Source organism: Nansenia antarctica (assembly GCF_963989245.1).
Source record: "Nansenia antarctica genome assembly, chromosome: 16".
NCBI lineage: Eukaryota > Metazoa > Chordata > Actinopteri > Argentiniformes > Microstomatidae > Nansenia > Nansenia antarctica.
This window is the reverse complement of record NC_137686.1, coordinates 26,480,482-26,552,279: the sequence shown is the minus strand read 5'-3', so window position 1 is coordinate 26,552,279 and position 71,798 is coordinate 26,480,482. Positions and strand designations below refer to the sequence as shown.

Genomic DNA, 71,798 nt, shown 5'->3' with positions numbered 1-71,798 from the left:
GAGTGTGATATTGCTTTTATACAACAGTTCTACAGCGCAATTTATTAGTTAACAGTAATAAGCGACAACAGATTATGATTTGTTTGTTTATTTAATCATTTATTTTGGCTCCGTCAACAAAAAGTAGTTCCGCAACTGGACTGTTGCCTAGTAACCTGAACACAAACATCTGCAGGCTAGCTACTTTGTATTCGGTTGTTAAGTCGTGACGTGTTTCCGACAGACTTAACAACCGAATTAACGGTTATTTCGGAGTGATACATAGAGTTAAAAGTCCCAGTGCTGTTACACTGTATATCAGCACTCATGGAATGCCTCTTGTCCAATCAAATTGCTTGGTCGGAACTAACTGTTGTATAATTAAAAGTAGCCTTGTAGCCTAAAACTACAGTACCTGCGTATTAGCAGCCAGGTTGACAATAGTCAGGTGTCTCAGTTTAGTCTTCTGGGTCTCACTCAAAGGAGGTAGACTGTCCTTGGATGCTGAAACAACACAATATTAAACCTGTAGGGACAAACCAGCAAAAAACAAAACAAATACAGAACTCTCACAGAAGCTGAAAATATCAAAGAAAAATAACCTACCTTTATAATCACGGTAGGAGCCATAGGCGAACAGGTTTAACAGTTGGAAGTAGCCATCGTCGGGACCTTTGGAAAGCTGAAAATGAGGACATCGAAGGGCAAGTTGGCTTGAAAACAGCGACATCTAGCGTCCCAACGTTGACTATCACATCTGATTTGACAGACACGGTCGTAGTCTAGTAGTAGGCAGAGCTACCTCTTTATGGAGGACCCAAGTCTGTCAAAATTAACAATAAATATATAGATAAATAAATGAATGTATGAACAAATAAATGAATGAATACACACAGTATAAGGAAATACATTTCTATATTTATTTATTCTTTTACGCATTCATTCTTTGTTTTCCACTTTCATTCTTTGTTTTCCACATTCTTTTCCACACATTCATTGTGTGTATTCATTCATTTATTTGTTCATACATACATTCATTTATTTATCTATATATTTATTGTTAATTTTGACAGACTTGGTCCTCCATACCTCTTGAATGCAGGGAAGTTGGAGGACTTCTCCGAACACGTACACCCCCGGGGCTTCAAGCAGCTGGGTGATGAGGGCGATGAGAGCCGGTCCCTTAGCGCCCCTGCTGGCCAGTAACATGAACTGCTCAAGCTGGTTGCTGTGTTTCTGCTCCCCAGCCATCTATGGAGACATTATACAACAGTTAGTTCCGACCAAGTAATTTGATTGGACAAGAGGCATTCCATGAGTTGATATACAGTATAACAGCACTGGGACTTTTAACTATATGTATCACTCCGCCGCACAGGTGTTCTACTAAATGATGTTAATTAGACTACATGTTTGTGTTCAGGTTACTAGGCAACAGTCCATTTGAAGTTCAGTTGGGGAACTATTTTTTGTTTATTTTTTACGATTGAATAAACAAACAAATCATAATCTGTTGTCGCTTATTACTGTTAACTAATAAATGGCGCTGTAGAACTGTTGTATAAAAGCAATATCACACTCGAGGTCGTGTGTTATCAGGGTATATACAGGAATCTTTCAACACCTTTCTAAGACTTTTTAAAGACCTTCTTGTCAATATTTTTCCAGACCTCACCGCCACTTCGAGCTGTAACCGTTTGAGAGGTGTGACACCTTTAACTTAACAGTTTTAGTTTCCAATAGACTAGACCACTATTATACAACACAATTTCCGTTTTCATCTTTTATTTATTTATATAACACTAATCAATTCACGAACTTTTACTAAACGTTTTGAGGACTCAAACTCTTTGGACAGAGTCTAATTCTGAAAAATATCTACAAATTTCAAGACCTCATAAAATCGTGATAAGACTTTTTAATACTTATTAAGGGTCTTGATTTTCCCCAAATTGATTTATCAACTTTTAATACTTTTCAAGACACCGCGGATACCCTGTCGTTCACTACAAGCAAATCGTGGTGCAGTATGGCCAGCTATCTCTGGGGTTCTAGCTAGCTAGCAGTTTATAATACTACCAGCCACGACGTTTACTGGAACAAGAAAGCAGTAGGAAAGTTTAGCCTTCATCTTCGGTCAGTAAAGGCTTATTAGCTCCCATGTGCTAACTAGAAAGGCTTAGCTCCCATGTGCTAACAACTAGACAGCGAGCTACTCACATTGCTTTCCTCTGTTGTCGTTCAAATTCAAAATGTTTTTTTTTGTAAGCCGCTTCTCTCGTCAAACTAGGTAAGGGGCGTGTCGTTCGAGCTGTCAAGAGCCAGGGGGGTATTCCATCAACGTCGCTCAAGGAAAATCCAGGCTTATTTTTTGATAAATCTCGTGAGAGCCTGGATTTTACTTTAGCGACTTAGAAGGAATACCCCCCAGGTGAGTAACATGTTGTGGCCAAAGGCTACAACAAAGATAGACCCCTCATAGAGATTACACTAATGTATACATTTATTTAAGTATTATGAAATCTCTGATACCTTTAACTTCAATTATTGTCAATGGCTACAACAGAAATGGTCTGTATTGATTCCTTTGGCTAATTTGGCCAAGATTATAGAAGGTTTAGCTCCTCCTGAGTTTAGTTTTTTTAAATATTGTAAATATAATCTATTTTCTACAAGCCCTTAAAGATAGGAATTATGTTTAAATAATGATATGAGAAGGTCCCATATAGTAGTCGTAAGTAGTCTATAGTTGTTTAATTAAGTCAGAATACATGGATCCATTCTCAGACAAATTAAAACAAAATTCAATGCACATTTCTTAGACTTAATTTGGATATCAAGCTAAAATAAACAATAGTTGGCCTTATAACACATTACATTGACCCCACAACAACATCCTTCAGTTATTTGTATATGATAAAAATATATATACATGTATTTATTTAAATTCAACATTTACATGTTATGTTCAAAGACAAAGGCAGCAGTTTCATTGAGTAATCATTGTACGTCGTAATGATATGAACATTTAAAAACAAATAAACAATACTAGACTTCAAATCAATACTTGGAAGAACAAAAAGTAAATTATTCCAAGGAGTTACTTTTCTTGTAAAAGAGAAATGGTCATTTTATCATCATAATCACCTATCACTTCAATAAAGACAATCTAATAAAACAATGAACAATAAAGTTGACGTGTCATTTCATACAGTAAACAGTCCAACATGAAACAGTCCAACATGAATATTGAGAAGTTGAACATTGTTTGTTTACCAAGACATTATCAACAAACAGTGGACTAAAACAACCTCACATTTGAGGTTATGATGAGGGAAGACAGAAGGTGTGTCTTGTGTCTTTGAGACATTATATTCCTCAAGAAATAATGATGATCATCATCACTGATGACCACTGAACAGTACTACATACTGCAGATGGTAAATAGTAAAAGGTGTGAGGGTGGAACCAGGTTCATCAGACGTAATCCTCCAAATGACATACATGGCAGGATTTATGAACTCGAATCTTCTCTTTGAAACATAGTTTTCAGAGCAGGTCTTGAATTCCAGCCTTGCTTCTCGGCAAACTTGTAAACACATCCGAAGAGATCAGGAAAGGTCACCGTTAGGTCCACACCGGCCGCATCCTCAGAGCTGCGGAAAGAGAGAGGGAATACTTCCTCAGCCACCCTCAATGGTATGAGAGAGCATACTAGCATTGGGACAAAGTCCCACTCAGGATATGGGTTTCAAGTTCTTAATAAAAGCGTCAACACTGCCATACTTACTAGTGCTCATGGAGGTTGCGGATGAAGCGCAGTAACCCCAGTGTGTTCTCAGGGTAGGGCTTCTTTTTACCATCCAGCTTCTGGACCAACTGTGGTGGCAGCTGTGAACACACAACATGTTACTATTGTTGTGCTAGCATATCAGCCCAATAGAGCTCTCAGGGCTTCTGACGCTGGCTTTCTCTGTGTACCACATGTACAAAAGAGATTGGGTGAGGCTGCATTCTCATGTTATGCACCCAAATTGTGGAATGCACTGCCAGTTTACATTAGAGATGCAACCTCAGCAAATATGTTCAAGGCAAGACTAAAAAAAAACATATTTTTAATATTGCCTTTAAATGACTAAATAATAAAATTATGATTATATAATGATTGGAGCACTTTCAGCTGCAACGTTTGCAGGAAAACGCAGTACAAATACAAGTTATTATTATTATATTACTATTATTGAACACAGAAATAAACAAGGGTGGCAGCAAAGTGGGTAAAATGACGTCCGTCTCACCTTGGCCTTCCACTGACAGAACGACGTCCCCTCGGCACTTTGGTCCAGACCACCAAGGAGCTCGGGATCCGGGTTACGACAATTTTCGGCTTCTTTCTCATTCCCCATTTTCCTCAAGTACTCCACTCTCCTGAGAAACAACAGTGGGCTTTTGAATGTATGACACTAGTTGGGGACAAATGACCCCATAACATCAGACATCAAATCTGTTGTAGATGCGTCATACTTATGAACATATTATGCCATGTTCAATGCCTCAAAGTTAAATGGAGTGACGTTAAAACAACTTTCAAGTGAATTGAAACATCAAGTTTGGTCAGTCTGAATTAATGGAAATGTATGGATTCATGACGAGCCTTAAGTCATGATAAGGTCGAAAGAACGAAGGAGGCACTCACTTCTCCTTTTCCCAGAAGTAAGAGTGAGCCAAGGTCTCTTCCACTGTAGGTCTCTTCTCTGGGTCTTCACTGATCATCCACTCGATCAGGTCCTTTGCGACCTCATCTTCAACATGTTCCAGGTTATACTTCCCATCTGAAATATTACTCTCACATCTAAAACCTTTGCCAAAGGGATGTTGTCCACCAGAAAGGATGTAATACACTAACATCCCAGCCACCTGCAGATTGCACCAAATATTGAAACAATCTGGTAACCAAAATATCATGAACAATAAACATATGAACAACTTTTTCGTATGAACTTAAAATCGGAAACAAACCTGAATATCTGTGCTCCTCTTATACCCGACACCAGGGACTTCATCGATAGTCTCCTTGGCCTTCCAGCAACTCGTTCCTGCATTTCCTGTGTGTAGAGTTGTTTGTCCCATGGCCAGTTGCCTACTTATACCAAAGTCGGCTAATCTTGCCTTGCCTTTAGAATCTATGAAGGAAATCATGCACAGATTACACCAGTATGACATACAGTACTGTATCAGTCATGCTCAAAGAATGACATTGTATGAGATCAGCATGTTCACATAGTTTAGGAATTTGTGAGTGGTAACATTTCTCCAACCCCATCCCTCAGATTTATGTGACAGACTGATGTTTTTGTTGGTTTTCAAATTATGGATTGGGGCTTTCATATTTTTGCAATAAATAGTTGACACTTTCCCATTGGTTCCCATTGCAAGCACAATGTATGTTTATGGTTTAGTCTTACCTATCAAAACATTCTGGGGTTTGATATCACGGTGCAGAATTTTCGTTGTTGGCTGATGAAGGACACTTAGACTACAGAGCACCTGCTTCACAATTGTTTTCCAGTCATGAGTTTTGTCTTTTGGTATGTCGTCTTTCATGTATTCCTCCAAGGTGTATTCACACAGCTGAAGAGCAAGGTAGCCACATTTCTTATCCTCTGCAAAGTCCACATATCTCACAATGAAGGGGTGATCAAGCTCTGGGAGACGTAGAAATTCTTCCTCGTTCTTGAGTTCTTGATAGAATGACCTGAGCATTCTCTTAACCGCAACTTCAGTGCCATCATCCCTCAGACCTAGGAGGACCTCAGTTCCATCCCTTCCTTTTGCAATACGGAATTCGTCATCAAAAGTTAGATTTCCTGCCCTTTCAACTTCATGCTTGTTGGCAAGCTTTTCCAATTGTGGTCTCCATCTTTTGCTGACTTTGAGCCATTTGCGTGGTAATGGTGATGTCTCAGTGGTAGTAATGAATGGCTTAACACCATCTAAAGCAGATTCTTCAACAGGAGAAGATAGAGTATCAGAGAATACACATGCATTGCTTTCTTGTTTGTCAGTCTCTTTTGACATCTCTGCATTCCTCTTCTTTTTTTTCTTTTTCTTCTTCTTGTTTCCTGAGATAGGACTATCTTCAGAATCTTGTCTTGTTGATTTGGGGACTGCACTCTCTTGATTTTCTAAGAATCCATTCAGTTTCCTCAGGTTTTCTTTCAGGTTATCATCCCCCCTCACATCTACATAAATAAGCAGTTCATCAGACACAGGAAGAAGTTCTAGTGATCTCAGGATCCCTGGGGCGCATGTCATGAGATTTGTAAGTACCCCATAGGCAAACATCTTCACTTGAGAGGAACATTCTTTTAGCTGTGTGCAAGGGACAATGTTACGACACAATTCATCAATGAGGGAGTCACTCCAATCATCTTTGCCTTTTGTCTTCTGCGTGATCTCATAGAGTGCACTCACAACTAATGTCAATAAAGGATCTTTCGACCAAGAAAGCAGTTCCACTAGTTTTGGAATCATAGCAAGGGATACCTCATAGGGTATCTCTCCGATTCTCATAGTAAAAAAAACTTTTGTCAATGCTGGCAATGCATCTAATTGGAGCATTCCTGGAGGACCTTTGGAAAAACGCTTGCTTGCACTCTCAATGAAGGTATGTAGATTCTTGGAGTCCCTCAGCCACATTATGCATGTCTGTCCCCATTCCTCTGCACGTGGACCCTCCACGTTGAGGGATACTTCAATCATAGTCTTGTTACTATGAGGCTCCTCCTCTAGCAGGAGCGATTCAAAGCGTTTGAAAACATCAGCTGCTTTTTCTGTCATTGATGCATTATGAAAACTGAGAAAAGGCTCAATTTTGGAAATTAAATCACTGTTCTTAGCCAAGTGATGGATATGTTTGGTAAGTGTTTTATTAAGAACATCAGACCCAGGCAGTGCTGAATGACATGGTTCTACTGTTGAACCAGCATAGATAAGCTCTCTCATGATATCCGTTCTGTCATTTGCGGCTGCCAATTGAAGTGCAGTTCCTAAAATCTTGCGGTATGAAGTATGAATTGAATCAGAATTGGGGTCCGCTTTTGCTTCCAGTAAGGTCTTCACTATACTGAGAGGTATATTTTCGTTCGAACAGGCATATTGCAGTGCTGTCAAACCATTGCTTGATAGTCCGTTCGGATCAGCACCTTTTTCTATAAGGATTTTACAAATGTCCTCATTTGCACATAGAACAGCAGCAATTAGAGGGGTTACATGATCCAAAGGGGACACATGAGAACACTTGTACTGGCCATTCATGTCATGGCGTTTAATCAATATCCTCAGTTTCTTTATATCCCTATTAAAAATGCATTTTATAATGAGATGTGATTCCTGGTCAGATGATAGAGCTTTAGACTGTTCTTCCATCATTCATATGGGATGTCTGTGGAAATCTGTGGAAAGAAACAAAGTTTTGTACCTGAAAACATTTTAGTTTTTATGTCCTTGCCTCTGTTATTTCATCACTCCGTCTTGACCCTTGGGGGTCATAAATGGAAACAGCAGGGGGGTATTCCATCAATGTCGCTAAAGGAAAATCCAGGCTTATATTCATAAGTCTCACAAGATGGATGGAACGTTGATGGAATACCTCCCAGTTCCAAGTTTTTTGAAGTTTTTTGAAACGGACCAATCCCTCTAATTATCCCTCTTCCTAATTTCATTTTACAAGCTTGTAATGTGCGCCATTTGTAGCTGAACAAGTGGTTCATGCCAAGCTGTGTACTACCTACTGTAGACTTTGCACTTTGGTAGCCTACAGTAAGCCTACTTTAGAGTGCACATGACATAGGAAATGGTCCCTTTGATGCAAGATAGAGATTGCATTTGAATAAACTGCAGTGCGTTGCCTAATAAATGTGTAGCCTACAACACAACCCTGGTTCAGTTAGAGTTTTGGATGTGATAACTTGGCATAACGCAGTTCGTTCAACCAAGGGCATGTTCACCACATTTCTTACAGTGGAGAATGGAGATGTATGAGTGTATCAGACTACAGAGAATAACAGATCACGGCTGTCGGAGTCCTAATGAACCCCTACGTTTTGTGTGCAAAACATTACCATTATATGTTCAGCTACATTTGCCTATTCAGATACATATCTAATAATACCATTATATATTCAGCTACATATCTAATAATAGAACATACAGCACTCTACTCCCTGGGCAAAACATGTAGCCCTACTGTAAGTTATGGTAACACACATAGTGGCCCCTCAAGTTCATAGTGAACAGCAGATACAGTAAGTACCAATGACAATAGGACTGTAAAAGTAAAGCTACCACTTTTTAAAAATAACTTTAAAAAAAAAAAGACAAACCTTCACACGTGGCTTGTAGCAGGTCTCTGCTCCCCTCGGCTGGTGACAGGTAGACAGCATTAAACGTATTGCCTCCAGAATTGTCTTTTGTCACTTCCTGCTAGGAGGAGTGTATCAGATTTCAGAGAATAACAGATCACGGATGCCAGAGTCCTAATGAACCCCTACGTTTTGCGTGCAAAACAATACCATTATATATTCAGCTACATATCTAACAATACCATTATATATTCAGCTACATATCTAATAATATCATTATATATTCAGCTACATATCTAATAATATCATTATATATTCAGACACATATCTAACAATACCATTATATATTCAGCTACATATCTAATATAATCATTATATATTCAACTACATATCTAATAATACCATTATATATTCAGCTACATATCTAATAAAAGTCACTACAAATGCAAATATCACAGACTAAAATAACAAAGCATGTTGCCCAATATTGGTACAGACGTGGACATATTTAACAGCATTAATGTCGTCTATGAATACAGCACACTACTGGTTTCCTGGGCAAAACATGTAGCCCTACTGTAAGTTGTGGTAACACACATAGTGGCCCCTCAAGTTCACAGTGAACAGCAGATACAGTAAGAACCAATGACAATAGGTCCGTAAAATAAAGCTACCACTTTTTAAAAAAGGAATTAGAAAACAAACCTTCACACTTGGCTTGTAGCAGGTCTCTGCTTCCCTTGGCTGATGACAGTTAGACAGCATTAAACAGTTCCTGGTAGCCGACTCTGAAGATACTTCCTGGCTCTACACTGAGAGGATGTGAACTAACTTCTGAACTAGCTAAGGCATCAGGGTCCTAATGCACCTCAGATGTGTAGACTACTGGGCATCTAGGACTGCAATATAATGCAATGGGCATGTGACACAATACATACAGTAAACACACACTCTCACACACACACACACACACACACACACACACTCACACACACACACAGACACACACACACACACACACACACACACACACACACACACACACACACACAATCAATGGGTCACACTCACATACTATGTACCTATCTGCAGTGAAGACAAACAGTGTCTCCAAGGCAGTTAGAGAGGGAGAGGGGTCCCGACCAGGGAAAATGCCTGATCGAACTTCCCTGGTCAGTCTCGTTCACACATACACTTTAAGTGGAATCTACTAGAAAGCAAACTTGAAAACCAGTTCCAGGTTTTCAACCACTGCCAAGTTGTCTGTGTGCCACAATAACAACAATGAACATCTTGTTATAATAAAATAGTAAAATAGTATGGCTTGACAAACCAGTTCTCGTGCAGCTTAGGGACTGCCAACTTGCCAATGAACATCTTGTGAAATATTAAAACATGCAACTTTAATCACTCCTCAGTGGGATCCATGTTCCAATCCCTCTCACAATAACTGATACTAAAGCAATGCTATTCGGTTGTTAAGTCGTGACGTGTTTTCCGGGTCCAACGTTGGCTGAGGCTCTCTCTTCGAAATGCCGCAGTAATAATAACAATTCATTATATTTGTATAGCGCTTTTCCGAGGTATGACAACCCTCGGGTACATAAGGTTCAGAGATAGGAAATGTCAGAATAGGTATAGCATAGCATAGAGTACAGCACAGTGTTTATTTGTATAGTATAGTATAGTGGACAGTGTACATAGCCTTTATTTATGTAAACCAGCTCTTTTCCCTTCTTGTTTTTAGTTTTCTTTCCTAGCACCAGGGGAGCCCCCCCTGCCAAATTCCGTTGTTTGGTACCTGTACTATATCAATGACAATAAAGACCATTCATTCATACTCTGGTGCGGGGAATTTTTGGTTTGGACCCGGAAATTGCTAAACGTCACATGTGACGTCAGACTTAACAACCGAATAGGATCTTTGTGTGTTTTTAAGATGCTAGTTCTAAAATGAGCGCTCACAGGCCAAAAATGAAACTCAAGAAATATGTCAGGAAACGACCTGATTGGACAGAGAGGGCTGAGTAAGACACTTATTCTGTTGTTGTCAGTTTTCAGAAGAGCGTGCCACATCAAGAGGGTGTGTCGTTCAAGCTGTCAAGAGACAGGTAGGTAACTTGCCGGGCCATGTGTAAACCTTTGGGGCCAAATGCTAAAACAAAGAGAGAACCTGCATATAGCAATAGCATATAATAGCATACATTCATTTATAAAGTATTATGAAATCTCTGATACCCTTCAGCCATTGACAGTGGCTACAACAGAGATGTTCTATATTGGTTCCTTTGGCTACGATTATAGAAGGTTTAGATCCTCCTGAGTTTTTAAAATATTGTAAATATCATCTATTTGCTATAAGCGATTACAGAAAGAAATAATTTCTAAATGAATGATATGTAGTAGTAGTAGTACAGGTACCTGGGAGTACAAATTAATAACAAACTGGACTGGACTGACAACACCGAGGCTCTTCTCAGGAAAGGGCAGAGCAGACTGTTTTTCCTGAGAAGGCTGAGGTCTTTCGGTGTCTGCAACAAGCTGCTGCGAATGTTTTATCAGTCGGTGGTTGCCAGCGTTCTGTTCTTCGCCGTGGCCTGCTGGGGTGGAAACATCTGTGCCAGGGATGCTGCGAAGCTAAACAAACTGGTGAAGAAGGCCAGCTCTGTGGTGGGGACCGGGCTGGACAGCCTAGAGGTGGTGGCAGAACAGAGGATGGGGAAAAAACTGGCGGCCATGCTGGCCAATCCCTCCCACCCGATGTACTGCGAGCTGGCGGGGATGAGGAGCAAGTTCAGCCACAGATTTGTTCTCCCCCGTCAAAGTACAAAAAGATTTGGACAGTCCTTTGTTCCAGCTGCACTCCGACTCTACAACCAGGCCCTGCAGGGTGGGGGAGACCTGGAGCTGGAACTTTGGAACTTGGAACTTTTTACTTATTGAGCCTGCACTATTTTATGTATTTTATTGAATGTTTTCTGTCTGCCCTAACTAAGCTGTTTGACAACAAAATTTCCCCATTGGGGACAATAAAGGTTTTTCAATCAATCAATCAATCAAGTAGTATATATATATATATAGTCGTTTTTAATTAAGTCGGAATATCAGGATCCATTCTCAGATCAGTGAAAAAGAAAAATTCTATGCATATTTGTATATTTGTTTTTTTCCATAGAATAAACAATAGTAGGCCTTATAAAACATTACATTGCACCAACATCTCTTATATGATATGAACATTAAAAAACAAATAAACTTGTCTTGACAAATATAAAATAAAAAATAAACTTGACAAATACCAACCCTTCAAATCAATACTTAGGGGAAAAAAAGTAAATTATTCCAGGGAGATATTTTTCTTGTAAAAGAGAAAGTCATGTTATCATCATAATCACCTATCACTTCTATAAAGAAAATGTGATAAAACAATTAACAATAAAGTTGACGTGTCATTTCATACAGTAAACAGTCCAACATGAAACAGTCCAACATGAATATTGAGAAGTTGAACATTGTTTGTTTACCAAGACATTATCAACAAACAGTGGACTAAAACAACCTCACATTTTAGGTTATGATGGAGTAAGACAGTTGTGAGCTCATATACATTTTCTTCTTACAAAGACACAAGGCATTGGGGCAAAAAAGCATTTCAAACTAAATTAATAAAGAAATAAAAAGTATACACTTAAAGCCATACAAAGGGCTAAGTAATACAAATGCAGTCCTTTTTGACACAGTCCATTACCAGCATCTGAAATTGCCCCAATATATATATAATGTCTCAATAGTCTTGCGCAAGTCATAGTCTCTCATTACAAAATGATCTAGAATACAAAACGATTTGAGAGCAGATCAAATGTCATCTGATGTCATCATTCAAATGACTAAGTGGCCGGATTTATGAGCTTAGATCTCTTCTAAAAAATGTTTCACAGCAGGTCTTGAATTCCAGCCCCGCTCCTTGGCAAACGTGTAAACCCATCCAAAGAGATCAGGAAATGTAGACGTCAGGTCAACGCGGTCCACATGCTCAGCGCTGCAGAAACAGAGAGGGAATACGTACTCAGCCTCCCTCAATTGAATGAGAGTACATACCAGTACAGTATGCTGGACAAGAGGGCAAAAGCTTCAACATTTCCGTACTTACTTGTGGCCATGGAAGTTGCGTATAAAACGCAGTAAGCCCAACGTGTTGTCAGGGTAGGGCTTCTTCTGGTCATCCAGCTCCTGCAGCAAATCCTGCGGCAGCTGTGAACACCAAACATACGGCAGGCGCACATTTTACTTTGACTGAATATGTTGCACACACGGATAAATAAAGGAGACAGTAAAATCAGTAAAAATGAAGTCTGGCTTACCTTGGATCTCCACTCGTAGAACGACCTCCCCTTAGCACTTTGGTCCACCGCATGAAGGAGCTCTGGATCAGGGGTACGACATTTTCGCGTTTCCTCCTCGTTCCCAATTATTTTCAAGTACTCCACTCTCCTAAAAAACATCAATGGACTTGAATGTGTGAAACTAAATGGGGGCAATGACCCCTTAACACTTAATCAGCCGTGAGGGGTCATTTGACCCCTGTAAGTGAATATTTTAAAAATATATTTGCACTCAATCAAATCTCAGGACCCTCCTTTCATGACTTTTCCTAGATATGTGCGTTCTACCACCCAGCATCTTTACATTTTCAAAATCACTTCAGGATAAGCTAGTTATAAAGCTATTTTGCAGTTTTTCTGTGTAGGAAGCAGGCTAATTTACAAGCGGCCAACTAGTGGTCGTTGTGTGTAAATAGCAGATTCCCATTGTAAAGAGGCTCTTTTAGTAGGTTGTCTTAGTGTTAACTAACTAGTTGTCTAGTGTTAACATCCAGCACTTTCAACATCAGAGGGGTTTAATCAGCAAGAGCCTTCAATCATGATACAAAATGATTGAAATGTGTGTGTGCGTGAGTATGGTAAATCATGATTGGAGTACAGTAGGCATGGTAGGAGTGCTTCTCACCTCTTCTCTGACCAGAAGTAAGAGTGAGCCAAGGTCTCTTCCACTGTAGGTCTCTTCTCTGGGTCTGCACTGATCATCCACTCGATCAGGTCCTTTGCGACCTCATCTTCAACATGTTCCAATTTGTAGTCCCCTTTCAGAATATTAACCTCACACCAAGGGCTTTTGCCAAAGGGATGTTGTCCACCAGAAAGGATGTAATACACTAACATCCCAGCCACCTGCAAATCACACCAGATGATTAAACAATCTGGGAACCAAAATATTAGCTTTTTCATATGAACAACTTAAAATGGGAAACAAACCTGAATATCTGTGCTCCTCTTATACCCGACACCAGGGACTTCATCTATAGTCTCCTTGGCCTTCCAGCAACTCGTTCCTGCATTTCCTGTGTGTAGAGTTGTTTGTCCCATGGCCAGTTGCCTACTTATACCAAAGTCGGCTAATCTTGCCTTGCCTTTAGAATCTATGAAGGAAATCATGCACAGATTACACCAGTATGACATACAGTACTGTATCAGTCATGCTCAAGGAATGACATTGTATGAGATCAGCATGTTCACATAGTTTAGGAATTTGTGAGTGGTAACATTTCTCCAACCCCATCCCTCAGATTTATGTGACAGACTGATGTTTTTGTTGGTTTTCAAATTATGGATTGGGGCTTTCATATTTTTGCAATAAATAGTTGACACTTTCCCATTGCAAGCACAATGTATGTGTATGGTTTAGTCTTACCTATCAAAACATTCTGGGGTTTGATATCACGGTGCAGAATTTTCGTTGTTGGCTGATGAAGGACACTTAGACTACAGAGCACCTGCTTCACAATTGTTTTCCAGTCATGAGTTTTGTCTTTTGGTATGTCGTCTTTGATGTATTCCTCCAAGGTGTATTCACACAGCTGAAGAGCAAGGTAGCCACATTTCTTATCCTCTGCAAAGTCCACATATCTCACAATGAAGGGGTGATCAAGCTCTGGGAGACGTAGAAATTCTTCCTCGTTCTTGAGTTCTTGATAGAATGACCTGAGCATTCTCTTAACCGCTACTTCAGTGCCATCATCCCTCAGACCTAGGAGGACCTCAGTTCCATCCCTTCCTTTTGCAATACGGAATTCGTCATCAAAAGTTAGACTTCCTGCCCTTTCAACTTCATGCTTGTTGGCAAGCTTTTCCAATTGTGGTCTCCATCTTTTGCTGACTTTGAGCCATTTGCGTGGTAATGGTGATGTCTCAGTGGTAGTAATGAATGGCTTAACACCATCTAAAGCAGATTCTTCAACAGGAGAAGATAGAGTATCAGAGACTACACATGCATTGCTTTCTTGTTTGTCTGTCTCTTTTGACATCTCTGCATTCCTCTTCTTTTTCTTCTTTTTCTTCTTCTTGCTTCCTGAGCTAGGACTATCTTCTGAATCTTGTCTTGTTGATTTGGGGACTGCACTCTCTTGATTTTCTAAGAATCCATTCAGTTTCCTCAGGTTTTCTCTCAGGGTCTCTTCCCCCGACACATCTACATAAAGAAGCAGTTCATCAGACACAGGAAGAAGTTCTAGTGATCTGAGGATCCCTGGGGCGCATGTCATGAGATTTGCAAGTACCCCATAGGCAAGCATCTTCACTTCAGAGGAACATTCTTTTAGCTGTGTGCAAGGGACAATGTGACGACACAATTCATCAATAATGAGGGAGTCACTCCAACCACCTTTGCCTTCTGTCTTCTGCGTGATCACATAGAGTGCACTCACAACTAATGTCAATGCAGGATCTTTCGACCAAGAAAGCAGTTCCACTAGTTTTGGAATCATACCAATTGATACCTCATAGGGTATCTCTCCCACTCTCATAGTACAAAAAACGGTGTGCAATGCTTGCAATGCATCTATACGGAGCATTCCTGGAGGAACTTTGGAAAAACGCTTGCTTGCACTCTCAATGAAGATATGTAGATTCTTGGAGTCCCTCAGCCACTTTATGCATGTCTGTCCCCATTCCTCTGCACCTGGACCTTCCATGTTGAGGGATATTTCAATCCTAGTCCTGTTACTTTGAGGTTCCTCCTCTAGCAGGAGCGATTCAAAGCGTTTGAAAACATCAGATGCTTTTTCTGTCATTGATGCATTATAAAAACTGAGAAAAGGCTCAATTTTGGAAATTAAATCACTGTTCTTAGCCAAGTGACGGATATGTTTGGTAAGTGTTTTATTATCAACATCATACCCAGACAGTGATGAATGACATGGTTCTACTGTTGCACCAGCATAGATAAGCTCTCTCATGATATCCGTTCTGTCATTTGCGGCTGCCATTCGAAGTGCAGTGTGTACAATTCCGTGACCAGTATGAATTAAATCATAATTGGGGTCCGCTTTTGCATCCAGTAAGGTCTTCACTATACTGAGAGGTATAGCTTTGATCATAGAGGCATATTGCAGTGCTGTGAAACCTTCGCTTGATAGTCCGTTCGGATCAGCACCTTCTTCTATAAGGATTTTACAAAAGTCCTCATTTGTAGATATAACAGCAGCAATTAGAGGGGTTACATGATCCGAAGGGGACACATGAGAACACTTGTACTGTCCATTTATGTCATGGCGTTTAATCAATATCTTCAGTTTCTTTATATCCCTATTAAAAATGCATTTTAAAATGAGATGTGATTCCTGGTCCAACGATAGAGCTTTAGACTGTTCTTCCATCATTCATATCTGTGGAAATCTGAGGAAAGAAACAAAGTTTTGTACCTGAAAACATTTTTGTTTTTATGACCTTGCCTCTGTTATTTCATCACTCCGTCTTATCATCTGTTGACCCTTGGGGTCAAAAATGGGAACAGCAGGGGGGTATTCCATCAATGTCGCTAAAGGAAAATCCAGGCTTATTTTCATAAGTCTCATGAGATGGATGGAACGTTGATGGAATACCTCCCAGTCCTTTAATTACCAAACTTGCTTTTTTAAATGGACCAAATCCCTCTAACAATATCACTGATATTAACTTCAACTTTGGTGGTCAGGCAGTGGGCTGCGTCGCTCAATTACTTTGTTTTTGTGTTTCTTTACCACCGGACCCGCAGTCCACAGATCGACCGGCCCACATAGTAACAGTTATTACATAGTTATCATCAAATCATTACTTAATTACTTTGGCGACTCACTATAACAGATAGTACCCTACCACTTGACCATTTTTGTTAGCCTAATTACAAAATGTACACACTTTTACCTTGCCACTTGCGACGTCGCTAGTAGCTAAATTGTGGTAATTTACCAATGTCAGAAGTTATGGTACAGAAATATAGCCTCCCCTGCAGAATTAGTTATTTCCTTTCATTTTGTCTTTCATTTGTGTGCAAATCCTAAATGAAACTAAATTAAATTACTGCCCTGTCAACAACGTATCCCACTTGCAACGAAGATAATGGCTCGAGTTAAACTGAGTATATTGCAGCGTTTGCTAATTTCATTTTACAAGCTTGTAACGTGCGCCATTTGTAGCCGAACAAGTGTTTCATGCCAAGTTGTGTAACTACTGTAGACTTTGCACTTTACGTTAGAGTGTACATGACATAGGAAATGGTCCCTTTGATTCAAGATAGACATTTAATTTGAATGAACTGCAGTGTGTTGCCTAATAAATGTGTAGCCTACAACATAACAACTGGTTCAGTTAGAGTTTTGGATGTGATAACTTGGCATAACGCAGTTCGTTCAACCAAGGGCATGTTCACCACATTTCTTACAGTGGAGAATGGAGATGTATGAGTGTATCAGACATCAGAGAATGACAGATCACGGCTGTCAGAGTCCTAATGAACCCCTACGTTTGGCGTTTAAAACAATGCCATTATATATTCAGCATATCTAATAATACCATTATATATTCAGCATATCTAATAATACCATTATATATTCAGCATATCTAATAATACCATTATATATTCAGCTACATATCTAATACTAGAACATACAGCACACTACTTACTTCCTGGGCAAAACATGTAGCCCTACTGTAAGTTAGGGTAACACACACCAATAGTGCCTTCAGGACCCATCACTGTACACTGTATAGTCTGGTTGGATGGCCATCTCTTTCTGTCAGAAGGCTCCAACACTGGTACACTCTTGTGTTTAAAATCATCTCTGGCTTCTTACCGAATTATCTGGGCCTGAAGTTCATCCCTATACCGAGTGGCTCGGGTCTCAGGTCTTGTAGATGGCTACAATACAAGGTGCCACTTATCATGAACAATGTTGGAAGGGCAAGCTTGTCTTATTATGGCCCTTGGTCTTGGAATGACCTACAGACTACTTTTAAATTAGAGGCCCTTATTTCCATAAGTATCTTCAAGCGTAGATTAAAGGATGTGGTCACCGCTCGCTGTACCTGCTTTGGTTAGACTTCTCAATGTTTTAATCACCTTGTAAATACCCCTACCATTGTTTGTCTATTGTATTGTTGCCACTGTCTTATGTCCTGTCTTGTTATCTGAACTGTTTTTTAAGCTACTATTTTGACCCTGTCTTGGCCAGGTCTCTCTTGTAAAAGAGGTTTTAATCTCAATGTGACTTCCTGGTAAAATAAAGGTTAAAAATAAAATAAAAAATAAAAATAATAGTGGCCCCTCAAGTTCATAGTGAACAGCAGATACAGTAAGAACCAATGACAATAGGACTTAAAAAAAGACAAACCTTCACACGTGGCTTGTAGCAGGTCTCTGCTCCCCTCGGCTGGTGACAGGTAGACAGCATTAATCGTATTGCCTCCAGAATTGTCTTTTGTCACTTCCTGCTAGGAGGAATGTATCAGATTTCAGAGTTATGATTTCAGAGAATTACAGATCACGGATGTCGGAGTCCTAATGAACCCCTACGTTTTGCGTGCAAAACAATGCCATTATATATTCAGCTACATATCTAATAATACCATTATATATTCAGCTACATATCTAATAAAAGTCACTACAAATGCAAATATCACAAACTAAAATAACAAATCATGTTGCCCAATATTGGTACAGACGTGGACATGTTTAACAGCATTAATGTCGTCTATGAATACAGCACACTACTGGTTTCCTGGGCAAAACATGTAGCCCTACTGTAAGTTGTGGTAACACACATAGTGGCCCCTCAAGTTCACAGTGAACAGCAGATACAGTAAGAACCAATGACAATAGGTCCGTAAAATAAAGCTACCACTTTTTAAAAAAGGAATTAGAAAACAAACCTTCACACTTGGCTTGTAGCAGGTCTCTGCTCCCCTCGGCTGACGACAGGTAGACAGCATTAAACAGTTCCTGGTAGCCGACTCTGAAGATACTTCCTGGCTCTACACTGAGAGGATGTGAACTAACTTCTGAACTAGCTGAGGCATCAGGGTCCTAATGCACCTCAGGTGTGTAGACTACTGGGCATCTAGTAGTCTACACACCTGTAAAAATGTAAATGTAAATGTAAATGTAAATCTAGGACTCCAATATAATGCAATGGGCATGTGACACAATACAAACAGTAAACACACATTCACACACACACACACACACACACACACACACACACACACAATCAATGGGTCACACTCACATACTATGTACCTACCTGCAGTGAAGACAAACAGTGTCTCCAAGGCAGTTTGAATGTGGGCACAGAGAGAGAGAGGGAGAGTGGTCCCGACCAGGGAAAATGCCTGATCGAACTTCCCTGGTCAGTCTCGTTCACACATACACTGTAACAGGTATATTTCATGGAATCTACTAGGAAGCAAACTTGAAAACCAGTTCCAGGTTTTCAACCACTGCCATGTTGTCTGTGTGCCACAGCAACAACAATGAACATCTTGTGGTGGGAATTCAAACTGAATTCCCAAAATAGTATGGCTTGACAAACCAGTTCTAGGTGCAGCTTAGGGAGTGCCAACTTGCCAATGAACATCTTGTGAAATATTAAAACATGCAACTTTAATCACTTATCAGTGGGATGCATGTTCCAATCCCTCTCACAATTTCACTGATACTAAAGCAATGCCATAGGATCTTTGTATGTTTTTTAAGATGCTAGTTCTAAAATGAGCGCTCACAGGCCAAAAAGAAAACTCAAGTAATATGTCAGGAAATGACCTGATTGGACAGAGAGGGCTGAGTAAGACACTTATTCTGTTGTTGGCAGTTTTCAGAAGAGCGTGCCACATCAAGAGGGTGTGTCGTTCAAGCTGTCAAGAGTCAGGTACGTAACTTGCCAGGCCATGTCAGAGAGAAACAAAGGGAGAACCTGCATATAGCAATAGCATATCATGGCATACATTCATTTATAAAGTGTTCTAAAATCTCTGATACCCTTCAGCCATTGAAAAAGAAGAGAACCCACACCACAGAAAACTTGGGCGAGGTGCTGGCTGGATAGACATATTATATATATAAATATTATATATTTATATCCAGCCCTCACTGATGGGTATATTCATGTACACAGAACTTTGAGCCAGTGTGTAGCTGATATGTAACACAGATTGTTTTGATTGTCTTCATGTATTTATGACGTAATTTGTAATCTCACGTAGGTGTGTCCTCACAGGTGTTACCTATTCAATCTAGCCTACCTGTCTATTTAATGGCTGACATGCACCATGTTGTTTGTAAGACGTGACAACGGCTACGGCCGAAACCGTTGTAATTATAATACACTTCTGCATCTGGAACTAGAGTGTGCGACTTCTACTTCATTCTCTGATACCCTTCAACCATTGACAGTGGCTACAACAGAGATGCTCTATATTGGTTCCTTTGGCTACTTTGGATAAGATTATAGAAGGTTTAGATCCTCCTGAGTTTTTAAAATATTGTAAATATCATCTATTTGCTATAAGCGATTACTGATAGAAATTATTTCAAAATGAATGATATGAGAAGGTCCCATATAGTAGTTTTGAATTAAGTCGGAATATCAGGATCCATTCTCAGATCAGTGGAAAAACAAATGTATGCATATTTCTATATTAGATGCTTCCATGAAATAAACAATAGTTGCAATGCATTGCACCAAAAGCTCTTATATGATATGAACATTTAAAAACAAATAAACAATACTTGACTGCAAATCAATACTTAGGAAAAAAAAGTTAATTATTCTTGTATAAGAATAAGAGTTATTTTAAGAGTTATTTTTCTTGTAAAAGAGAAATTGTCATTTTATCATCATAATCACCTATCACGTCTATAAAGAAAATGTGAGAAATTAATGAACAATAAAGTTGACGTGTCATTTCATACAGTAAACAGTCCAACATGAAACAGTCCAACATGAATATTTACAAGTTGAACATTGTTTGTTTACCAAGACATTATCAACAAACAGTGGACTAAAACAACCTCACATTTGAGGTTATGATGAGGGAAGACAGAAGGTGTGTCTTGTGTCTTTGAGACATTATATTCCTCAAGAAATAATGTTGATCATCATCACTGATGACCACTGAACAGTACTACATACTGCAGAAGGTAAACAGTAAAAGGTGTGAGGGTGGAACCAGGTTCATCAGACGTAATCCTCCAAATGACATACATGGCAGGATTTATGAACTAGAATCTTCTTTTTGAAACATAGTTTTCAGAGCAGGTCTTGAATTCCAGCCTTGCTTCTTGGCAACCTTGTAAACACATCCGAAGAGATCAGGAAACGTCATCGCTAGGTCCACACCGGCCGCATCCTCAGAGCTGCGGAAAGAGAGAGGGAATACTTCCTCAGCCACCCTCAATGGTATGAGAGAGCATACTAGCATTGGGACAAAGTCCCTCTCAGGATATGGGTTTCAAGTTCTTAATAAAAGCGTCATCACTGCCATACTTACTAGTGCTCATGGAGGTTGCGGATGAAGCGCAGTAACCCCAGTGTGTTCTCAGCAGTGGTGTGCCGTCAGGGCCAGCAAGGCCTTCTCTGCTGGCCTAAACATCATCAGAATATACATTTTATTTTAATATATATTTTCCACAAATATGTATTAATGATTCCCCATAGTCTATTCTCTTCATTTCATAGCTTTCCTCTTGGTTGCGCTGCTTCCAGTCTCCGATTGAGATTTGGAGGGCTGGCCTTTATGTTAGAGCTTTTATCCAATCAAAATGTGTTGCTAGGGGGCTCAAAAATCTGCCCGCCTTCACATTAAACGGTGCTGCGGATTCGACCTGTAACTTAACATTGGAACGAGAAAACCTGTGGCGTACCTAGTAAACCTACGTAGATGCGAGCAAAAGCAACAACGGCGCCTGCTGTAAGGCTCAATGATGTCAGCACCCAGCACGTCTTTTGATTGGATACGCACTATTGCTACGCACTATTGATACGCACTATTGATATTCACTATTGAGATGCGGAACTATGCCGGTAGATGTGAAACTTTTGAAAGGGCGCAGGGAAACGGAGCCTCACAACGAAAGCTTTCGTTGACTGATCGATAATACTGATCGATTGTGTCCTGTTTTTGGGTAAACAATAACTTTCATTTAGGGGACACAATGAAAGCGCCAAGTCCACAAACAGAGGAAACTACGTTGAGCTTCTTTCTTTTCTGGCTGAAAACAACCCAGATTTACATTACCACCTGTCCACAAACAAAGTGTTTACTGGGACGTCAGGCAAAATACAAAACGACCTGATTTTTGCTATTACTGAAGTGATGGAAGAAGAGATCAAAATGGAGATTAAAAAGGCACCCTTTGTCGCTATTATGGTGGACGAGACGACAGACGTGGGTAATGTAGCGATCTTAAAGATGTTAGTTTAATACTCTTCATTGTAAATGCGGATTTATTGATTAAAAATGCTTCGGAAATATTAATATAACTCTGTTGTACTTGTCTGACTATGTTAAGGTGATGCAACGCCCGGTTATACTGTGTTTCTGTCTAGTTTCTAGAGCCATGGCGTCATAACGATGGTATTAAGAGGTAGAATAATTCAGGTAGGAATGTGTCGGACATCACTGAAGGCCTAGGTGTGAAATGCACCGCCCGCCACTGGTTCTCAGGGTAGGGCTTCTTTTTACCATCCAGCTTCTGGACCAACTGTGGTGGCAGCTGTGAACACACAACATGTTACTATTGTTGTGCTAGCATATCAGCCCAATAGAGCTCTCAGGTCTTCTGACGCTGGCTTTCTCTGTGTACCACATGTACGAAAGAAGAGATTTGGTGTGCACCCAAATTGTGGAATGCACTGCCAGTTTACATTAGGGATACAACCTCAGCAGATATGTTGAAGTCAAGACAAACCCCCCCCCCCATCTTTTTAATATTGCCTTTAAATGACTAAATAATTTAATTATGATTATATAATGATTGGAGCACTTTAAGCTGCAACGTTTGCAGGAAAAGCGCAGTACAAATAAAAGTTATTATTATTATATTACTATTATTGAACACAGAAATAAACAAGGGTGGCAGCAAAGTGAGTAAAATGACGTCCGTCTCACCTTGGCCTTCCACTGACAGAACGACGTCCCCTCGGCACTTTGGTCCAGACCACCAAGGAGCTCGGGATCCGGGTTACGACAATTTTCGGCTTCTTTCTCATTCCCCATTTTCTTCAAGTACTCCACTCTCCTGTGAAACAACAGTGGGCTTTTGAATGTATGAAACTAGTTGAGGGCAAATTGCCCCATAACATCAGACCTCAAAACTGTTGTAGATGCGTCATACTTATGAACATATTATGCCATGTTCAATGCCTCAAAGTTAAGTGGAGTAACAGTCTGAATTAGTCTGAATTAATGGAAATGTATGAATTCGTGACCAGAGCCTTAAGTCATGATAAGGTCGAAAGGACGAAGGAGGCACTCACTTCTCCTTTTCCCAGAAGTAAGAGTGAGCCAAGGTCTCTTCCACTGTAGGTCTCTTCTCTGGGTCTTCACTGATCATCCACTCGATCAGGTCCTTTGCGACCTCATCTTCAACATGTTCCAGGTTATACTTCCCATCTGAAATATTACTCTCACATCTAAAACCTTTGCCAAAGGGATGTTGTCCACCAGAAAGGATGTAATACACTAACATCCCAGCCACCTGCAGATTGCACCAAATATTGAAACAATCTGGTAACCAAAATATCATGAACAATAAACATATGAACAACTTTTTCGTATCGGAAACAAACCTGAATATCTGTGCTCCTCTTATACCCGACACCAGGGACTTCATCGATAGTCTCCTTTGCCTTCCAGCAACTCGTTCCTGCATTTCCTGTGTGTAGAGTTGTTTGTCCCATGGCCAGTTGCCTACTTATACCAAAGTCGGCTAATCTTGCCTTGCCTTTAGAATCTATGAAGGAAATCATGCATAGCTTACACCAGTATGACATACAGGACTGTATCAGTCATGCTCAAAGAATGACATTGTATGAGATCAGCATGTTCACATAGTTTAGGAATTTGTGAGTGGTAATATTTCTCCAACCCCATCCCTCAGATTTATGTGACAGACTGATGTTTTTGTTGGTTTTCAAATTATGGATTGGGGCTTTCATATTTTTGCAATAAATAGTTGACACTTTCCCATTGGTTTCCATTGCAAGCACAATGTATGTTTATGGTTTAGTCTTACCTATCAAAACATTCTGGGGTTTGATATCACGGTGCAGAATTTTCGTTGTTGGCTGATGAAGGACACTTAGACTACAGAGCACCTGCTTCACAATTGTTTTCCAGTCATAAGTTTTGTCTTTTGGTATGTCGTCTTTCATGTATTCCTCCAAGGTGTATTCACACAGCTGAAGAGCAAGGTAGCCACATTTCTTATCCTCTGCAAAGTCCACATATCTCACAATGAAGGGGTGATCAAGCTCTGGGAGACGTAGAAATTCTTCCTCGTTCTTGAGTTCTTGATAGAATGACCTGAGCATTCTCTTAACCGCAACTTCAGTGCCATCATCCCTCAGACCTAGGAGGACCTCAGTTCCATCCCTTCCTTTTGCAATACGGAATTCGTCATCAAAAGTTAGACTTCCTGCCCTTTCAACTTCATGCTTGTTGGCAAGCTTTTCCAATTGTGATCTCCATCTTTTGCTGACTTTGAGCCATTTGCGTGGTAATGGTGATGTCTCAGTGGTAGTAATGAATGGCTTAACACCATCTAAAGCAGATTCTTCAACAGGAGAAGATAGAGTATCAGAGACTACACATGCATTGCTTTCTTGTTTGTCTGTCTCTTTTGACATCTCTGCATTCCTCTTCTTTTTCTTCTTTTTCTTCTTGTTTCCTGAGATAGGACTATCTTCTGAATCTTGTCTTGTTGATTTGGGTACTGCACTCTCATGATTTTCTAAGAATCCATTCAGTTTCCTCAGGTTTTCTTTCAGGGTATCATCCCCCAACAAATCTACATAAAGAAGCAGTTCATCAGACACAGGAAGAGGTTCTAGTGATCTGAGGATCCCTGGGGCGCATGTCATGAGATTTGCAAGTACCCCATAGGCATACATCTTCAGTTCAGAGGAACATTCTTTTAGCTGTGTGCAAAGGACAATGTGACGACACAATTCTTCAATGAGGGAGTCACTCCAATCATCTTTGCCTTTTGTCTTCTTCGTGATCACATAGAGTGCAACCACAATTAATTTCAATTGAGGATCTTTCGACGAAGAAAGCAGTTCCACTAGTTTTGGAATCATAGCAAGTGATACCTCAAAGGGTATCTCTCCCACTCTCATAGTACAAAAAACGGTGTGCAATGCTTGCAATGCATCTATACGGAGCATTCCTGGAGGAACTTTGGAAAAACGCTTGCTTGCACTCTCAATGAAGATATGTAGATTCTTGGAGTCCCTCAGCCACTTTATGCATGTCTGTCCCCATTCCTCTGCACCTGGACCTTCCATGTTGAGGGATATTTCAATCCTAGTCCTGTTACTTTGAGGCTCCTCCTCTAGCAGGAGCGATTCAAAGCGTTTGAAAACATCAGATGCTTTTTCTGTCATTGATGCATTATAAAAACTGAGAAAAGGCTCAATTTTGGAAATTAAATCACTGTTCTTAGCCAAGTGACGGATATGTTTGGTAAGTGTTTTATTATCAACATCATACCCAGACAGTGATGAATGACATGGTTCTACTGTTGCACCAGCATAGATAAGCTCTCTCATGATATCCGTTCTGTCATTTGCGGCTGCCATTCGAAGTGCAGTGTGTACAATTCCGTGACCAGTATGAATTAAATCATAATTGGGGTCCGCTTTTGCATCCAGTAAGGTCTTCACTATACTGAGAGGTATAGCTTTGATCATAGAGGCATATTGCAGTGCTGTGAAACCTTCGCTTGATAGTCCGTTCGGATCAGCACCTTCTTCTATGAGGATTTTACAAAAGTCCTCATTTGTAGATATAACAGCAGCAATTAGAGGGGTTACATGATCCGAAGGGGACACATGAGAACACTTGTACTGTCCATTTATGTCATGGCTTTTAATCAGTCTCCTCAGTTTCTTTATATCCCTATTAAAAATGCATTTTAAAATGAGATGTGATTCCTGGTCCAACGATAGAGCTTTAGACTGTTCTTCCATCATTCATATGGGATGTCTGTGGAAATCTGAGGAAAGAAACAAAGTTTTGTACCTGAAAACATTTTAGTTTTTATGACCTTGCCTCTGTTATTTCATCACTCCGTCTTATCATCTGTTGACCCTTGGAGTCATAAATGGGAACAGCAGGGGGGTGTTGCTAAAGGAAAATCCAGACATTCATAAGTCTCGCGAGATGGATGGAACATTGATGGAATACCTCCCAGTTCTTTAATGACCAAACTTGCTTTTTGTTTTTTTAAATGGACCAAATCCCTCTAACAATATCACTGATATTAACTTCAACTTTGGTGGTCAGGCAGTGGGCTGCGTCGCTCAATTACTTTGTTTTTGTGTTTCTTTACCACCGGACCCGCAGTCCACAGATCGACCGGCCCACATAGTAACAGTTATTACATAGTTATCATCAAATCATTACTTCATTGCTTTGGCGACTCACTATAACAGATAGTACCCGACCACTTGACCATTTTTGTTAGCCTAATTACAAAATGTACACACTTTTACCTTGCCACGTTGCTAGTAGCTAAATTGTGGTAATTTACCCATGTCAGAAGTTATGGTACAGAAATATAGCCTCCCCTGCAGAATTAGTTATTTCCTTTCATTTTGTCTTTCATTTGTGTGCAAATCCTAAATGAAACTAAATTAAATTACTGTCTTGTCAACAACGTATCCCACTTGCAACGAAGATAATGGCTCGAGTTAAACTGAGTATATTGCAGCGTTTGCTAATTTCATTTTACAAGCTTGTAACGTGCGCCATTTGTAGCCGAACAAGTGTTTCATGCCAAGTTGTGTAACTACTGTAGACTTTGCACTTTACGTTAGAGTGTACATGACATAGGAAATGGTCCCTTTGATTCAAGATAGACATTTAATTTGAATGAACTGCAGTGCGTTGCCTAATAAATGTGTAGCCTACAACACAACCCTGGTTCAGTTAGAGTTTTGGATGTGATAACTTGGCATAACGCAGTTCGTTCAACCAAGGGCATGTTCACCACATTTCTTACAGTGGAGAATGGAGATGTATGAGTGTATCAGACATCAGAGAATGACAGATCACGGATGTCAGAGTCCTAATGAACCCCTACGTTTTGCGTTTAAAACAATGCCATTATATATTCAGCATATCTAATAATACCATTATATTTTCAGCATATCTAATAATACCATTATATATTCAGCTACATATCTAATACTAGAACATACAGCACACTACTTAGTTCCTGGGCAAAACATGTAGCCCTACTGTAAGTTAGGGTAACACACACCAATAGTGCCTTCAGGGCCCATCACTGTACACTGTATAGTCTGGTTGGATGGCCATCTCTTTCTGTCAGAAGGCTCCAACACTGGTACACTCTTGTGTTTAAAATCATCTCTGGCTTCTTACCGAATTATCTGGGCCTGAAGTTCATCCCTATACCGAGTGGCTCGGGTCTCAGGTCTCGTAGATGGCTACAATACAAGGTGCCACTTATCATGAACAATGTTGGAAGGGCAAGCTTGTCTTATTATGGCCCTTGGTCTTGGAATGACCTACACAGACTACTTTTAAATTAGAGGCCCTTATTTCCATAAGTATCTTCAAGCGTAGATTAAAGGATGTGGTCACCGCTCGCTGTACCTGCTTTGGTTAGACTTCTCAATGTTTTAATCACCTTGTAAATACCCCTACCATTGTTTGTCTATTGTATTGTTGCCACTGTCTTATGTCCTGTCTTGTTATCTGAACTGTTTTTTAAGCTACTATTTTGACCCTGTCTTGGCCAGGTCTCTCTTGTAAAAGAGGTTTTAATCTCAATGTGACTTCCTGGTAAAATAAAGGTTAAAAATAAAATAAAAAATAAAAATAATAGTGGCCCCTCAAGTTCATAGTGAACAGCAGATACAGTAAGAACCAATGACAATAGGACTTAAAAAAAGACAAACCTTCACACGTGGCTTGTAGCAGGTCTCTGCTCCCCTCGGCTGGTGACAGGTAGACAGCATTAAACGTATTGCCTCCAGAATTGTCTTTTGTCACTTCCTGCTAGGAAGAATGTATCAGATTTCAGAGTTATGATTTCAGAGAATTACAGATCACGGATGTCGGAGTCCTAATGAACCCCTACGTTTTGCGTGCAAAACATTACCATTATTCAGCTACATATCTAATAATACCATTATATATTCAGCTACATATCTAACAATACCATTATATATTCAGCTACATATCTAATAAAAGTCACTACAAATGCAAATATCACAGACTAAAATAACAAAGCATGTTGCCCAATATTGGTACAGACGTGGACATATTTAACAGCATTAATGTCGTCTATAAATACAGCACACTACTGGTTTCCTGGGCAAAACATGTAGCCCTACTGTAAGTTATGGTAACACACATAGTGGCCCCTCAAGTTCACAGTGAACAGCAGATACAGTAAGAACCATAGGTGAAAGTGGGCCGGAACGGTCCGGTGCGGCGTTCAGGCAAGACTTTCTGTGCCGGAACGCCGTTGGGGGAAGAGATGCAGCTGCCTGTCAATCAAAATCCGATTGCTGCAGAGTGCAGAAGCAATCACGATTCACGATCCATAATTTCCAACAAGGAAACACATGGCTGACGTTATGTTTCGTTGCGTCTATTTTAATACCTTTGAAAAGGACATGTTAACCCGCTTTACAGTAGACCCGACGCGACGCGAAGTGGTTGGGTGGGCAGCACTGGGCACTGAGACAGTCCGACCGGGATTACAGTCGCGCCGTATGGAAGCATATAGTGGACTAAATTCAAATGTTAATGCAATTTGAGATTGCATTTGTATGTTCCACTTTTGCATGCATTCTTTCAGACAATATTCAAATTCAAATGCAATTCTAATGATTTGCATTTTCATTTTCATGTACCTGATGTGCACATTCGCTGTCAATATTAAAATGATAATGCAAAGCCATTTGACATTTCATTTTCAAAGTCATGCGCTGCTTTGTAACTGACAAAATTCAAAAGTTCATTCTAATGTGAAAATTACTATGCAATCCCAAAATAGCATATTCATTTGCCACTTTTGCCTGCGTTATTTGAGTCAATATTCAAATTGTAATGCAATAATGTGATACGCAATTGCATTTACATGTTCTAGTAAACACATCCGCTTTGTAGCTGACAAAATTCAAATTGTCATTCTAATGTGAAAATGACTATGCAATCCCAAAATAGCATATTCATTTGCCATTTTTGCCTGCGTTATTTGAGTCAATATTCAAATTGTAATGCAATAATGTGATTAGCAATTGCATGTATATGTTCTAGGAAACACATCCGCTCATTAGAATTGCATTTGAATTTGAATATTGTCTGCAGGGGCGGCGCTAGGGGGTGGCTACTGGGGCTCAAGCCCCGGATGTTTTCTGAAAAGCCCCGAATGTTTTACTTTAAAAAAAAAAAAAAAAACAAAAAAAAAAACTCTCGTGAGTAACGTGCAGTACCGGAGTCCAACAGAGAGGCAGCAGCTGCGCGACATTAGCCTGCATACTGCGTAGCCTACCCTGCCCTGAAGAAGAAGTGATCTCAATCAGTGCCTGACTTGCAAAAGTGTAAGGATGGATATCCGAAAGTTGTTTTCAACAAAACAAGCGCCAAGAACTGTTGCAGCAGCCGTATCAGCAGCTGACAACAATGACATCACCAGCAGTGATGACATAGATGATGTTTCAGGTTTGTGAATCTTATTAGAAAGGTGACTGACTCACTGACACTACTTTTCCGGTTTGCTAATGCTAGCTGGCTATCATAACATAACGTTATGTTATAATGAAAATGAAACATAGCAAGGTACTGTTACGGTACATGGTAAGAAATCAAACAAAGGATAATACTTATGGAATGGAATGGAATGGACTTTATTTGAAAAACAGATGGAATGAAGTGGTTATTCACTTTATACAAATAAAGTGAATAACAGGCTGATAGTCTTTGATATCTGCACTCTGGTTGACTGAGTAACAAGTGAAAAAGAATGATGTAACGTTAATGTTACAGCTAGTAAACATGGAGTAACCACATTAAGTATGCCCTTATGGTAGTATGTATGTATACAGAACATGACTCAAATCTATCCTAAGATGTAACGCTAACTAACTAAGTTTGTTTAATGTCCCAGGGGGGATTTGATTTCACAGTACTATACACAGGCCAACAATACATGTAATATATCGTCATATAACACAGGCCAAGACTCTAAATACAATATAAGTGGTGAGCACAGAGTCTGCCCTGATATACATACTGTAACATAACTAGCCTCAGCCCATCAATTATGTAATTCTATACAAATATAAATGATGGTGACTGGCAGGGGGAGCTACGTGTGCTGACCTCCCTCTGTGCCCAGAACCACCACAATTAGTTTGCTTCATTAAAGGGTGTGAATGTATATGTGTTCTCCAGTGCCTTTTGTCCGCTTTAAGGTGGTGGTAAGTTGAAGGTTGCAGGCAAAATTTTCCGGCGCGCTCTGCGCGCACATTATATTCTCCCTCTGGGCTAAGCCCCGGATCTCCTACGATCCTAAATCCGCCCCTGATTGTCTGAAAGAATGCATGCAAAACATTTGAATTTAGTCCACTATATGCTTCCATAAGCAAGCCGTGTTGCCAGATTGGGCTACTTTTGGTCACACTGGACGGGTGGATTCGGCAGCTTTTAGACTGGTTGGGCTGGAAATTGTCAATTCCATCTGGCAACCCTGGTAGCAAAATATGTGCATACGTATCTGGTAGCCTACTGGTACTTTCAAATCACATCGTATTATTATTATTATTAATAATAATAATAATTACAATTTACAATACAAATACAACAATTGGGGGTCCCTCAAAGAAAATTTGGGTGCACTGCGCGCGCACAACATCAACCTCCAAGGCTTGATTCTGACCCAGGAAAAACCCTGGTATGTACTGTATAACATGATAGCCATCTATGAGCAATGCACTGTATATAAGATGATGACCAATGGTCTTTCTGCTGCTGACCAAGGGGTTGAGTTCACTTGATGAGGCCCAATTTTGTTTTAGACTCTGTAGGCTACTGTATTTGTTTACTTAAGACTTAAGATATATTATCTGAATTTCTCTTGTTTTATCAAATGTTCCAATTATTTTCATTTCTTGTGCTGGTTTAAAATTGCAGGAAACTAGCACAAATAATTGTGTGGGAGAGAGGGGCCGCCGCTACCAAAACGTGCACAGTTTTGGGTCGCTCCACCACCAAACACTCTCACTCCAAACTTTTGGTGAAACATGGCAGCCCTAAAGTGTTTCTAATTTCGACACCAACACCACGATGTGTGTGTTCAGGGATGCATGAAGCTGGGGGCAGGAGGAGAACAATATGAAACGATGAAGGTTGGGGTAGTAGCCTATAGTTCCTGTAAGAAACTCAAACCACTTTCACCCCTGGTAAGAACCAATGACCATAGCTCCGTAAAATAAAGCTACCACTTTTTAAAAAAGGAATTAGAAAACAAACCTTCACACGTGGCTTGTAGCAGGTCTCTGCTCTCCTCGGCTGACGACAGTTCCTGGTAGCCGACTCTGAAGATACTTCCTGGCTCTACACTGAGAGGATGTGAACTAACTTCTGAACTAGCTGAGGCATCAGGGTCCTAATGCACCTCAGATGTGTAGACTACTTGGCATCTAGGACTGCAATATAATGCAATGGGCATGTGACACAATACATACAGTAAACACACACTCTCACACACACAGACACACACAGACACACACAGACACACACACACACACAGACACACACACACACACACACACACTCTCACACTCTCACACACACACACACACACACACACACACACACACACACACATACACTCTCACACTCTCACACACACACACACACACACACACACACACAATCAATGGGTCACACTCACATACTATGTACTACCTGCAGTGAAGACAAACAGTGTCTCCAAGACAGTTTGAATGTGGGCACAGAGAGTGTTAGAGAGAAGAGGGTGGGTAATGTTTATGCCGACATAAACCTTTGGGGCCAAAGGAGAACAAAGAGAGTAAAGGTGTGGTACACCTGCAGACCAGGAGGGGGAGCAAACATGAGAACTAGTTCCAGACTTTCAACCACTGCCAACTTGTCTGTGTGCCACAGCAACAAGAATGGACATCTTGTGGTACCAGTTCTAGGTGCAGCTTAGGAGGGACTGCCAACTTGCCAATGAACATCTTGTGAAATATTAAAACATGCTACTTTTAACACTCATCAGTGGGATGCAGGTTCCAATCCCTCTCACAATATCACTGATACTAAAGCAATGCCATAGGATCTTTGTATGTTTTTAAAGATGCTAGTTCTAAAATGGCCAAAAATGAAACTCAAGAAATATGTCAGGAAATGACCTGATTGGACAGAGAGGGCTGAGTAAGACACTTATTCTGTTGTTGTCAGTTTTCAGAAGAGCGTGCCACATCAAGAGGGTGTGTCGTTCAAGCTGTCAAGAGACAGGTACGTAACTTGCCGAGCCATGTGTAAACATTTGGGGCCAAAGGCTAAAACAAAGAGAGAACCTGCATATAGCAATAGCATATAGCATACATTCATTTATAAAGTATTATGAAATCTCTGATACCCTTCAACCATTGACAGTGGCTACAACAGAGATGTTCTATATTGGTTCCTTTGGCTACTTTGGATAAGATTAAGGTTTAGATGCTCCTGAGTTTTTAAAATATTGTAAATATCATCTATTTGCTATAAGCGATTACAAAAAGAAAATATTTCACAATTAATGATAAGTAGTAGTAGTATATATAGTAGTTTTTAATTAAGTCGGAATATCAGGATCCATTCTCAGATCAGTGAAAAAGTAAAATTCTATGCATATTTCTATATTAATTTTTTCCATAGAATAAACAATAGTAGGCCTTATAAAACATTACATTGCACCAAAACCTCTTATATGATATGAACATTTAAAAACAAATAAACTTGTCTTGACAAATATAAAATAAAAATAAACTTGACAAATACTAACCCTTCAAATCAATACTTAGGGGGAAAAAAGTTAATTATTCCAAGGAGATATTTTTCTTGTAAAAGAGAAATTGTCATTTTATCATCATAATCACCTATCACTTCAATAAAGAAAATGTGAGAAAACAATGAACAATAAAGTTGACGTGTCATTTCATACAGTAAACAGTCCAACATGAAACATTCCAACATGAATATTGAGAAGTTGAACATTGTTTGTTTACCAAGACATTATCAACAAACAGTGGACTAAAACAACCTCACATTTGAGGTTATGATGAGGGAAGACAGAGTTGTGACTCACATTTTAGGTTATGATGGAATAAGACAGTTGTGAGCTCATATACTGTACATTTTCTTCTTACAAAGACACAAGGCATTGGGGCAAAAAAGCATTTCAAACTAAATTAATAAAGAAATAAAAAGTATACACTTAAAGCCATACAAAGGGCTAAGTAATACAAATGCAGTCCTTTTTGACACAGTCCATTACCAGCATCTGAAATTGCCCCAATATATATATAATGTCTCAATAGTCTTGCGCAAGTCATAGTCTCTCATTACAAAATGATCTAGAATACAAACATATTTGAGAGTAGATCAAATGTCATCTGATGTCATCATTCAAATGACTTAAGTGGCCGGATTTATGAGCTTAGATCTCTTCTAAAAAATGTTTCACAGCAGGTCTTGAATTCCAGCCCCGCTCCTTGGCAAACGTGTAAACCCATCCAAAGAGATCAGGAAATGTAGACGTCAGGTCAACGCGGTCCACATGCTCAGCGCTGCAGAAACAGAGAGGGAATACGTACTCAGCCTCCCTCAATTGAATGAGAGTACATACCAGTACAGTATGCTGGACAAGAGGGCAAAAGCTTCAACATTTCCGTACTTACTTGTGGCCATGGAAGTTGCGTATGAAACGCAGTAAGCCCAACGTGTTGTCAGGGTAGGGCTTCTTCTTGTCATCCAGCTCCTGCAGCAAATCCTGCGGCAGCTGTGAACACCAAACATACGGCAGGCGCACATTTTACTTTTACTGAATATGTTGCACACACGGATAAATGAAGGAGACAGTAAAGTGAGTAACACACACACGGATAAATGAAGGAGACAGTAAAGTGAGTAAAATGAAGTCTGGCTTACCTTGGATCTCCACTCGTAGAACGACCTCCCCTTAGCACTTTGGTCCACCGCATGAAGGAGCTCTGGATCAGGGGTACGACATTTTCGCGTTTCCTCCTCGTTCCCAATTATTTTCAAGTACTCCACTCTCCTAAAAAACATCAATGGAATTGAATGTGTGAACCTAAATGGGGGCAATGACCCCTTAACACTTAATCAGCCGTGAGGGGTCATTTGACCCCTGTAAGTGAATATTTTTAAAATATATTTGCACTCAATCAAATCTCAGGACCCTCCTTTCATGACTTTTCCTAGATATGTGCGTTCTACCACCCAGTATCCTTACATTTTCAAAATCACTTCAGGATAAGCTAGTTATGAAGCTATTTTGCAGTTTTTCTGTGTAGGAAGCAGGCTAATTTACAAGCGGCCAACTGGTGGTCGTTGTGTGTAAATAGCAGATTCCCATTGTAAAGAGGCTCTTTTAGTAGGTTGTCTTAGTGTTAACTAACTAGTTGTCTAGTGTTAACATCCAGCACTTTCAACATCAGAGGGGTTTAATCAGCAAGAGCCTTCAATCATGATACAAAATGGTTGAAATGTGTGTGTGCGTGAGTATGGTCAATCATGATTGGAGTACAGTAGGCATGGTAGGAGTGCTTCTCACCTCTTCTCTGACCAGAAGTAAGAGTGAGCCAAGGTCTCTTCCACTGTAGGTCTCTTCTCTGGGTCTGCACTGATCATCCACTCGATCAGGTCCTTTGCAACCTCATCTTCAACATGTTCCAGGTTATACTTCCCATCTGAAATATTACTCTCACATCTAAAACCTTTGCCAAAGGGATGTTGTCCACCAGAAAGGATGTAATACACTAACATCCCAGCCACCTGCAGATTGCACCAAATATTGAAACAATCTGGTAACCAAAATATCATGAACAATAAACAACTTTTTCATATGAACTTCAAATGGGAAACAAACCTGAATATCTGTGCTCCTCTTATATCCAACACCAGGGACTTCATCGATAGTCTCCTTGGCCTTCCAGCAACTCGTTCCTGCATTTCCTGTGTGTAGAGTTGTTTGTCCCATGGCCAGTTGCCTACTTATACCAAAGTCGGCTAATCTTGCCTTGCCTTCAGAATCTACCAAGGAAATCATGCACAGATTACACCAGTATGACATACAGGACTGTATCTGTTATGCTCAAGAAATGGCATTCCATGAGAGCAGCATGTTCATAGATTAGGAATTTGTGAGTGGTAACATTTCTCCAACCCCATCCCTCAGATTTATGTGGCAGACTGATGATTTTGTTGTTTTTCAAATTACGGATTGGGGCTTTCATAGTTTTGTAATAAATACTTGACATTTTCCCATTGGTTCCCATTGCAAGTACAATTTATATTTATGGTATAGTCTTACCTATCAAAACATTCTGGGGTTTGATATCACGGTGCAGAATTTTCGTTGTTTGGTGATGAAGGACACGTAGACTGCAGAGGACCTGCTTCACAATTGTTTTCCAGTCATGAGTTTTGTCTTTTGGTATGTCGTCTTTGATGTATTCCTCCAAGGTGTATTCACACAGCTGAAGAGCAAGGTAGCCGAATGTCTTATCCTCTGCAAAGTCCACATACCTCACAATGAAGGGGCTATCAAGCTTTGGGAGACGTAGAAATTCTTCCTCGTTCTTGAGATCTTTATAGAATGACCTGAGCATTCTCTTAACCGCTACTTCAGTGCCATCATCCCTCAGACCTAGGAGGACCTCAGTTCCATCCCTTCCTTTTGCAATATGGAATTCGTCATCAAAATGTAGACTTCCTACTCTTTCAACTTTGTGCTTTTTAGCAAGCTTTTCCAATTGTGGTCTCCATCTTTTGCTGACTTTGAGCCATTTGCGTGGTAATGGTGATGTCTCAGTGGTAGTAATGAATGGCTTAACACCATCTAAAGCAGATTCTTCAACAGGAGAAGATAGAGTATCAGAGACTACACATGCATTGCTTTCTTGTTTGTCTGTCTCTTTTGACATCTCTGCATTCCTCTTCTTTTTCTTCTTTTTCTTCTTCTTGTTTCCTGAGATAGGACTATCTTCAGAATCTTGTCTTGTTGATTTGGGGACTGCACTCTCATGATTTTCTAAGAATCCATTCAGTTTCCTCAGGTTTTCTTTCAGGGTCTCATCCCCCAACAAATCTACACAAAGAAGCAGTTCATCAGACACAGGAAGAAGTTCTAGTGATCTCAGGATCCCTGGGGCGCATGTCATGAGATTTGCAAGTACCCCATAGGCAAACATCTTCAGTTTAGAGGAACATTCTTTTAGCTGTGTGCAAGGGACAATGTGACGACACAATTCATCAATGAGGGGCTTATTCCAACCATCTTTCCCTTTTGTCTTCTGTGTGATCACATAGAGTGCACTCACAACTAATGTCAATACAGGATCTTTCGACGAAGAAAGCAGTTCCACTAGTTTTGGAATCATAGCAAGTGATACCTCATAGGGTATCTCTCCCACTCTCATAGTAACAAAAATGTGGTGCAATGCTTGTAACGCACCTAGACCGAGAATCCCTGTAGGAACTTTGGAAAAACGCTTGCTTGCACTCTCAATGAAGATATGTATATTCTTGGAGTCCCTCAGCCACTTTATGCATGTCTGTCTCCATTCCTCTGTACCTGGATCCTCCACGTTGAGGGATACTTCAATCATAGTCCTGTTACTTTGAGGCTCCTCCTCTAGCAGGAGCGATTCAAAGCGTTTGAAAACATCAGCTGCTTTTTCTGTCATTGATGCATTATAAAAACTGAGAAAAGGCTCAATTTTGGAAATGTAATCATCGTTCTGAGCCAAGTGATGGATATGTTTGGTAAGTGTTTTATTAAGAACATCAGACCCAGGCAGTGATGAATGACATGGTTCTACTGTTGCACCAGCATAGATAAGCTCTCTCATGATATCCGTTCTGTCATTTTTGGCAGCGAATTGAAGTGCAGTGTGTACAATTCGGCGATCAGTATGAATTAAATCATAATTGGGGTCCGCTTTTGCTTCCAGTAAGGTCTTCACTATACTGAGAGGTATAGCTTTGTTCGAACAGGCATATTGCAGTGCTGTGTAACCGTTGCTTGATAGTCTGTTGGGATCAGCACCTTCTTCTATAAGGATTTTACAAATGTCCTCATTTTTAGATGCAACAGCAGCAATTAGAGGGGTCATATGATCCAAAAAGGTCCCAGAAGAAAACTTGTACTGTCCATTTATGTCATGGCTTTTAATCAGTCTCCTCAGTTTCTTTATATCCCTATTTAAAATACATTTTAGAATGAGATGTGATTCCTGGTCAAATCCTGATAGAGTTTTAAACTGTTCTTCCATCATTCATATGGGATGTCTGTGGAAATCTGTGGAAAGAAACAAAGTTTTGTACATGAAAACATTTTAGTTTAACAGTCCTCTGTTATTTCATCACTCCGTCTTATCATCTGTTGACCCTTGGAGTCATAAATGGGAACAGCAGGGGGGTATTCCATCAAGGTCGCTAAAGGAAAATCCAGGCTTATTTTCATAAGTCTCACGAGATGGATGGAACGTTGATGGAATACCTCCCAGTTCTTTAATTACCAAACTTGCTTTTTTAAATGGACCAAATCTCTCTAACAATATCACTGATATTAACTTCAACTTTGGTGGTCAGGCAGTGGGCTGCGTCGCTCAATTACTTTGTTTTTGTGTTTCTTTACCACCGGACCCGCAGTCCACAGATCGACCGGCCCACATAGTAACAGTTATTACATAGTTATCATCAAATCATTACTTAATTACTTTGGCGACTCACTATAACAGATAGTACCCTACCACTTGACCATTTTTGTTAGCCTAATTACAAAATGTACACACTTTTACCTTGCCACTTGCGACGTCGCTAGTAGCTAAATTGTGGTAATTTACCAATGTCAGAAGTTATGGTACAGAAATATAGCCTCCCCTGCAGAATTAGTTATTTCCTTTCATTTTGTCTTTCATTTGTGTGCAAATCCTAAATGAAACTACATTAAATTACTGCCCTGTCAACAACGTATCCCACTTGCAACGAAGATAATGGCTCGAGTTAAACTGAGTATATTGCAGCGTTTGCTAATTTCATTTTACAAGCTTGTAATGTGCGCCATTTGTAGCCGAACAAGTGTTTCATGCCAAGTTGTGTAACTACTGTAAACTTTGCACTTTACGTTAGAGTGTACATGACATAGGAAATGGTCCCTTTGATGCAAGATAGACATTTAATTTGAATGAACTACAACACAACCTACGCCTACAACACAACCCTGGTTCAGTTAGAGTTTTGGATGTGATAACTTGGCATAACGCAGTTCATTCAACCAAGGGCATGTTCACCACATTTCTTACAGTGGAGAATGGAGATGTATGAGTGTATCAGACTTCAGAGAATAACAGATCACGGATGTCGGAGTCCTAATAAATGAACCCCTACGTTTTGTGTGCAAAACATTACTGTTACGGGTCTACTTACATCGATGCCATCGGCTATCGACTTGTTTGGTTGTTTCTGCATGACCCGTGTGTAGGTGCTTGTTCCCTTCACTTTGATATTACATGGCTGAACTTGATACACGTGTCTGTCATCATTGCTGCATCATACCATACACAAACATGGTGTCAGAAGCTGCTGAACTCACGTTAGCGGAATATTAGATAATATGGAGTGAGTACAGGTAGAGTAGCCTATGTCTGGATCGGAATCAAGTGATTCGGAGACTTTAGAAGACGAGACAAGTCAGCGAGCAACGATAGCTAGCATGGCAGCCATTACTTTTCCACCCCCTTCACCCATGAGCTTCACGGGCGATTGGAGCGTCAATTGGGACATATTCCGGGCCGAATATGAGGACTATGTCATCGTTACTGGCGTAGCTGGAAAGGACAAGAAAATCCAGGCTGCAACTCTGAGGACCGTGATGGGAAGTGAATGCAGACATATATACCGTCACAACTTAAATCTTTCCGAAGAGGATCAGGGGGATGCTGCGATCATACTGGCCGCGTTGGAGAAGTATTTCAAACCTACCAAGAACACAATATATGAAAGGTACGTCTTCGGGAGCTGCAAACAGGAGGAAGGAGAATCTATAGACGGTTTTGTGACCAGGCTGAGAGAAAGGGCAGCAACCTGTGAGTACGGACAGTTAAGAGATGAGATGATTCGTGACAAAATTGTACTGGGTGTTGGTAACGAGAGCATAAGGCGCAGATTGCTTAGAGAAAAGCAACTGACGTTGATCACAGCAATTGACATGTGCCGCGCAACGGAGCAGACAGACATTCGCATGAGAGCGATGGAGATAGCGAGTCCTCCGCACGTAGAAGCGGTGCTCGCCGTTGCTAGGCAACAATCTAGGCAACAACAATCCAGACAAAACCAATGGAGGCAGAGCAATTCACCCAGAGCTGTAGACGCAGGCTATGCATGTAAATACTGTGGCAACTCGCATGCAAGGGGCAGAGATCACTGCCCAGCATTCGGAAAACAATGCAAATCATGTGGAGTAAATAATCACTTTGCTAAAGTGTGTCAAAAAAGCAAAAGACCCACTGAGGGAAAGATACACTGCATGGAAAATACAGCTGAGAGCTCAGAACAAAACAGTGAGGAAGACATATACATGCATGAGTCAATTGGTGCAGTGCAAGCCAAAGGGAAGAAATGGTTTGTAACATTACGTTTTCACAACAAGCCACAGCAATGTCAGTTGGACTCTGGAGCGACATGCAATGTAATGAGCCTTCATGACAAGAAAAGGCTGGCACCCAACGCACCACTCTGCCCAAGTGAGGCTAGACTAAAGCTGTACTCCGGGGAAACACTGAGCTCCATAGGCATCTTTGAGACAGAATGTAGAGTAAGAGGTCAAACATACAAGCTCTCATTTGAAATAGTTAAGTCTAGGCAAAATCCTCTCCTGTCAGGCTCTACCTGTGAACGCCTAGGTCTCATGCAGTTCACAATCCCTGAGGACGTGCTCAAAGTGGAACATGCACAGCCTGGAGCCCTAACCAAGGAGCAGCTGACTAACAAATACAGTGATGTATTCAACTCACCTGTGGAATCTCTACCCGGGGAGGTCCACTTTGACCTAGATTCCAGGGTTCCTACAGTTCAATGTGCCCCTCGCAATGTTCCCATTGCAATGAAAGCAGCAGTCAAAGCCCAGCTGGACAAGTACGAGGCTGACGGCCACATGGCGCCGGTCACAGACCCAACTGATTGGATCAGCAACATGGTTATTGTAAAAAAAACAGACAAGCTCAGACTATGTATAGATCCTAAGTTCCTGAACAAGGCCCTAAAGCGCTCTCATTACATCATGCCTACTCTGGATGATGTCCTGTACAAACTACCGAAGGCAAGAGTATTCACCTTAGTGGATGCCCGAGATGCATTTCTACAATGCAGACTTGACTACGAGAGCAGCCTCATGACCACATTCTGGACCCCCTGGGGGAGGAAACGCTGGCTTAAGCTACCATTCGGAGTGTCTGTGGCACCCGAGGTGTATCAGCGAAAACAACACGAGCTCCTGGCTGGACTCAAGGGCATCGAGCCCATTGCGGACGACATCCTGGTTGTGGGTTGTGGGGACACAGACAAAGAGGCTGAGAGTGACCATGATGTCAAGCTTTTGGCACTGATGGAACGCTGCCGTGAGGTCAAGCTGCGGCTAGGGTTGAAGAAGCTGCAGTTCAAAGTAGCTGAGGTCCAGTTTCACGGCCACATCCTCTCATCCACAGGGCTGAAGCCTGACCCAGAGAAGGTGAGGGCCATCATCGAAATGCCCAATCCAACTGACGCAAAAGGGGTGCAGCGTCTGATTGGCTTTGCCAACTACTTGGCCAAATTCATGCCACACTTATCAAGTGTCTGTGAGCCGTTGCGACGCTTGCTGGACAAGGAAACCCCCTGGCATTGGCTACCCAAACACGAGGCGGCAGTTCAAGAACTCAAGTCTCTAGCTACAACCATGCCTGTCCTGCGCTACTATGATGTGACCAAGCCAATCACAGTCCAGAGCGACGCCAGCCAGAATGGTCTCGGATGCTGCCTCATGCAGGAAGGACAGCCCATCGCGTTCGCTTCGAGAGCTCTTACCCCCACAGAAAAGAACTACGCACAGATTGAGAAAGAGTGTCTCAGCATCGTCTTCGCCTGTCAGAGGTTTCACTACTATCTATATGGCCGCGACCTGATCACAGCGGAGACAGACCATAAGCCCCTAATCTCCATTTTCAGCAAACCTCTCCTCAACGCTCCCAAGAGGCTTCAGAGCATGCTCATGACCTTACAGAACTACAGTCTGACGGTCATCTACAAACCAGGGCCTGAAATGTTCATCAGCGACACGCTCAGCAGAGCAACAGCAGGATGCACCGGCAGAGGAACAACCTACCAGCGGCACGCTATCTGCTCCCTGCAACAAGAGCAAGAGGAGATACAGCATGTGAACCAGGCAGACTACTTGAATGTAAGTGACCAGCGTCTCGAACAAATCAGGCTGCACACTGACCGAGATGAATGCCTGCAGGCACTTAAGTCCACAGTTCTCATAGGCTGGCCAGATGTGAGAGAAGAAGCACCTCTCATTACCAGAGAATACTGGCCTTACAGAGATGAAGTCAGTGTACAGAACGGTGTTCTATTCCGGGGGCAGAAAGTCATCATCCCAAAATCACTACGCCCAGAGATGCTTACGCGCATTCATTCAAGTCACACAGGAGGAGACGCATGCTACCGACATGCTCGAGAGACATTGTACTGGCCGAACATGCAGGCAGAGATAAAGGATTTTGTGGGCACCTGCTCAACCTGCAATGAGTATGCTCACAAACAGCAAAAGGAGACCATGCTCTCACATGAACTGCCCACCAGGCCGTGGCAAATTCTGAGCATGGACCTGTTCAGTCATAGGCAGAAGGACTATCTTATTATAGTCGACCACTATTCTGACTTTTGGGAAGTTGAGCTCCTCCCTGACTTATCTGCAGAGACAGTCATCAAGCGATGTAAGGCACAGTTCGCTCGGCATGGCCAGCCAGAGAGGGTCATCACAGACAATGGCCCACAATTTACCTCTCAGTTCTCACGTTTTGCCTCTGAATGGGAGTTTGAGCATGTGACCTCCTCTCCAAGGCACCCGAAAGCAAACGGCAAGGCAGAGTCGGCCGTCAAGATTGCAAAGAATCTGCTGCGCAAGGCTATGCGTGACAGTGACGACCCCTGGAAGGCCATACTACACTGGAGAAATACTCCCACCGAAAGCATGAACAGCAGCCCGGCACAACGTCTCATGTCTCGTCGGCTGAAGACCTCTATTCCAGTGACAAACAAGCTGCTGGAACCAGTCGTTGTGGTAGGAGTCACTGAAAAGCTGCGCCACAGGAGGCAGCTTGCCAAGTCTTTCTATGACCGGTCCGCCCGGGACCTGCCGGAGCTGGCAGTCGGGGAAACCGTCCGAATGAAGCCTCTGCCTACTGACAACACTGGCATCTGGAGGGCTGGGACCTGCCTCCGCAGGGTTGCACCGAGATCGTACCTGGTGGATGTCGACGGCTCCCTCTATCGACGCAACAGGGTGGACCTCAGAGTAGCCGAGCCGACTGCTACTCCGACCTACGAAGAGAATGACCCTGTGCCAGAGAGTACTGCTGCAGAGGCTCCCCCAACTGTGGCCGAGCCGAGCCCGGTCAGGTTCACACCTAGGACCTCACCTAGTCCAATTGGCACAGCACCATTTGAGGGACGCGCATACACTAGGGCTGGACGGCTGTCTAAGCCACCTGTGAGACTCAATTTGTAACCTAAACTATATAGGGCTGTTGCCATAAAATAAAAATGGAAAAAAAATGAAAAAGGAAAGACACAGAGAATACAGAAGTTAACAGAGACTGTTGTTACATTTTATATAAGAACAAACTTTTGTTATTTTTGCACTAGATTACTTTTGTTATTTTTGCACTAAGTTCTAAGGTGTTTGTGTTCACTTGGAAAAGGAGGATGTTACGGGTCTACTTACATCGATGCCATCGGCTATCGACTTGTTTGGTTGTTTCTGCATGACCCGTGTGTAGGTGCTTGTTCCCTTCACTTTGATATTACATGGCTGAACTTGATACACGTGTCTGTCATCATTGCTGCATCATACCATACACAAACAATTACCATTATATGTTCAGCTACATATCTAATAACACCATTATATATTCAGATACATATCTAACAATACCATTATATATTCAGATACATATCTAACAATACCATTATATATTCAGCTACATATCTAATAATAGAAAAAACAGCACACTACTGATTTCCTGGGCAAAACATGTAGCCCTACTGTAAGTTGTGGTAACACACATAGTGGCCCCTCAAGTTCACAGTGAACAGCAGATACAGTAAGAACCAATGACAATAGGACTGTAAAAATAAAGCTACCACTTTTTAAAAATAACTTTAAAAAGACAAACCTTCACACGTGGCTTGTAGCAGGTCTCTGCTCCCCTCGGCTGGTGACAGGTAGACAGCATTAAACGTATTGCCTCCAGAATTGTCTTTTGTCACTTCCTGCTAGGGGGAATGTATCAGATTTCAGAGTTATGATTTCAGAGAATAACAGATCATGGATGTCAGAGTCCTAATGAACCCGTACGTTTTGTGTGCAAAACATTACCATTATATATTCAGCTACATATCTAATAATACCATTATATATTCAGCTACATATCTAACAATACCATTATATATTCAGCTACATATCTAATAAAAGTCACTACAAATGCAAATATCACAGACTAAAATAACAAAGCATGTTGCCCAATATTGGTACAGACGTGGACATATTTAACAGCATTAATGTCGTCTATGAATACAGCACACTACTGGTTTCCTGGGCAAAACATGTAGCCCTACTGTAAGTTATGGTAACACACATAGTGGCCCCTCAAGTTCATAGTGAACAGCAGATACAGTAAGTACCAATGACAATAGGTCCGTAAAATAAAGCTACCACTTTTTAAAAAAGGAATTAGAAAACAAACCTTCACACTTGGCTTGTAGCAGGTCTCTGCTCTCCTCGGCTGACGACAGGTAGACAGCATTAAACAGTTCCTGGTAGCCTACTAATGAAGATACTTCCTGGCTCTACACTTAAAATATGTAAACTATTTTCTGAACTAGCTGAGGCATCAGGGTCTTAATGCACCTCCATGGGTGTAGACTACTGGGCATCTAGGACTGCAATAGAATGCAATGCGCATGTGACACAATACATACAGTACACACACACACACACACACACACACACACACACACACACACACACACACACAGACACACAGACACACACACACACAATCAATGGGTCACACTCACATACTATGTACCTATCTGCAGTGAAGACAAACAGTGTCTCCAAGGCAGTTTGAATGTGGGCACAGAGAGGGAGAGGGGTCCCGACCAGGGAAAATGCCTGATCGAACTTCCCTGGTCAGTCTCGTTCACACATACACTGTACCAGGTATATTCCATGGAATCTACTAGGAAGCAAACTTGAAAACCAGTTCCAGGTTTTCAACCACTGCCAAGTTGTCTGTGTGCCACAGCAACAACAATGAACATCTTGTGGTGGGAATTCAAACTGAATTCCCAAAATAGTATGGCTTGACAAACCAGTTCTAGGTGCAGCTTAGGGACTGCCAACTTGCCAATGAACATCTTGTGAAATATTAAAACATGCAACTTTAATCACTCCTCAGTGGGATGCATGTTCCAATCCCTCTCACAATATAACTGATACTAAAGCAATGCTATTCGGTTGTTAAGTCGTGACATGTTTTCCGGGTCCAACGTTGGCTGAGGCTCTCTCTTCGAAATGCCGCAGTAATAATAACAATTCATTATATTTGTATAGCGCTTTTCCGAGGCTCAAAGACGCTGACAATATGGGAAAAACGGGAAAGTGCTGTGTCCCTTGTTGTATGAATAGATCCGAGTCTAAAAAACGATTGAACTGTCATTCTACCGCTTTGGTACACTGGTACTCTGGAAGAGCTGTACAACACACGCTGCCTCAGGAAGGCCTCCAAGATCTCCTGAGACCCATCCCACCCTGGGAACGAACACTTTGCTCGGCTGCCCTCGGACAGGCGGTTCAGGACCATGTTCGCAAGGACAAACAGACTGAAGCTCAGCTTCTACCCCAGGGCCATTCAGGCCCTGAACACAGCAAAGACCTAGGTTCTAGGCCCTGGACAATCTAGACATTTGATGGCAGCTACTAGATTGAAATCAAGTTCAATACTGAAACACAACTGTGAACATTTCAAACCTGCAAACTGCGACACTTTAAATGAATGTGCAATAACACTATGTGCAATATGACAACCCTCGGGTACATAAGGTTCAGAGATAGGAAATGTCAGAATAGGTATAGCATAGAGTACAGCACAGTGTTTATTTGTATAGTATAGTATAGTGGACAGTGTACATAGCCTTTATTTATGTAAACCAGCTCTTTTCCCTTCTTGTTTTTAGTTTTCTTTCCTAGCACCAGGGGAGCCCCCCCTCCCAAATTTCGTTGTTTGGTACCTGTACTATATCAATGACAATAAAGACCATTCATTCATACTCTGGTGCGGGGAATTTTTGGTTTGGACCCGGAAATTGCTAAACGTCACATGTGACGTCAGACTTAACAACCGAATAGGATCTTTGTGTGTTTTTAAGATACTAGTTCTAAAATTTAGCGCTCACACGCCAAAAATAAAACTCAAGAAATATGTCAGGAAACGACCTGATTGGACAGAGAGGGCTGAGTAAGACACTTATTCTGTTGTTGTCAGTTTTCAGAAGAGCGTGCCACATCAAGAGGGTGTGTCGTTCAAGCTGTCAAGAGACAGGTACGTAACTTGCCGAGCCATGTGTAAACATTTGGGGCCAAAGGCTAAAACAAAGAGAGAACCTGCATATAGCAATAGCATATAATAGCATACATTCATTTATAAAGTATTATGAAATCTCTGATACCCTTCAGCCATTGACAGTGGCTACAACAGAGATGTTCTATATTGGTTCCTTTGGCTACGATTATAGAAGGTTTAGATCCTCCTGAGTTTTTAAAATATTGTAAATATCATCTATTTGCTATAAGCGATTACAGAAAGAAATAATTTCTAAATGAATGATATGTAGTAGTAGTAGTACAGGTACCTGGGAGTACAAATTAATAACAAACTGGACTGGACTGACAACACCGAGGCTCTTCTCAGGAAAGGGCAGAGCAGACTGTTTTTCCTGAGAAGGCTGAGGTCTTTCGGTGTCTGCAACAAGCTGCTGCGAATGTTTTATCAGTCGGTGGTTGCCAGCGTTCTGTTCTTCGCCATGGCCTGCTGGGGTGGAAACATCTGTGCCAGGGATGCTGCGAAGCTAAACAAACTGGTAAAGAAGGCCAGCTCTGTGGTGGGGACCGGGCTGGACAGCCTAGAGGTGGTGGCAGAACAGAGGATGGGGAAAAAACTGGCGGCCATGCTGGCCAATCCCTCCCACCCGATGTACTGCGAGCTGGCGGGGATGAGGAGCAAGTTCAGCCACAGATTTGTTCTCCCCCGTCAAAGTACAAAAAGATTTGGACAGTCCTTTGTTCCAGCTGCACTCCGACTCTACAACCAGGCCCTGCAGGGTGGGGGAGACCTGGAGCTGGAACTTTGGAACTTGGAACTTTTTACTTATTGAGCCTGCACTATTTTATGTCGTTTATTGAATGTTTTCTGTCTGCCCTAACTAAGCTGTTTGACAACAAAATTTCCCCATTGGGGACAATAAAGGTTTTTCAATCAATCAATCAATCAAGTAGTATATATATATAGTCGTTTTTAATTAAGTCGGAATATCAGGATCCATTCTCAGATCAGTGAAAAAGAAAAATTCTATGCATATTTGTATATTTGTTTTTTTCCATAGAATAAACAATAGTAGGCCTTATAAAACATTACATTGCACCAACATCTCTTATATGATATGAACATTAAAAAACAAATAAACTTGTCTTGACAAATATAAAATAAAAAATAAACTTGACAAATACCAACCCTTCAAATCAATACTTAGGGGAAAAAAAGTAAATTATTCCAGGGAGATATTTTTCTTGTAAAAGAGAAAGTCATGTTATCATCATAATCACCTATCACTTCTATAAAGAAAATGTGATAAAACAATTAACAATAAAGTTGACGTGTCATTTCATACAGTAAACAGTCCAACATGAAACAGTCCAACATGAATATTGAGAAGTTGAACATTGTTTGTTTACCAAGACATTATCAACAAACAGTGGACTAAAACAACCTCACATTTTAGGTTATGATGGAGTAAGACAGTTGTGAGCTCATATACATTTTCTTCTTACAAAGACACAAGGCATTGGGGCAAAAAAGCATTTCAAACTAAATTAATAAAGAAATAAAAAGTATACACTTAAAGCCATACAAAGGGCTAAGTAATACAAATGCTGTCCTTTTTGACACAGTCCATTACCAGCATCTGAAATTGCCCCAATATATATATAATGTCTCAATAGTCTTGCGCAAGTCATAGTCTCTCATTACAAAATGATCTAGAATACAAAACGATTTGAGAGCAGATCAAATGTCATCTGATGTCATCATTCAAATGACTAAGTGGCCGGATTTATGAGCTTAGATCTCTTCTAAAAAATGTTTCACAGCAGGTCTTGAATTCCAGCCCCGCTCCTTGGCAAACGTGTAAACCCATCCAAAGAGATCAGGAAATGTAGACGTCAGGTCAACGCGGTCCACATGCTCAGCGCTGCAGAAACAGAGAGGGAATACGTACTCAGCCTCCCTCAATTGAATGAGAGTACATACCAGTACAGTATGCTGGACAAGAGGGCAAAAGCTTCAACATTTCCGTACTTACTTGTGGCCATGGAAGTTGCGTATAAAACGCAGTAAGCCCAACGTGTTGTCAGGGTAGGGCTTCTTCTGGTCATCCAGCTCCTGCAGCAAATCCTGCGGCAGCTGTGAACACCAAACATACGGCAGGCGCACATTTTACTTTGACTGAATATGTTGCACACACGGATAAATAAAGGAGACAGTAAAATCAGTAAAAATGAAGTCTGGCTTACCTTGGATCTCCACTCGTAGAACGACCTCCCCTTAGCACCTTGGTCCACCGCATGAAGGAGCTCTGGATCAGGGGTACGACATTTTCGCGTTTCCTCCTCGTTCCCAATTATTTTCAAGTACTCCACTCTCCTAAAAAACATCAATGGACTTGAATGTGTGAAACTAAATGGGGGCAATGACCCCTTAACACTTAATCAGCCGTGAGGGGTCATTTGACCCCTGTAAGTGAATATTTTAAAAATATATTTGCACTCAATCAAATCTCAGGACCCTCCTTTCATGACTTTTCCTAGATATGTGCGTTCTACCACCCAGCATCTTTACATTTTCAAAATCACTTCAGGATAAGCTAGTTATAAAGCTATTTTGCAGTTTTTCTGTGTAGGAAGCAGGCTAATTTACAAGCGGCCAACTAGTGGTCGTTGTGTGTAAATAGCAGATTCCCATTGTAAAGAGGCTCTTTTAGTAGGTTGTCTTAGTGTTAACTAACTAGTTGTCTAGTGTTAACATCCAGCACTTTCAACATCAGAGGGGTTTAATCAGCAAGAGCCTTCAATCATGATACAAAATGATTGAAATGTGTGTGTGCGTGAGTATGGTCAATCATGATTGGAGTACAGTAGGCATGGTAGGAGTGCTTCTCACCTCTTCTCTGACCAGAAGTAAGAGTGAGCCAAGGTCTCTTCCACTGTAGGTCTCTTCTCTGGGTCTGCACTGATCATCCACTCGATCAGGTCCTTTGCGACCTCATCTTCAACATGTTCCAATTTGTAGTCCCCTTTCAGAATATTAACCTCACACCAAGGGCTTTTGCCAAAGGGATGTTGTCCACCAGAAAGGATGTAATACACTAACATCCCAGCCACCTGCAAATCACACCAGATGATTAAACAATCTGGGAACCAAAATATTAGCTTTTTCATATGAACAACTTAAAATGGGAAACAAACCTGAATATCTGTGCTCCTCTTATACCCGACACCAGGGACTTCATCTATAGTCTCCTTGGCCTTCCAGCAACTCGTTCCTGCATTTCCTGTGTGTAGAGTTGTTTGTCCCATGGCCAGTTGCCTACTTATACCAAAGTCGGCTAATCTTGCCTTGCCTTTAGAATCTATGAAGGAAATCATGCACAGATTACACCAGTATGACATACAGTACTGTATCAGTCATGCTCAAGGAATGACATTGTATGAGATCAGCATGTTCACATAGTTTAGGAATTTGTGAGTGGTAACATTTCTCCAACCCCATCCCTCAGATTTATGTGACAGACTGATGTTTTTGTTGGTTTTCAAATTATGGATTGGGGCTTTCATATTTTTGCAATAAATAGTTGACACTTTCCCATTGCAAGCACAATGTATGTGTATGGTTTAGTCTTACCTATCAAAACATTCTGGGGTTTGATATCACGGTGCAGAATTTTCGTTGTTGGCTGATGAAGGACACTTAGACTACAGAGCACCTGCTTCACAATTGTTTTCCAGTCATGAGTTTTGTCTTTTGGTATGTCGTCTTTGATGTATTCCTCCAAGGTGTATTCACACAGCTGAAGAGCAAGGTAGCCACATTTCTTATCCTCTGCAAAGTCCACATATCTCACAATGAAGGGGTGATCAAGCTCTGGGAGACGTAGAAATTCTTCCTCGTTCTTGAGTTCTTGATAGAATGACCTGAGCATTCTCTTAACCGCTACTTCAGTGCCATCATCCCTCAGACCTAGGAGGACCTCAGTTCCATCCCTTCCTTTTGCAATACGGAATTCGTCATCAAAAGTTAGACTTCCTGCCCTTTCAACTTCATGCTTGTTGGCAAGCTTTTCCAATTGTGGTCTCCATCTTTTGCTGACTTTGAGCCATTTGCGTGGTAATGGTGACGTCTCAGTGGTAGTAATGAATGGCTTAACACCATCTAAAGCAGATTTTTCAACAGGAGAAGATAGAGTATCAGAGACTACACATGCATTGCTTTCTTGTTTGTCTGTCTCTTTTGACATCTCTGCATTCCTCTTCTTTTTCTTCTTTTTCTTCTTCTTGCTTCCTGAGCTAGGACTATCTTCTGAATCTTGTCTTGTTGATTTGGGGACTGCACTCTCTTGATTTTCTAAGAATCCATTCAGTTTCCTCAGGTTTTCTTTCAGGGTCTCTTCCATCAACAAATCTACATAAAGAAGCAGTTCATCAGACACAGGAAGAAGTTCTAGTGATCTGAGGATCCCTGGGCTGCATGTCATGAGATTTGCAAGTACCCCATAGGCAAACATCTGTTCAGAGGAACATTCTTTTAGCTGTGTGCAAGGGACAATGCGACGACACAATTCATCAATGAGGGAGTCACTCCAACCACCTTTGCCTTCTGTCTTCTGCGTGATCACATAGAGTGCTCTCAAAACTGTCAATACAGGATCTTTCGACGAAGAAAGCTGTTCCACTAGTTTTGGAATCATAGCAAGTGATACCTCATAGGGTATCTCTCCCACTCTCATTGTAAAAAAAATGTAGGCCAATGCTTTTAACGCACCTATATCGAAAATCCCTGTAGGAACTTTGGAAAAACGCTTGCTTGCTCTCTCAATGAAGATATGTAGATTCTTGGAGTCCCTCAGCCACTTTATGCATGTCTGTCGCCATTCTTCTGCACGTGGACCCTCCACGTTGAGGGATACTTCAATCATAGTCTTGTTACTATGAGGCTCCTCCTCTAGCAGGAGCGATTCAAAGCGTTTGAAAACATCAGCTGCTTTTTCTGTCATTGATGCATTATAAAAACTGAGAAAAGGCTCAATTTTGGAAATTAAATCACTGTCCTTAGCCAAGTGATGGATATGTTTGGTAAGTTTTTTATTAACAACATCATACCCAGGCATTGCTGAAGAACATGGTTCTACTGTTGCACCAGCATAGATAAGCTCTCTCATGATATCCGTTCTGTCAATTCTGGCTGCCATTTGAAGTGCAGTGTGTACAATTTCGCGACCAATATGAATTAAATCATAATTGGGGTCCGCTTTTGCTTCCAGTAAGGTCTTCACTATACTGATAGGTATAGCTTTGGTCATACAGGCATGTTGCAGTGCTGTGAAACCTTCGCTTGATAGTCTGTTGGGATCAGCACCTTCTTCTATGAGGATTTTACAAATGTCCTCATTTTTAGATGCAACAGCAGCAATTAGAGGGGTTACATGATCCAAAACGGTCCCAGAAAACTTGTACTGTCCATTTATGTCATGGCTTTTAATCAGTCTCCTCAGTTTCTTTATATCCCTTTTAAAAATGCATTTTATAATGAGATGTGATTCCTGGTCCAATGATAGAGCTTTAAACTGTCCTTCCATCATTCATATGGGATGTCTTTGGAAATCTGTGGAAAGAAACAAAGTTTTGTACCTGAAAACATTTGAGTTTTTATGACCTTGCCTCTGTTATTTCATCACTCCGTCTTATCATCTGTTGACCCTTGGGGTCAAAAATGGGAACAGCAGGGGGGTATTCCATCAATGTCGCTAAAGGAAAATCCAGGCTTACTGTATATCCATAAGTCTCACAAGATGGATGGAACGTTGATGGAATACCTCCCAGTTCTTTAATTACCAAACTTGCATTTTTAAATGGACCAAATCCCTCTAACAATATCACTGATATTAACTTCAACTTTGGTGGTCAGGCAGTGGGCTGCGTCGCTCAATTACTTTGTTTTTGTGTTTCTTTACCACCGGACCCGCAGTCCACAGATCGACCGGCCCACATAGTAACAGTTATTACATAGTTATCATCAAATCATTACTTAATTACTTTGGCGACTCACTATAACAGATAGTACCCTACCACTTGACCATTTTTGTTAGCCTAATTACAAAATGTACACACTTTTACCTTGCCACTTGCGACGTCGCTAGTAGCTAAATTGTGGTAATTTACCCATGTCAGAAGTTATGGTACAGAAATATAGCCTCCCCTGCAGAATTAGTTATTTCCTTTCATTTTGTCTTTCATTTGTGTGCAAATCCTAAATGAAACTAAATTAAATTACTGCCCTGTCAACAACGTATCCCACTTGCAACGAAGATAATGGCTCGAGTTAAACTGAGTATATTGCAGCGTTTGCTAATTTCATTTTACAAGCTTGTAATGTGCGCCATTTGTAGCCGAACAAGTGTTTCATGCCAAGTTGTGTAACTACTGTAAACTTTGCACTTTACGTTAGAGTGTACATGACATAGGAAATGGTCCCTTTGATGCAAGATAGACATTTAATTTGAATGAACTACAACACAACCTACGCCTACAACACAACCTACGCCTACAACACAACCCTGGTTCAGTTAGAGTTTTGGATGTGATAACTTGGCATAACGCAGTTCGTTCAACCAAGGGCATGTTCACCACATTTCTTACAGTGGAGAATGGAGATGTATGAGTGTATCAGATTTCAGAGAATGACAGATCACGGATGTCAGAGTCCTAAATGAACCCCTACGTTTTGAGTGCAAAACAATACCATTATATGTTCAGCTACATATCTAATAATACCATTATATATTCAGCTACATATCTAATAATACCATTATATATTCAGCGACATATCTAATAATAGAAAAAACAGCACACTACTGATTTCCTGGGCAAAACATGTAGCCCTACTGTAAGTTGTGGTAACACACATAGTGGCCCTGTCAGGGCAAAACCTTCCGCTGGGCAAAAGCTACCGGGGGTGCGGCCTAACGCGTCACGACCAGCTGGCACGCGCACGCGTCACGACCAGCTGGCGAGTGTTTTTGAAACCTCCGTTTTGGCCGCCATTAGCGAAAAGCTTTAATTTGGCTCTACAAGTGTTAATATGTCATTTTATGAAGTTTTAATATGTTTTCAGGCGAGAAAGTAACCATATATATTCACAAAATGTATCCGGTTTATCAAAATAACCCGTTTATATAAAGAAAGAAACGGAGGTCTGATCAGCAGATCATTTCTCATAAAGTTGCAAACGCAACTTGAGCCCTGGACTAAGCATCCTAATATGTCATTTTATGAAGTTTTAATATGTTTTCAGGCGAGAAAGTAACCATATATATTCACAAAATGTATCCGGTTTATCAAAATAACCCGTTTATATATGATCTGACGGTTTTTTCCCCACTTCTGAGAGCAGACGACACATTTGGGTTGTGTCAGCAGATTAACGTAAATGCAAGTGTGCATAGCGCACACACACACACACACACACACACACACACACAGAGGAAATCTCTGTTTAAACTGACGGCTGATTTCCGAGAGGACGCCCACGGACAGAAGGTGAACTTGGTAGTCGGAGGTAAGAGAGGCTTTGCTATCCTAGCGGGGAGCTAGCTCGCGGTGTTCGGGTGACAGCCAGGGCGCGTTCGTAAATACGCTCTGGAAATCTGATCAGCACTCACGGAATGCCTCTTGTCCAATCAAATGACTTGGTCCCTTTATGACGTTGAACCCAGTGTGCGCTCCGGGGCTCTCAGAGCGAATTTACGAACGCAGCCTCAAGTTCAATACTCGCGACACACACGGACTGGTCCAGTTTCACTAACCACTGTGTAGAGTAGTAGACGCATCATTTCTACTAACACAGTAATATGACTACATGATCACACTAGTCTAGTCGTGTTTAAGCCCACGTTTCACTTTCTACTCCTAGACACACACTGTCCTAGTCACACACACTCCTAGACACACACTGTCCTAGACACACACACTCCTAGTCACACACACTCCTAGACACACACTGTCCTAGACACACACACTCCTAGTCACTCACACTCCTAGACACACACACTCCTAGACACACACACTCCTAGACACACACTGTCCTAGACACACACACTCCTAGACACACACACTGTCCTAGTCACACACACTGTCCTAGTCACACACACTGTCCTAGACACACACACTCCTAGTCACACACACTCCTAGACACACACTGTCCTAGTCACACACACTGTCCTAGTCACACACACACTGTCCTAGTCACACACTGTCCTAGACACACACTGTCCTAGTCACACACTGTCCTAGACACACACTGTCCTAGTCACACACACTGTCCTAGACACACACACTCCTAGTCACACACACTCCTAGACACACACACACTCCTAGTCACACACTGTCCTAGTCACACACACTCCTAGACACACACTGTCCTAGACACACACTGTCCTAGTCACACACACTGTCCTAGTCACACACACTCCTAGACACACACACTCCTAGACACACACTGTCCTAGTCACACACTGTCCTAGTCACACACACTCCTAGACACACACTGTCCTAGACACACACTGTCCTAGTCACACACTGTCCTAGTCACACACACTGTCCTAGACACACACACTCCTAGTCACACACACTCCTAGACACACACACTCCTAGTCACACACTGTCCTAGTCACACACACTCCTAGACACACACTGTCCTAGACACACACTGTCCTAGTCACACACACTGTCCTAGTCACACACACTCCTAGACACACACACTCCTAGACACACACTGTCCTAGTCACACACTGTCCTAGTCACACACACTCCTAGACACACACTGTCCTAGACACACACTGTCCTAGTCACACACTGTCCTAGACACACACTGTCCTAGTCACACACTGTCCTAGACACACACTGTCCTAGTCACACACACTGTCCTAGTCACACACTGTCCTAGTCACACACACTCCTAGTCACACACACTCCTAGACACACACTGTCCTAGTCACACACACTGTCCTAGTCACACACACTCCTAGACACACACACTCCTAGACACACACTGTCCTAGTCACACACTGTCCTAGTCACACACACTCCTAGACACACACTGTCCTAGACACACACTGTCCTAGTCACACACTGTCCTAGTCACACACACTGTCCTAGTCACACACTGTCCTAGTCACACACACTGTCCTAGTCACACACACTCCTAGACACACACACTGTCCTAGTCACACACACTCCTAGACACACACACTCCTAGACACACACACTGTCCTAGTCACACACACTCCTAGACACACACACTCCTAGACACACACACTGTCCTAGTCACACACTGTCCTAGTCACACACTGTCCTAGTCACACACTGTCCTAGTCACACACATTCTTTTACACAGGCTACACACACAGAGTTCGTCCACAGCGCAGGATTAGCATAGATTATAAACAAACACGCAGGATGAAGCCTGTCTGCTCACACTCAACTTGCCCTAGCACTGCCCAGAGTGTGTACAGTCGGTTAGATTGTTAATGTATCTGTATCTTTGTGTTACACGTTATCAAGGTATAGTAGTAGTAGCCTACTTCTTGCAATACTACTTCTAGATGTGAGTAGAGGATATAACCCAGTACAATATGACATGAGTTGGAAAATGCCAATATCTTTAATAGATGTAACAGTAAGTTGGTAACAAAATAAACTGATTTTACACAGTTGTGTGTCTAGGACAGTGTGTGTGACTAGGACAGTGTGTGTCTAGGACAGTGTGTGACTAGGACAGTGTGTGTCTAGGACAGTGTGTGTCTAGGAGTGTGTGTGACTAGGACAGTGTGTGACTAGGAGTGTGTGTGTCTAGGAGTGTGTGTGACTAGGAGTGTGTGTGTCTAGGACAGTGTGTGTGACTAGGACAGTGTGTGTCTAGGACAGTGTGTGACTAGGAGTGTGTGTGTGACTAGGACAGTGTGTGACTAGGAGTGTGTGTGTCTAGGAGTGTGTGTGACTAGGAGTGTGTGTGTCTAGGACAGTGTGTGTGACTAGGACAGTGTGTGTCTAGGACAGTGTGTGACTAGGACAGTGTGTGACTAGGACAGTGTGTGTGACTAGGACAGTGTGTGTGACTAGGACAGTGTGTGTGACTAGGACAGTGTGTGTCTAGGAGTGTGGGTGACTAGGAGTGTGTGTGTCTAGGACAGTGTGTGTCTAGGACAGTGTGTGTGACTAGGACAGTGTGTGTGACTAGGACAGTGTGTGTGTCTAGGAGTGTGTGTGTCTAGGACAGTGTGTGTCTAGGAGTGTGTGTGTCTAGGAGTGTGTGTGTCTAGGAGTGTGTGTGACTAGGAGTGTGTGTGTCTAGGACAGTGTGTGTCTAGGAGTGTGTGTGTCTAGGACAGTGTGTGTCTAGGAGTGTGTGTGACTAGGACAGTGTGTGTCTAGGAGTAGAAAGTGAAACGTGGGCTTAAACACGACTAGACTAGTGTGATCATGTAGTCATATTACTGTGTTAGTAGAAATGATGCGTCTACTACTCTACACAGTGGTTAGTGAAACTGGACCAGTCCGTGTGTGTCGCGAGTATTGAACTTGAGGCTGCGTTCGTAAATTCGCTCTGAGAGCCCCGGAGCGCACACTGGGTTCAACGTCATAAAGGGACCAAGTCATTTGATTGGACAAGAGGCATTCCGTGAGTGCTGATCAGATTTCCAGAGCGTATTTACGAACGCGCCCTGGCTGTCACCCGAACACCGCGAGCTAGCTCCCCGCTAGGATAGCAAAGCCTCTCTTACCTCCGACTACCAAGTTCACCTTCTGTCCGTGGGCGTCCTCTCGGAAATCAGCCGTCAGTTTAAACAGAGATTTCCTCTGTGTGTGTGTGTGTGTGTGTGTGTGTGTGTGTGTGCGCTATGCACACTTGCATTTACGTTAATCTGCTGACACAACCCAAATGTGTCGTCTGCTCTCAGAAGTGGGGAAAAAACCGTCAGATCATATATAAACGGGTTATTTTGATAAACCGGATACATTTTGTGAATATATATGGTTACTTTCTCGCCTGAAAACATATTAAAACTTCATAAAATGACATATTAGGATGCTTAGTCCAGGGCTCAAATTGCGTTTGCAACTTTATGAGAAATGATCTGCTGATCAGACCTCCGTTTCTTTCTTTATATAAACGGGTTATTTTGATAAACCGGATACATTTTGTGAATATATATGGTTACTTTCTCGCCTGAAAACATATTAAAACTTCATAAAATGACATATTAACACTTGTAGAGGCAAATTACAGCTTTTCGCTAATGGGCTGTCAAAACGGAGGTTTCAAAAACACTAGACTGACGAGTCACAGTCGCCAGCTGGTCGTGACGCGTGCGCGTGCCAGCTGGTCGTGACGCGTTAGGCCGCACCCCCGGTAGCTTTTGCCCAGCGGAAGGTTTTGCCCTGACAGCCCCTCAAGTTCACAGTGAACAGCAGATACAGTAAGAACCAATGACAATAGGACTGTAAAAATAAAGCTACCACTTTTTAAAAATAACTTTAAAAAGACAAACCTTCACACGTGGCTTGTAGCAGGTCTCTGCTCCCCTCGGCTGGTGACAGGTAGACAGCATTAAACGTATTGCCTCCAGAATTGTCTTTTGTCACTTCCTGCTAGGAGGAGTTTATCAGATTTCAGAGTTATGATTTCAGAGAATTACAGATCACGGATGTCGGAGTCCTAATGAACCCCTGCGTTTTGCGTGCAAAACATTACCATTATTCAGCTACATATCTAATAATACCATTATATATTCAGCTACATATCTAATAATACCATTATATATTCAGCTACATATCTAATAAAAGTCACTACAAATGCAAATATCACAGACTAAAATAACAAAGCATGTTGCCCAATATTGGTACAGACGTGGACATATTTAACAGCATTAATGTCGTCTATAAATACAGCACACTACTGGTTTCCTGGGCAAAACATGTAGCCCTACTGTAAGTTATGGTAACACACATAGTGGCCCCTCAAGTTCACAGTGAACAGCAGATACAGTAAGAACCATAGGTGAAAGTGGGCCGGAACGGTCCGGTGTGGCGTTCAGGCAAGACTTTCTGTGCCGGAACGCCGTTGGGGGAAGAGATGCAGCTGCCTGTCAATCAAAATCCGATTGCTGCAGAGTGCAGAAGCAATCACGATTCACGATCCATAATTTCCAACAAGGAAACACATGGCTGACGTTATGTTTCGTTGCGTCTATTTTAATACCTTTGAAAAGGACATGTTAACCCGCTTTACAGTAGACCCGACGCGACGCGAAGTGGTTGGGTGGGCAGCACTGGGCACTGAGACAGTCCGACCGGGATTACAGTCGCGCCGTATGGAAGCATATAGTGGACTAAATTCAAATGTTAATGCAATTTGAGATTGCATTTGTATGTTCCACTTTTGCATGCATTCTTTCAGACAATATTCAAATTCAAATGCAATTCTAATGATTTGCATTTTCATTTTCATGTACCTGATGTGCACATTCGCTGTCAATATTAAAATGATAATGCAAAGCCATTTGACATTTCATTTTCAAAGTCATGCGCTGCTTTGTAACTGACAAAATTCAAAAGTTCATTCTAATGTGAAAATTACTATGCAATCCCAAAATAGCATATTCATTTGCCACTTTTGCCTGCGTTATTTGAGTCAATATTCAAATTGTAATGCAATAATGTGATACGCAATTGCATTTACATGTTCTAGTAAACACATCCGCTTTGTAGCTGACAAAATTCAAATTGTCATTCTAATGTGAAAATGACTATGCAATCCCAAAATAGCATATTCATTTGCCATTTTTGCCTGCGTTATTTGAGTCAATATTCAAATTGTAATGCAATAATGTGATTAGCAATTGCATGTATATGTTCTAGGAAACACATCCGCTCATTAGAATTGCATTTGAATTTGAATATTGTCTGAAAGAATGCATGCAAAACATTTGAATTTAGTCCACTATATGCTTCCATAAGCAAGCCGTGTTGCCAGATTGGGCTACTTTTGGTCACACTGGACGGGTGGATTCGGCAGCTTTTAGACTGGTTGGGCTGGAAATTGTCAATTCCATCTGGCAACCCTGGTAGCAAAATATGTGCATACGTATCTGGTAGCCTACTGGTACTTTCAAATCACATCGTATTATTATTATTATTAATAATAATAATAATTACAATTTACAATACAAATACAACAATTGGGGGTCCCTCAAAGAAAATTTGGGTGCACTGCGCGCGCACAACATCAACCTCCAAGGCTTGATTCTGACCCAGGAAAAACCCTGGTATGTACTGTATAACATGATAGCCATCTATGCACTGTATATAAGATGATGACCAATGGTCTTTCTGCTGCTGACCAAGGGGTTGAGTTCACTTGATGAGGCCCAATTTTGTTTTAGACTCTGTAGGCTACTGTATTTGTTTACTTAAGACTTAAGATATATTATCTGAATTTCTCTTGTTTTATCAAATGTTCCAATTATTTTCATTTCTTGTGCTGGTTTAAAATTGCAGGAAACTAGCACAAATAATTGTGTGGGAGAGAGGGGCCGCCGCTACCAAAACGTGCACAGTTTTGGGTCGCTCCACCACCAAACACTCTCACTCCAAACTTTTGGTGAAACATGGCAGCCCTAAAGTGTTTCTAATTTCGACACCAACACCACGATGTGTGTGTTCAGGGATGCATGAAGCTGGGGGCAGGAGGAGAACAATATGAAACGATGAAGGTTGGGGTAGTAGCCTATAGTTCCTGTAAGAAACTCAAACCACTTTCACCCCTGGTAAGAACCAATGACCATAGCTCCGTAAAATAAAGCTACCACTTTTTAAAAAAGGAATTAGAAAACAAACCTTCACACGCGGCTTGTAGCAGGTCTCTGCTCTCCTCGGCTGACGACAGTTCCTGGTAGCCGACTCTGAAGATACTTCCTGGCTAGACGCTGAGAGGATGTGTTCTATATCGTGGAGCTCCGCCCCATAGGGGAGCTCTGCTCCTATTGGTTTACCCGCTACCTAAAGTAGCCAATGACTGAATTTTTCAATGCCTGCGCCCGCCTGGGGTGCTATATAAAGGGGTGTACTTCGCTACCTCATTCTCCCAAAAAGTTCAGCACGGGTTTATATCTGAAGACTGAGAAGGACGACTACTAAGACTGGAGAACCCGCCAGACTTTTCCCTTCAAGATATGGATCGTCCGCCGCCTATGGAGAAGTTCCTCCGGGACGCCTGCCGCTGCGACTTCCGAGCAGCGGAGGACACTTTTCCCTTCAGCGATGGATCGTCCGCCGCCGACCACGAAGAAGTTCCTCCGGGACACCTGCCGCTGCGATTTCCTAGCAGCGGAGGACAAGCACGACTTCTGCCACGTCTGCCTCGGCCCCGAACATGCCGAGGCGGCGTTGGTCGCCTCCCCCAGCTGCCTCCCCTTCCACCTCCTTTCCGTCGCGGAAAGGCGAAAGGGGATGGCCTGGATCAAGGAGAGCGTTTTTCCCCTGGCGGGCGCTATCTCGGGGATGCTATCCGACTCGAATAGCTCTGCCGATGATGCGTCCGGACAGGCCCCAGAGCGGCGTTCTGGGCAGGCACCTCCCCAAGTAGGGATGGTCCCGCCCGCTCAGCCGGCCCTGACACCACGCCGCCCTCACCCAGCTGAGTGGTCGGTGCCGGTGTCAGAATCAGAAAGCTCTGATGAGCTCGGTGCGCAGGCGGCGGCGAATAACATCGCCGTGTTTAACGCCGCCATTGCGAAGATCACCACAGACCGACCCAACGGTCTGTCTGCAGCGGAGGCGGAGTTTCTGAGCAAACTCAGTGCCGCGACGACACGAGGCGTTATTACATCAAAAACCCCTCCATGTCTATCAAGACCTGGCCCAGCTCATGAGCGTGCGGCCGGTTCTTTGATTATCAGGCATAATAAACCTGCGTCAATAAAGAGCATTGTTACACATAACAAACACTCTTTACAGACGGTAAGTCAGACGGTAAATCCCTAAGGAGGATTTTCCATGGTATCTACCAGAGCGGAGACCCACCTGCCTTGTCAGAGTGTGGTCGAATCGCTACCGGTTAGAAACGAAGCGGAGACTAGCCCAGCTTACCGGCGTGTGGCCAGCTCTCTGCCTAGCAGACTTACCCCTATCACGACACGAGGCGGTATTTACATCAAAAACCCCTCCATGTCTATTCAAGACCTGGCCCAGCTCATGAGCGTGCGGCCGGTTCTTTGATTATCAGGCATAATAAACCTGCGTCAATAAAGAGCATTGTTACACATAACAAACACTCTTTACAGACGGTAAGTCAGACGGTAAATCCCTAAGGAGGATTTTCCATGGTATCTACCGGAGCGGAGACCCACCTGCCTTGTCAGAGTGTGGTCGAATCGCTACCGGTTAGAAACGAAGCGGAGACTAGCCCAGCTTACCGGCGTGTGGCCAGCTCTCTGCCTAGCAGACTTACCCCTATCACGACACGAGGCGGTATTTACATCAAAAACCCCTCCATGTCTATTCAAGACCTGGCCCAGCTCATGAGCGTGCGGTCGGTTCTTTGATTATCAGGCATAATAAACCTGCGTCAATAAAGAGCATTGTTACACATAACAAACACTCTTTACAGACGGTAAGTCAGACGGTAAATCCCTAAGGAGGATTTTCCATGGTATCTACCGGAGCGGAGACCCACCTGCCTTGTCAGAGTGTGGTCGAATCGCTACCAGTTAGAAACGAAGCGGAGACTAGCCCAGCTTACCGGCGTGTGGCCAGCTCTCTGCCTAGCGGACTTACCCCTATCACGACACGAGGCGTTATTTACATCAAAAACCCCTCCATGTCTATCAAGACCTGGCCCAGCTCATGAGCGTGCGGCCGGTTCTTTGATTATCAGGCATAATAAACCTGCGTCAATAAAGAGCATTGTTACACATAACAAACACTCTTTACAGACGGCAGCCCATCCCTTTTCGAAATGACCCCACCTTGGGCTGTGCCATCTCCTCGGTGGGCAGCGGCGGCTGGGGTCATACAGAAATTCAAGCTTTTTCTGTCGACTGCACCACAACAGACGGCCCAGCCGCTGTCGTTGCTTTATGCAGAATGACTAGAAGGGACAGATATTCTGTAGGGCTGGCTTGACAGGACATTGAGGAGGGGATATGCACTACAGTTCATTCAGCCTCCTCCGCCCTTCAGGGGCGTGAGAGAGACTGTTTTTTGTCCTGCCCGATAAAGACACGTGCGCTCCGGGAGGAGATTACGAATCTCCTAACAAAGGGCGCGGTGACATTGGTTCCGAGGGACCAGTGGGACATGAGATGGTACTCCCCGTATTTCCTTGTCCCAAAGAATTCGGGAGACATGAGACCCATACTAGATTTCAGGGTCCTCAACGAGAGAGTGGCGAAACGCCCCTTTCGTAGATACCTGAGGGTCGCGTATTTCGTGTGCCAATCACAGAGTGGCACAGGAAATTCCTACGTTTTGTTTTCCAAGGGAAGGTTTACGAGTACACGCGCCTGCCCTTCGGGTACGCGCTTGCTCCTCGTTTTTTCTCCAAATGCGTGCAGACAGCACTCGAACCACTGAGGCGTAACGAGATACGCATAATATGTGGATCTCGACGACCTACTGGTCTTGGCCCAATGCCCAAATCGAGCCATTCGGGACGCAACCTCACTGGTGCAGCGCCTCACTCAGCTGGGGTTAGCTGTAAACTGGACAGAGAGTGCTCCGTGGCCGGCTCAACAGTTTTCCTATCGAGGCATTCAGTTGGATACTGCCGAGATGAGGGCCAGTTTATCGGCACCACGGAGAGCGACACTGACGTCAGCTCCCTGGGTGTGTCGAGTGAAAAATACAATCACCGCTCTGTCAAGGATGTCCTTACTAGGACTGAGGTCTGCAGCCCATGTAGTGGTCCCCTTAGGCCTGTTACACATGCGCAGACTGCAGAGGCGGTTCGCACGACTGCGACGGGTTCCAGTGAGAACGCCGTCGCAAGTTGATTGTAATACAGAGATCGGTCAAAACCGACCTGAGCTACTGGAGAGACCCGCACGTCATCGCGCGCGGAGTCGCCTGAGTTCGCTGAAAGCTCTCCACATTCCAGGTCTGCTCAACGAAGGAGCAGATCTGTTATCACGGGGAGGCCCGAGGGACGACGACTGGAGGTTAGCACCCTCCATTGTGTCGCTGATTTGGGCACGGTTCGGGCAAGCAGAAGTGGTTCTGTTTGCGTCACGGACGAATGCGCAGTGTCGCCTTTGGTTCTTCCTGCGCGAACAGGACAACCCGCCATTGGGAGTCGATACATTCGCACACCACCCATGGCCGAGGGTCCTGTTATACGCGTTCCCACCCCTGACATCTATCCTCCCACTGTTGGCACGAGTGAGGTCAGAGAGGCTAGAGTTAATTCTTGTAGCCCCGGACCGTCCCGGAGCCCCGTGGTTTCCGGAACTGATGGAGATGTTGGTAGAGGGCCCATGGCCCATACCTCATCGACAAGATGCACTCTCTCAAGCCAGAGGCTTGGTGAGGGGGCCGCCTATGATGGGGGGCCCCCTCATGGCCTGGTTACTGAGAGGGATTTGTTAGAACGCAGGGGTCTGACAGACGCGGTCATTCAGACCATTCAGAGTGCGCGCGCGCAATCCACTGCAAAGGGATATGCGGCGCGCTGGCGAGTGTTTACACAGTGTGAGGGACAGGACGTTGACCCAGTCTGCTGTCGGGTCGAAACGTTCTTGTGCTTCTTACAGTCGCTGTTTGACAAGGGATTGGCAGCGAGAACTATTAAAGTTTACGCGGCTGCCATCTCAGCTTGTCATGAGGGTTTTGCGACAACGACACTGTTCAGTCATTCGCTGGTTAAGCGTTTTTTGACTGGAGTGTGTAGGCTTAGACGCCCTCATAGGACTCTAATGCCAAAATGGGACCTGTCGATTGTGCTAGAGGCGCTGTGCGTGCCCCATTCGAACCCATTGACACTGTGTCGTTGCGTTTATTGTCTCTCAAGACGAGTCAGCTCCTCGCCTTGACTACGGCTAAGCGAGTGAGTGATTTATGTGCTCTCTCGACACGGGCAGATTGTTTGATCATATCTGATGACAAAACAAAAGCTGTGTTACGCCCTAACCCGGCTTTTATCCCTAAGGTTAATCGTGGGTTTAGGGTTCAGAGCTGTGCTCTGAGCGCCTTTTTTCCTCCTCCTCACGACGGAGAGAGGGAGAGGCGTTTACATTGTCTATGTCCGGTGCGCGCGTTGGCACAATATGTGAAGCGCACGGCAGGACTGAGATCTTCTCCCCAGCTTCTGATCTGCTACGGCGGACAGAAAGCCGGGGCACCACTCTCGAAGCAGAGGCTGTCCCATTGGATTTGCGAGGCTATTAGCCTCGCATACGAATCGAAGGGGCAGCCCGTGCCGACTGGCATTCGGGCTCATTCCACCAGGGGCATGGCCACATCAGTGGCCATTCTCAGGGGAGTGGGAGTGGAGGAGATATGTGAGGCGGCGTCTTGGTCGTCGCCATCACTTTTTGTACGGTATTACTTGAAAGATATTCTTCCTCATCCTTTTCTCATTCTGTCCTCAGTTTTGCTGATGACTGATGTAGTGGGAAGGCACTTGGATTACCCTGGTCATGGGGATTCTATTCAAGTGTTGTCAGGATGAATACGGATGTGCCTGGCGAGGGGACCCTCCTCCAGGACATGTTCCGTTAGATCAACAACCCTACGTGATCACGTAAGGGTTAGATCAGTGATATTTCTTCCGCATCCTTTTCTCATTCTGTCCTCAGTTTTGCTGATGACTGATGTAGTGGGGAAAGCACTTGGATCACCCTGGTTGGGGATTCTATTCAAGTGCTGTCAGGATGATTACGGATGTGCCTGGGGAGGGGACCCTCCTCCAGGACATGTTCTGTTAGATCTACAACCCTACGTGCTCACGTAAGGGTTAGGTCAGTGATATTCTTCCTCAATCCTTTCTCATTCTGTCCTCAGTTTTGCTGATGACTGATGTTGTGGGAAGGGCACTTGGATTACCCTGGTCATGGGGATTCTATTCAAGTGCTGTCAGGATGAATACGGATGTGCCTGGGGAGGGGACCCTCCTCCAGGACATGTCTGTTAGATCAACAACCCAACGTAAGGGTTAGGTAAGTGATATTTCTTCCTCATCCTTTTCTCACTCTGTCCTCAGTTTGCTGAGGACTGATGTAGTGGGGATGGCACTTGGATTACCCTGGTTGGGGATGCTATTCAAGTGCTGTCAGGATGATTACGGATGTGCCTGGGGAGGGGACCCTCCTCCAGGACATGTTCCGTTAGATCTACAACCCTGCGTGCTCACGTAAGGGCTAGATCAGTGGAGCAGACTCGTGTGGGTTGGGCCAACTTTTTAAGGTTGTCTTGAACCAACATCAGTGGTCAGCTCCGGGTGCCGCTGAGATTGTTTTACGGATTAATAGTCTCAGTGGGGGTACATTTGGCCTCGTTCGCTCCGCCTAAACCAATAGGAGCAGAGCTCCCCTATGGGGCGGAGCTCCACGATATAGAACGATAGTTATGGAGATAGACTCCAGTTCTATGAGTGGAGCGGAGCCCCATAGGGCTGCTGGCCCACTTCGACTCGTTCAAACCCGGCTGTTTTTGTATGTTTGGGAGAATGAGGTAGCGAAGTACACCCCTTTATATAGCACCCCAGGCGGGCGCAGGCATTGAAAAATTCAGTCATTGGCTACTTTAGGTAGCGGGTAAACCAATAGGAGCAGAGCTCCCCTATGGGGCTCCGCTCCACTCATAGAACTGGAGTCTATCCCCTTAACTATCGAACTAACTTCTGAACTAGCTGAGGGATCAGGGTCCTAATGCACCTCAGGTGTGTAGACTACTGGGCATCTAGGACTGCAATTTAATTCAATGGGCATGTGACACAATACATACAGTAAACACACACTCACACACACACGCACGCACGCACACACACACACACACACACACACACACACACACACACACTCACACACACACACACAATCAATGGGTCACACTCACATACTATGTACCTACCTGCAGTGAAGACAAACAGTGTCTCCAAGACAGTTTGAATGTGGGCACAGAGAGTGTTAGAGAGAAGAGGGTGGGTAATGTTTATGCCGACATAAACCTTTGGGGCCAAAGGAGAACAAAGAGAGTAAAGGTGTGGTACACCTGCAGACCAGGAGGGGGAGCAAACATGAAAACCAGTTCCAGACTTTCAACCACTGCCAACTTGTCTGTGTGCCACAGCAACAAGAATGAACATCTTGTGGTACCAGTTCTAGGTGCAGCTTAGGGAGTGCCAACTTGCCAATGAACATCTTGTGAAATATAAAAACATGCAACTTTTAACACCTATCAGTGGGATGCATGTTCCAATCCCTCTCACAATATCACTGATACTAAAGCAATGCTATAGGATCTTTGTATGTTTTTAAAGATGCTAGTTCTAAAATGAGCGCTCACACGCCAAAAATAAAACTCAAGAAATATGTCAGGAAACGACCTGATTGGACAGAGAGGGCTGAGTAAGACACTTATTCTGTTGTTGGCAGTTTTCAGAAGAGCGTGTCACATCAAGAGGGTGTGTCGTTCAAGCTGTCAAGAGTCAGGTACGTAATTTGCCAGGCCATGTGTAAACATTTGGGGCCAAAGGTTAAAACAAAGAGAGAACCTGCATATAGCAATAGCATATAATAGCATACATTCATTTATAAAGTATTATGAAATCTCTGATACCCTTCAGCCATTGACAGTGGCTACAACAGAGATGTTCTATATTGGTTCCTTTGGCTACGATTATAGAAGGTTTAGATCCTCCTGAGTTTTTAAAATATTGTAAATATCATCTATTTGCTATAAGCGATTACAGAAAGAAATAATTTCTAAATGAATGATATGTAGTAGTAGTAGTAGTAGTAGTAGTATATATATAGTAGTTTTTAATTAAGTCGGAATATCAGGATCCATTCTCAGATCAGTGAAAAAGAAAAATTCAATGCATATTTCTATATTTGTTTTTTCCATAGAATAAACAATAGTAGGCCTTATAAAACATTACATTGCACCAACACCTCTTATATGATATGAACATTTAAAAACAAATAAACTTGTCTTGACAAATATAAAATAAAAATAAACTTGACAAATACTAACCCTTCAAATCAATACTTAGGGGGAAAAAAGTTAATTATTCCAAGGAGATATTTTTCTTGTAAAAGAGAAATGGTCATTTTATCATCATAATCACCTAGCACTTCTATAAAGAAAATATAATAAAACAATGAACAATAAAGTTGACGTGTCATTTCATACAGTAAACAGTCCAACATGAAACAGTCCAACATGAATATTGAGAAGTTGAACATTGTTTGTTTACCAAGACATTATCAACAAACAGTGGACTAAAACAACCTCACATTTTAGGTTATGATGGAGTAAGACAGTTGTGAGCTCATATACTGTACATTTTCTTCTTACAAAGACACAAGGCATTGGGGCAAAAAAGCATTTCAAACTAAATTAATAAAGAAATAAAAAGTATACACTTAAAGCCATACAAAGGGCTAAGTAATACAAATGCAGTCCTTTTTGACACAGTCCATTACCAGCATCTGAAATTGCCCCAATATATATATAATGTCTCAATAGTCTTGCGCAAGTCATAGTCTCTCATTACAAAATGATCTAGAATACAAAACGATTTGAGAGCAGATCAAATGTCATCTGATGTCATCATTCAAATGACTAAGTGGCCGGATTTAAGAGCTTAGATCTCTTCTAAAAAATGTTTCACAGCAGGTCTTGAATTCCAGCCCCGCTCCTTGGCAAACGTGTAAACCCATCCAAAGAGATCAGGAAATGTAGACGTCAGGTCAACGCGGTCCACATGCTCAGCGCTGCAGAAACAGAGAGGGAATACGTACTCAGCCTCCCTCAATTGAATGAGAGTACATACCAGTACAGTATGCTGGACAAGAGGGCAAAAGCTTCAACATTTCCGTACTTACTTGTGGCCATGGAAGTTGCGTATGAAACGCAGTAAGCCCAACGTGTTGTCAGGGTAGGGCTTCTTCTTGTCATCCAGCTCCTGCAGCAAATCCTGCGGCAGCTGTGAACACCAAACATACGGCAGGCGCACATTTTACTTTGACTGAATATGTTGCACACACGGATAAATAAAGGAGACAGTAAAATCAGTAAAAATGAAGTCTGGCTTACCTTGGATCTCCACTCGTAGAACGACCTCCCCTTAGCACTTTGGTCCACCGCATGAAGGAGCTCTGGATCAGGGGTACGACATTTTCGCGTTTCCTCCTCGTTCCCAATTATTTTCAAGTACTCCACTCTCCTAAAAAACATCAATGGACTTGAATGTGTGAAACTAAATGGGGGCAATGACCCCTTAACACTTAATCAGCCGTGAGGGGTCATTTGACCCTTGTAAGTGAATATTTTAAAAATATATTTGCACTCAATCAAATCTCAGGACCCTCCTTTCATGACTTTTCCTAGATATGTGCGTTCTACCACCCAGCATCTTTACATTTTCAAAATCACTTCAGGATAAGCTAGTTATAAAGCTATTTTGCAGTTTTTCTGTGTAGGAAGCAGGCTAATTTACAAGCGGCCAACTAGTGGTCGTTGTGTGTAAATAGCAGATTCCCATTGTAAAGAGGCTCTTTTAGTAGGTTGTCTTAGTGTTAACTAACTAGTTGTCTAGTGTTAACATCCAGCACTTTCAACATCAGAGGGGTTTAATCAGCAAGAGCCTTCAATCATGATACAAAATGATTGAAATGTGTGTGTGCGTGAGTATGGTAAATCATGATTGGAGTACAGTAGGCATGGTAGGAGTGCTTCTCACCTCTTCTCTGACCAGAAGTAAGAGTGAGCCAAGGTCTCTTCCACTGTAGGTCTCTTCTCTGGGTCTGCACTGATCATCCACTCGATCAGGTCCTTTGCGACCTCATCTTCAACATGTTCCAATTTGTAGTCCCCTTTCAGAATATTAACCTCACACCAAGGGCTTTTGCCAAAGGGATGTTGTCCACCAGAAAGGATGTAATACACTAACATCCCAGCCACCTGCAAATCACACCAGATGATTAAACAATCTGGGAACCAAAATATTAGCTTTTTCATATGAACAACTTAAAATGGGAAACAAACCTGAATATCTGTGCTCCTCTTATACCCGACACCAGGGACTTCATCTATAGTCTCCTTGGCCTTCCAGCAACTCGTTCCTGCATTTCCTGTGTGTAGAGTTGTTTGTCCCATGGCCAGTTGCCTACTTATACCAAAGTCGGCTAATCTTGCCTTGCCTTTAGAATCTATGAAGGAAATCATGCACAGATTACACCAGTATGACATACAGTACTGTATCAGTCATGCTCAAGGAATGACATTGTATGAGATCAGCATGTTCACATAGTTTAGGAATTTGTGAGTGGTAACATTTCTCCAACCCCATCCCTCAGATTTATGTGACAGACTGATGTTTTTGTTGGTTTTCAAATTATGGATTGGGGCTTTCATATTTTTTGCAATAAATAGTTGACACTTTCCCATTGCAAGCACAATGTATGTGTATGGTTTAGTCTTACCTATCAAAACATTCTGGGGTTTGATATCACGGTGCAGAATTTTCGTTGTTGGCTGATGAAGGACACTTAGACTACAGAGCACCTGCTTCACAATTGTTTTCCAGTCATGAGTTTTGTCTTTTGGTATGTCGTCTTTGATGTATTCCTCCAAGGTGTATTCACACAGCTGAAGAGCAAGGTAGCCACATTTCTTATCCTCTGCAAAGTCCACATATCTCACAATGAAGGGGTGATCAAGCTCTGGGAGACGTAGAAATTCTTCCTCGTTCTTGAGTTCTTGATAGAATGACCTGAGCATTCTCTTAACCGCTACTTCAGTGCCATCATCCCTCAGACCTAGGAGGACCTCAGTTCCATCCCTTCCTTTTGCAATACGGAATTCGTCATCAAAAGTTAGACTTCCTGCCCTTTCAACTTCATGCTTGTTGGCAAGCTTTTCCAATTGTGGTCTCCATCTTTTGCTGACTTTGAGCCATTTGCGTGGTAATGGTGATGTCTCAGTGGTAGTAATGAATGGCTTAACACCATCTAAAGCAGATTCTTCAACAGGAGAAGATAGAGTATCAGAGACTACACATGCATTGCTTTCTTGTTTGTCTGTCTCTTTTGACATCTCTGCATTCCTCTTCTTTTTCTTCTTCTTGCTTCCTGAGCTAGGACTATCTTCTGAATCTTGTCTTGTTGATTTGGGGACTGCACTCTCTTGATTTTCTAAGAATCCATTCAGTTTCCTCAGGTTTTCTCTCAGGGTCTCTTCCCCCGACACATCTACATAAAGAAGCAGTTCATCAGACACAGGAAGAAGTTCTAGTGATCTGAGGATCCCTGGGGCGCATGTCATGAGATTTGCAAGTACCCCATAGGCAAGCATCTTCACTTCAGAGGAACATTCTTTTAGCTGTGTGCAAGGGACAATGTGACGACACAATTCATCAATGAGGGAGTCACTCCAACCACCTTTGCCTTCTGTCTTCTGCGTGATCACATAGAGTGCACTCACAACTAATGTCAATGCAGGATCTTTCGACCAAGAAAGCAGTTCCACTAGTTTTGGAATCATACCAATTGATACCTCATAGGGTATCTCTCCCACTCTCATAGTACAAAAAACGGTGTGCAATGCTTGCAATGCATCTATACGGAGCATTCCTGGAGGAACTTTGGAAAAACGCTTGCTTGCACTCTCAATGAAGATATGTAGATTCTTGGAGTCCCTCAGCCACTTTATGCATGTCTGTCCCCATTCCTCTGCACCTGGACCTTCCATGTTGAGGGATACTTCAATCATAGTCCTGTTACTTTGAGGCTCCTCCTCTAGCAAGAGCGATTCAAAGCGTTTGAAAACATCAGCTGCTTTTTCTGTCATTGATGCATTGTAAAAACTGAGAAAAGGCTCAATTTTGGAAATTAAATCACTGTCCTTAGCCAAGTGCTGGATATGTTTGGTAAGTTTTTTATTAACAACATCATACCCAGGCAGAGATGAAGGGCATGGTTCTACTGTTGCACCAGCATAGATAAGCTCTCTCATGATATCCGTTCTGTCATTTGCGGCTGCCAATTGAAGTGCAGTGAGTACAATTCGGCGTTCAGTATGAATTAAATCATAATTGGGGTCCGCTTTTGCTTCCAGTAAGGTCTTCACTATACTGATAGGTATAGCTTTGTTCGAACAGGCATATTGCAGTGCTGTCAAACCAATGCTTGATAGTCTGTTGGGATCAGCACCTTCTTCTATGAGGATTTTACAAATGTCCTCATTTTTAGATGCAACAGCAGCAATTAGAGGGGTTACATGATCCAAAACGGTCCCAGAAGAAAACTTGTACTGTCCATTTATGTCATGGCTTTTAATCAGTCTCCTCAGTTTCTTTATATCCCTATTAAAAATGCATTTCAGAATGAGATGTGATTCCTGGTCGAATGATAGAGCTTTAAACTGTTCTTCCATCATTCATATGGGATGTCTGTGGAAATCTGAGGAAAGAAACAAAGTTTTGTACCT

The 71,798-nt window shown here is 42.3% G+C and overlaps 4 protein-coding genes and 4 long non-coding RNA genes across 10 annotated transcripts in view; all 8 read right to left on the bottom strand.

Moving 5' to 3' along the window:
* Positions 1-1,230, bottom strand: part of LOC308171496 (COP9 signalosome complex subunit 7b-like) — a gene marked incomplete at its 5' end in the record, with an annotated part of 4,826 nt that extends 3,596 nt beyond the window's left edge. The window contains 3 exons of the mRNA XM_080546362.1: positions 395-483; positions 586-661; positions 1,069-1,230. Coding sequence (XP_080402488.1) covers positions 395-483; positions 586-661; positions 1,069-1,230 — 327 coding nt within the window. The remainder of the gene's footprint in view (positions 1-394; positions 484-585; positions 662-1,068) is intronic.
* Positions 1,231-2,755: 1,525 nt separating this feature from the next.
* Positions 2,756-6,129, bottom strand: LOC308171842 (serine/threonine-protein kinase/endoribonuclease IRE1-like). Of its 3 annotated transcripts, none has more exons than XM_080546740.1 (6): positions 5,445-6,129; positions 4,999-5,162; positions 4,676-4,896; positions 4,278-4,407; positions 3,770-3,870; positions 2,756-3,635 (listed from the first exon to the last, which is right to left on the bottom strand). In XM_080546740.1, the coding sequence occupies exons 1-6, from the start codon at positions 6,055-6,057 to the stop codon at positions 3,494-3,496; spliced, it is 1,371 nt and encodes a 456-aa protein (XP_080402866.1). In that variant the 5' UTR covers positions 6,058-6,129; the 3' UTR covers positions 2,756-3,493. The 3 variants fall into 3 exon arrangements, with proteins under 3 accessions (XP_080402866.1, XP_080402868.1, XP_080402867.1); XM_080546742.1 differs by having other exon boundaries at positions 4,676-4,811; XM_080546741.1 differs by lacking the exon at positions 5,445-6,129 and having other exon boundaries at positions 4,999-5,329.
* Positions 6,130-11,721: 5,592 nt separating this feature from the next.
* LOC308171615 (uncharacterized protein) lies at positions 11,722-18,143 on the bottom strand. The gene is made up of 7 exons (XM_080546490.1): positions 18,046-18,143; positions 14,091-16,072; positions 13,655-13,818; positions 13,350-13,570; positions 12,704-12,833; positions 12,493-12,593; positions 11,722-12,381 (listed from the first exon to the last, which is right to left on the bottom strand). The coding sequence occupies exons 2-7, from the start codon at positions 16,054-16,056 to the stop codon at positions 12,252-12,254; spliced, it is 2,712 nt and encodes a 903-aa protein (XP_080402616.1). The 5' UTR covers positions 16,057-16,072; positions 18,046-18,143; the 3' UTR covers positions 11,722-12,251.
* Positions 18,144-25,796: 7,653 nt separating this feature from the next.
* LOC308171410 lies at positions 25,797-31,505 on the bottom strand. Its single transcript, XR_013937824.1, has 3 exons — positions 31,442-31,505; positions 27,859-27,955; positions 25,797-25,928 (listed from the first exon to the last, which is right to left on the bottom strand). It is a non-coding gene; the product is annotated as an uncharacterized lncRNA (long non-coding RNA).
* Positions 31,506-33,630: 2,125 nt separating this feature from the next.
* Positions 33,631-34,259, bottom strand: LOC308171530. The gene is made up of 3 exons (XR_013937840.1): positions 34,127-34,259; positions 33,877-33,977; positions 33,631-33,765 (listed from the first exon to the last, which is right to left on the bottom strand). It is a non-coding gene; the product is annotated as an uncharacterized lncRNA (long non-coding RNA).
* Positions 34,260-47,745: 13,486 nt separating this feature from the next.
* On the bottom strand, positions 47,746-48,368 carry LOC308171529. Its single transcript, XR_013937839.1, has 3 exons — positions 48,333-48,368; positions 48,122-48,222; positions 47,746-48,010 (listed from the first exon to the last, which is right to left on the bottom strand). It is a non-coding gene; the product is annotated as an uncharacterized lncRNA (long non-coding RNA).
* A 5-nt stretch (positions 48,369-48,373) lies between these two features.
* Positions 48,374-50,160, bottom strand: LOC308171528. The gene is made up of 4 exons (XR_013937838.1): positions 49,720-50,160; positions 49,284-49,447; positions 48,979-49,199; positions 48,374-48,462 (listed from the first exon to the last, which is right to left on the bottom strand). It is a non-coding gene; the product is annotated as an uncharacterized lncRNA (long non-coding RNA).
* Positions 50,161-67,760: 17,600 nt separating this feature from the next.
* Positions 67,761-70,634, bottom strand: LOC308172201 (serine/threonine-protein kinase/endoribonuclease IRE1-like; the record flags this gene model as incomplete). Its single annotated transcript, XM_080547111.1, has 6 exons — positions 67,761-68,083; positions 68,195-68,295; positions 68,406-68,535; positions 69,052-69,272; positions 69,357-69,520; positions 69,794-70,634. The coding sequence occupies 6 exons, from the start codon at positions 70,632-70,634 to the stop codon at positions 67,954-67,956; spliced, it is 1,587 nt and encodes a 528-aa protein (XP_080403237.1). The 3' UTR covers positions 67,761-67,953.
* Between the last annotated feature and the right edge of the window lie 1,164 nt (positions 70,635-71,798).

What these genes read in the sequence shown, in the direction of transcription:
- LOC308171615 (XM_080546490.1), bottom strand. Translation starts at nt 16,056, where the DNA reads ATGATGGAAGAACAGTCTAAAGCTCTATCGTTGGACCAGGAATCACAT. An exon ending in ACCCCAGAATGTTTTGATAG is followed by an intron (nt 13,819 to 14,090) that starts GTAAGACTAAAC and finishes TTTCCTTCATAG; the next exon opens with ATTCTAAAGGCAAGGCAAGA. An exon ending in TACTTCTGGTCAGAGAAGAG is followed by an intron (nt 12,834 to 13,349) that starts GTGAGAAGCACT and finishes GATGTTTTTTAG; the next exon opens with GAGAGTGGAGTACTTGAAAA.
- LOC308171842 (XM_080546740.1), bottom strand. Translation starts at nt 6,057, where the DNA reads ATGTCAAAAGAGACTGACAAACAAGAAAGCAATGCATGTGTATTCTCT. An exon ending in AGAGGAGCACAGATATTCAG is followed by an intron (nt 4,897 to 4,998) that starts GTTTGTTTCCGA and finishes TGCAATCTGCAG; the next exon opens with GTGGCTGGGATGTTAGTGTA. An exon ending in TCTGTCAGTGGAAGGCCAAG is followed by an intron (nt 3,871 to 4,277) that starts GTGAGACGGACG and finishes GTGTGTTCACAG; the next exon opens with CTGCCACCACAGTTGGTCCA.